Source organism: Mesoplodon mirus (genome assembly GCF_964341445.2).
Source record: "Mesoplodon mirus genome assembly, chromosome: 4".
NCBI classification, from domain to species: domain Eukaryota; kingdom Metazoa; phylum Chordata; class Mammalia; order Artiodactyla; family Ziphiidae; genus Mesoplodon; species Mesoplodon mirus.
Genome location: NC_138979.1, coordinates 103,958,188 through 104,019,135, shown reverse-complemented (window position 1 = coordinate 104,019,135; position 60,948 = coordinate 103,958,188). Strand labels below are relative to the sequence as shown.

General features: G+C 42.6%; 1 protein-coding gene across 1 annotated transcript; it reads left to right on the top strand.

The window, feature by feature from the left end:
* Window positions 1-5,822: 5,822 nt before the first annotated feature.
* Window positions 5,823-55,826, top strand: RTF1 (RTF1 homolog, Paf1/RNA polymerase II complex component; the record flags this gene model as incomplete). Its single annotated transcript, XM_082618911.1, has 18 exons — window positions 5,823-6,020; window positions 19,596-19,706; window positions 30,062-30,209; window positions 31,594-31,798; window positions 39,250-39,364; window positions 40,043-40,154; window positions 45,869-46,004; window positions 46,498-46,675; window positions 48,439-48,521; window positions 49,691-49,778; window positions 49,886-49,993; window positions 50,577-50,654; window positions 51,183-51,304; window positions 51,461-51,518; window positions 51,961-52,038; window positions 52,509-52,604; window positions 53,340-53,451; window positions 53,696-55,826. 18 exons carry the CDS (start codon window positions 5,823-5,825, stop codon window positions 53,800-53,802), a joined length of 2,133 nt encoding a protein of 710 aa, XP_082475037.1. The 3' UTR covers window positions 53,803-55,826.
* Between the last annotated feature and the right edge of the window lie 5,122 nt (window positions 55,827-60,948).

The window sequence follows — 60,948 nt, the reverse complement described above, 5'->3', positions numbered from 1 at the left end:
TTCCGGGCCCCAGGTTCAAACCCTCGTCAGTGAACTAAGATTCTGCAAGCTGCGTGGCACAGCCAAAAAAATAAAAAAATAAAAACTAAAAAAAATAACAGGGCTTCCCTGGAGGCGCAGTGGTTAGTAATCCGCCTGCCAATGCAGGGGACACGGGTTTGAGCCCTGGTCCGGGAGGATCCCACATGCCATGGAGCAACTAAGCCCATGAGCCACAACTGCTGAGCCTGCACTCTAGAGCCCATGAGCCACAACTGCTGAGCCCACATGCTGCAACTACTGAGGGCTGTGTGCCTAGAGCCTGTGCTCTGAAACACGAGAAGCCACTGCAATGGAAAGCCTGTGCACTTCAACGAAGAGTAGCCCCCACTCGCTGCAACTAGAGAAAGCCTGCACACAGTAACAAAGACCCAATGCAGCCAAAAATAAATATATATATTAAAAAATAACAAATAACAAATGCTGGAGGTGGGAGCGGAGAAAAGGGAACCCTCCTACACTGTTGGTGAGAATGTAAGTTGGTGCAACCACTATGAAGAACAGTCTGGAGGTTCCTCAACAAACTAAAAATATTGCCATATGATCCAGCAATCCCAATCCTGGGCATATATCCAAACAAAACTCTAATTTGAAAAGATACATGCACCCCTATGTTCACAGCAGCACTATTCACAATAGCCAAGACATGGAAACAACCTAAATGTCCATCGACAGATGAATGGATAAAGAAGATGTGGTATATGAATACGATGGAATATTACTCAGCCATAAAAAAGAATGAAATAATGCCATTTGCAGCAACGTGGACCTAGAGATTATCATACTAAGTGAAGTAAGTCTGAAAGAGAAAGACAAATACCATAGGATATCACTTATATGTGGAATCTAAAATATGATACAATTGAACTTATTTACGAAACAGAAATAGACTCACAGACATAGAAAACAAACTTATGGTTACCAAAGAGGAAAGGGGGTGGGGGAGGGATAAATTAGGAGTTTTGGAGTAGCAGACACAAACTACTATATATCAAATAGATAAACAAGGTCCTACTGTATAGCACAGGGAACTATATTCAATATCCTTAATAAACTATAATGGAAAAGAATATGAAAAAATATATATATTTAAAACTCAATCAATTAGCTATATACCAGAAACTAACACAACATTATAAATCAACTATTTCAAAAATATATATGGGAGGCATAATAATTATAAGGATAGTGAAATTGGGTTCTGTTACTGAAAGCCAAGTGTGAAAGCCAGAGGGCCTCCTTAACAGCATATGAAGGGGTCTTCAACACCTGCAGTGGGACAGCTGAGGTCCCAGATAATCATCAGAATAGTTTAAGCTCCAATAAGGTTAAACTCCCAAGCAATGCAGGTCAGCTAAGGGCCCTAGTTAGGAAATAATGAGATCATGACACATGGAATGGGGATATCTGATTGATGCTCCTGAAGATCTTGAATTTCCAGATTCTCCTGAACCCTCTGAACCTAAATAAATGGCCCACCATCCCACACTTCCCTCTTTCTTGTAGACAGTACAGAAGCCTGTACCCTGTAAGACTGCATGTACCCTCCTCGAAATCTGCCTGTGTCTCCCTCCTGGATACTCGGCCAATAACCGGGGTTAAAGCACCATATAAGCTAGTAGAGGACATACTGGGACTGATAAAGGAGGAAAGGGACTACCCAAAGGAGCTGTAAGAACTAGCCAAGAATGTAAGGGCAGGAACTGGGAGAGAAGCAAGGGACTGAATTCTGAGGGTGCTTGATCAGGGGACCAGGTTGTAAAATTGGGTTAGGGAGAGTTTATTGATTTGGGAGCATTCTCCTAAGATACAGAATTTATCACTCTGCCAAGGAGCCCAGGAAATGGTACAAATTTGTTACTAGAATGGCTCTTAGAGGCACAGAAAACTTTACAGCCCACATGAGGTAAAAAATGCCAGAGCTGCTAAGACAGATGGTGTAGGAAGAGATTTAAAAAACTCGGAGAAGTCAGCATGAGGTGGATGTACTATACAAGGTCAGAAATCCCACAGACTGATTATTTTCTGTGGGAACACCAAAGAGGATGCTGCATTCACCAAGGCCATAAGGAATATGACGGTAAGAGGTGCGACAGCATCACTAAGAGTTCAGTGGTGGTTCCTATGTGGGCCAGGACTGACAGTATGAGAGGCTGTTAGAAAACTGGGCTAACTAACAGCAAGGGGGCAATAGGGTCTTGAAACAGGAGGCCAGGTGGCAACACTTAACTGCCAGAAGCCAGGTAGATGCAATTATTATAATGAGTGGAAAGGTCAGAATGACAGCCACAGAAGCCTGAGCCTCAGAGAATTATGGAGATGTTTAACAGAATATAACATCCCGAAGGGCAAAACAGATAGGCAGACAACAAGGGTACTCCTCAATTTTCAATCAGAAGAAATTAAGGTTGGGTGATCAGGGGGCTGAGGGCAGTTGCCCCAATGGAAAGTGATCATCCTTTGCCCACTTTCAGATCTGGGTCAATTTTCAGACCCTGAATTCATTAAGGGATGGTCAGGTCACCAAAAGGAGGACCCTGCAACACCATGGCAAATACACACTAATGATTTCCGAGTCCTTCTCTCAAAGTTCACATACATACGTGTATTACTATATTCAAATATATTTTTATTTTTATTTTTATTTTTATTTTTATTTTTTTATTTTTGCGGTATGCGGGCCTCTCACTGTTGTGGCCTCTCCCGTTGCGGAGCACAGGCTCCGGATGCGCAGGCCCAGCGGCCATGGCTCACGGGCCCAGCCGCTCCGCGGCATATGGGATCCTCCCAGACCGGGGCACGAACCCGTATCCCCTGCATTGGCAGGCGGACTCTCAACCACTGCGCCACCAGGGAGGCCCCTCAAATATATTTTTAGATATAGTTGTAAGGAACAGAATACAAGTTAATTTAAAATGGTTAATGAATACATAGTAATTTTTTGGCATATAAACAACAGAAATTTATTTCTCATAGTTTTGGAGGCTGGAAGTCTAAGATCAGGTTGTCAGCATGTTTGGGTTCTGATGAAGACCCTCTTTGTGTGCAGACTGCTGTCTTTTTGCAGTGTCCTCACATGGCAGAAGTGGTGGGAAAGCTCTCCGGGGTCTCTTTGATAGGGCACTAAGCTCATTAATGAGGGTTCCACACTTATAACCTAATCACTTCCCAAAGGCCCCACCTCTTTACACCATCACATTGGGGATTAGGAATGCATAGTAATTTTTGTCATTTTGCATTTTCTCAAAAACAACAGATGTTAAAAATATCTCTTTTGTCCTTTGGGGTGGTCTGCATGAAAAGGGATCCTCACAGCACTTTAAATGTGCATGTCTTTTGCAATGTGTATGTGTGAATAAATGTAATCTCTTGAGAGCAGGGATCTTGTCTTGGTGACTTTTTTCAGTGCCTGAGCTCAGGCATACAGTAGGTGCTTGATAAATACATGTTGAACAAATATATACACATGCAAACAATTTTGTTTGTTTTGATAAAGAGTGGATGGATATCTTGGGATGGGAGAATTTTACATAGATTTTTTTATTCCTTTATGTTCTGCCCTTAAATTTATTTATAAAAAGTAGAAATCATTTTCATAATTTAAAAATTATTCTATTCCCCCAAAAACATTTTAAAATTATGATGAAAAATTCATATTCAGTGTAATAAGTTCACACAACACCAACGTGTACAAATTAAAAAATAAAAATCTCCCATCTCCAACACTCTTCCTCCAGCCCCTTCCCACTCTACTGTAATCTGCCTCTCCAACTATAACAATGATACCTGACATTTACTGAGAGCTTACTCTTTACCAGGAAGTATTCTAAGCACTTTTTTTAAACTGTGTTAACTAATTTATACCTTATTATAACCCCAAAAGGCAGATATTATCATTATCCTCATTTTACAAGGGGAAACTTTCACAGGTTGTGTTCCTTGGGAAGCCAACTCAAGAGGAAATTTAGAGTACAGAATGTTAATTCATTCATTTCAGTTTAGTCTCAGTATGGACTAACTCCAGTCCATGATGCATTAGAAGACCCCTTGCAGAAAGATCAAAATCAATAGATTTCACTCAAATAAAGAACCTATCTTTCTTCATTGCAGTCAGGGGTCACTGACTGTATTATGACTTTCTTTTATTCACACCTTTAGAGAGGGTCCTCAGAGAAGGGCACCAGCCTTTGGGGTAGCTAGAAGGGAGATGACCTGGTCATTTTGGGTCATCTTGGCCATGGGCTCAGTTCCAAGGGTATGCTGGGGGAGAGAAGTCTAGGGGACTTCTCTTAGGAAAAAATCTTTTGGAGTAAAGAGATAGTTGAGCCTTATTTTAGGTTGTCTTCTCTACCTTAATACTGAACCCTTTTCAAGTTAACTGGCAGCAAACTTGACATGTAGGTATGTGTTTAGTTCCAGGGATTTCTCTGTGTATGTTATATCTTCTTTTATTATTATTTTAAAGCATGCACATTTGTGATACAAACTTGCTGGAGAAAATAAAATATAGACAGTAAAGGGGAAAGGAAAAGGGAAACCAGACAGCAAGAACTCATCAGCCTGCCTCTGCCCAATAACAGCTCAGGGAAGACTGAAGTCTAGCTCTCAAGTTCACTACCAGAGGAAAGAATTAATGGACTCCAAAAACTTTTGAGAACAGTTTCAAATTATTATTGCTGACGCTCCCTACCTTATATTCCAAATCCCACAAAGAAGTCACTTCTGAGTTTGTTTTTATCAGCTGACCTCAACAGGCATAAAACTGAACTGATTTCCTGCACCCTCCAGTCTCCCCAACCTCCTCTCCACTTGTGTTCCTTATCTCCATGAAGGAACCATCAGCTTCCTAAGCCAGAACCTGAGCATCATTTGTATTTGGAACGTCACCTTTTCCCTCTCCCAACTAATCTTCAAGTCCTGGTAATGCTACCCTCCAAATTATCCAGAATCCATCCACTTCTCTCTAATTCCACTGCTTCTTCCTTACTTGAGGGCATCATCATCTTTTGCCAAAATGCAATCAATAGCCTCTGTGGTTTCCCTGCCTTAGTCTCCCTCTTTTTTAATCCATTCGCCACACTGCAGCCAGAGTAATTTTTTAAAAACACGAATCCGATAATACCGTTCTTCAGTTTAGAATCTTTCAATACCAAAGTTCAAACTTCCTAAGAGTTTATTAGGTCTGAATGATTTGGCCGCTGGGTCCCTCCGCAGCCTCATCCCCACACACCATACACTCTGTTCGGCCATAATGAACTTTCAGTTCCCTGAGCCCAACTTTTTCTATTATCGCTAGGTCTCTGACCAAGAGGTTCTTTGCTTGGAACACCCTTTCCGCTACTCTTTTTCTGGGTAAATCAGATGCATCCTCCACACCCCAGCTCAGTTGTCACTCGCACAGCCCAGGTAGGAAGGCTTCATCCCACGACAGGTGCCCTCAGCGTGGTCCAGCCGATTCGTGTCTCCCAGGCGGACAGCCCTGACGGTGCCCTCGACACTCCATCAGTGTCGGACAGTTGAAAGGCTCCTTAGAGCGGACCCAGATGCTTGCCGCTCCAGTCCACGACAGGTAGGCAGCACGTGAAGCTTCAGCCCCGCAGGAGAGACACACCCAAATCTTCCAGCGGGCAGCGCTGGTTGCGGAACGGCGGTCCAGAGCCCGGAACCCAACCCGGTGCCCCCGCCTCCTACGCTGCGTCGGGGGCGGGGTGGGGCGGGGCTCTGGGCGCCGGCGAACGGCGTGCGACGAGCAGGGGGCGGGGCCAGGGGCGGAGCGAGCGCGCATGCGCGGTCGCCTTTGTGTGGGTCGAGCAGCGGCGACGGCGGCGGCAGTGGCGGTCCCACTGGCAGGCGGGCAAGAGGGGAGTCCGGGCGGCGTCCGGCGTGGGAGCCGGGGGACCACGATGGTAAAGAAGCGGAAAGGCCGCGTTGTGATCGACTCAGACACGGAAGACAGCGGCAGCGACGAGAACCTGGATCAGGTGAGGGCAGGCCGCGGAGGCGCGGGCCAGCGGAGCGGGAGAGCTGAGTCCCGGCCACGGTAGTCGGTAACCGGTCGGGCCCCGGGCCTCCTGGCCGGAGCGCCCGGCCTGCCTCGTGTCCTGAACGCCCGCTGCCGCCCCTTTCTGCTCTCCCCACAGTGCCCGCGGCCCTTGGAGTCTGGCCGGGGCCTGAAGACAGAGCCCCGAGGACTTGGCGCCTTGGGCGGGGAGGCGGGGCAGGGGCCAGGCTGGTGGGCCTCGGGCTCGGGGGACTGGAGGGGTCCTTGGTCTGCCAGGGCCAGATCGGGGCGGCAGGCTGCAGGCCAGGCGATCCGGGCACGGAGAGATAGGAAGTATCGCCCGCCAACCCGGGAGACTGGGAGGTTTTGGAGGAGGTGCAAGGGTGATCGTGGGGCGGTGGGGGGGAGGGAGGCCGAGAAGGTGCAAGCTCTGGAAGATGAAGTTTTTCAGACAAGGGTGTGAACAGAGAGGAGGGGAACCTCTGTCGTGCTGGGCGAGGAATACGTAGCTGTGGGCACGAATCAGTTTGGCAGCTAGGGTCGTTTGTGTTTGAGAAGGGTCTCTGTTGAGATGTCAGACCCAAGACAGCTCATGGGAGGAGGAAAGAGGGCATAAGTGGAGAAATATCTAGGGCGTCATGGAGAGACTGTGGCGGGGCCTCTTGGCCCTTTTCATGCAGCATCCCAGAATTCTTTCTACTTGAAAGATGTGCAGGAGACATTGAAACTAACTTTTGGTCTCACTGTCTTGGGGTTGCTTGAACTGTTACATACTCTAGAAAATACTGTAGGGAGGAAGCTGTCCTTTGTAGCAGTGCTCTAGTGATATCAGAAGATACAAAGAGGGTTTCCCCCCACATTTTGTGAACAAATGATATAAAGAAAGAATATGCAAGAGATAATAGTTCTGTAAGTTGAGCAGAGAGAGTACTGAACTTAGAATCTGAACTTTTTGAGTTCTAGGCTGGGCTATGCTGTTTTCTAGCTATGTATCTTGGGCCATAACAGTAAAGTCTAGATAAAACATCAGCCTAGTGTATCTGATTGAGTTATTATAAAGGATTGGGCTTCCCTGGTGGCGCAGTGGTTGAGAGTCCGCCTGCCGATGCAGGGGACACGGGTTCGTGCCTCAGTCCGGGAAGATCCCACATGCCGCGGAGTGGCTAGGCCGGTGAGCCATGGCCGCTGAGCCTGCGCGTCCGGAGCCTGTGCTCCGCAACGCGAGAGGCCACAACAGTGAGAGGCCCGCGTACCGCAAAAACAAATAAATAAATAAATAAATAAGGATTAAGTATTTGTAAGAATTAATGTTGGGGGCTTCCCTGGTGGCTCGGTGGTTAAGAATCCGCCTGCCAGTGCAGGGGACAGGGGTTTGATCCCTGGTCCGGGAAGATCCCGCATGCCACCGAGAAACTAAGTCCGTTAGCCACAACTACTGAGCCCGCGCTCTAGAGCCCGCGAGCCACCACTACTGAAGCCCGCGCGCCTAGAACCCGTGCTCCGCAACAAGAGATGACACCGCAATGAGAAGCCCGCGCACCATAACGAAGAGTAGCCGTTGCTCGTGGCAACTAGAGAAAGCCCGCGCACAGCAACGAAGACCCAACACAGCCAAAAATCAATCAATAAAATAAATTAATTAATTTTTTTAAAAAAGAATTAATGTTGGTACAAGCACTTAGAAACTAAAGCATTTCTATAAATGACTTCTTGGGAGTCCTTTGTATTAGGTCAGAGGTCTCAGAAATTAAATATTAGGGCATGAAAGAGGAGGACTTTAAGAAAGAGGGACTGAAGATATGTTGAAGAAAAGAGGGCTGTTTTGAAAATGGTGGTATGGAGGTGGGAGGTGGGGAGTAGTGGGGCCTGTGGAGAAGTATCAAAGGGATAGACACCTTGTTATGGGATAGGAAGTAAAAGATAAATTGAAAATGTTCTCACCCGAAAGACTCCTGAAATTTATAAAAATATTTTTTTAATTTATTTTGTAAATTAATTTATTATTTATTTATTTTGGGCTGCATTGGGTCTTCATTGCTGTGCGCAGGCTTTTCTGTAGTTGTGGCGAGCGGGAGCTACTCTTTGTTGCAGTGCGTGGGTTTCTCATCGCGGTGGCTTCTCTTTGTTGGGGAGCCCGGGCTCTAGGCACGCGGGCTTCAGTAGTTGTGGCTTGCGGGCTCTAGAGCACAGGGTCAGTAGTTGCGGTGCGTGGGCTGAGTTGCTCCACAGCATGAGGGCTCAAACCCGTGTCCCCTGCATTGGCAGGCAGATTCTTAACCACTGCACCATCAGGGAAGTCCTAAAAAATATATCCTTGACTCTAAAAGTTTGTTGATAATTTTAGACTGGCACTTAGGAGGATTAGAACTTTTTTTAAAAAACTATTTTCTAATCTAGAAATATAGATATTTCTGATGATAACATTAGCTACCATTTACATAAGGCCTGGGATGAACCAGTCACCTCAATTAAGTGCTTTATTTATATTGTCAGGTTTTCAAATTATGGTGAAGTTGGTACCATTTTCCCCACTTTATTTTATTTATTTATTTTTTAAATTTATTTTTGGCCGCGTTGGGTCTTTTGCTGCGTGCGGGCTTTCTCTAGTTGTGGCGAGCAGGGGCTACTCTTCGTTGTGGTGCATGGACTTCTCATTGCAGTGGCTTCTCTTGTTGTGGAGCATGGGCTCTAGGCGCGTGGGCTCAGTAGTTGTGGCTTACAGGCTCTAGAGCGCAGGCTCAGTAGTTGTGGCACATGGGCTTAGTTGCTCCGCAGCATGTGGGATCTTCCCGGGCCAGGGATCGAACCCGTGTCCCCTGCATCCTCCGGTGGATTCTTAACCACTGCGCCACCAGGGAAGCCCCTTCCCCATTTTAGATATGAGGAAAATGGAGGTTGAAGATGTAACTTATCTAAATTCACACAACTTGTTAGTGGCATTTCAACCCAAATCTGTACAACTACAAGGCCTATACTCTTTCCACTATACTAACTTAATCTGTTTTTAATATTGCAAAATGAAAATGATGTTTCATAGCCATTTTCTGTGTTGCTAGAATTCATGTTTGTAAAGTATATTGAATAGTTTAGAGAATATTGATACATTAGTTTAAAAAATTATTTGGGGGACTTCCTTGGTGAAGCACTCTTAAGTCACCTGTTCTGATGATGCATGAACTAAGCTGTAAATTATTCTGTCTTTGGTGATTTTCCACAGAAGTCTGACATATGAAATGAGTTGAGAGCTTCCTTTTGTAGTAGAGAGATTTTTGTGATCCACAGAAAGCTTTTCCGAAGTGGGAACTGGAGGGATTGCAACTTTAAACCCAACTTTATCTATTTGTGAAAAGAAATTAGCATAAAATTTGTAAGTAATACCTAATGCATTTTAACAGCAATTTCAACTTGCTCCTTTTCAACTACTCATTGGAGTTCTTTTATCAGATGGGAACCAGATCAAAATTCCCTTTTCCTGCGCATCCTAACAGGCACTAGTGCCTTCTCTATATGTTTAGCACTGTGCGAGGCTCTCAGAGGAATCAAAAAGATCTATGCTGTCTAGAAGATCTCCCAGAGATCTTTAGCAGAAGTACAAAGTCAGCCTAGTTTTGGGGTCTCCTCTGAACAAAATTAATACATTCTGGACCTTTCCTCACCAAGATGCCTTGGACTGCTCCATCTAAGTTCTGGGTCTTCGTTGGGGGGTATAACATTGTATTTGCTGTCTAATGGAAAAGAACAAACCATGACAAATCTCTGAGTGTCAAGTGTGAGAGTGGAGCACAGTTAATAAGGAGATCCTTTGTCTCTGAGTATTCCAAGTGGGAATCTAAGCCATTATGTCAGAAATATTACCTCCAAATTAGTCCTTAGTCTTCTACATTGGCTTTTCCTGGTGGTGAGAGGAGGAACATGTGTGTCAGAAACTGCTTGGGTTGCTTGTTTAAGAGGTACTTTGCAGGGACTCCCATCCCAGACCTACTGAATCAGACTCTCTGGGGACTCTCTCCTCTGCATTTTTACCAGGTACAGCCCAGGTACTTATTTGTGTTAAACACTGAGACCACTGTCTGTATGCAAGTTAATCTTTTAGTAAGACACTGTAAGTAGTTTGGGAGAGAAATAGCTTCCTGTCTCAGCCATAGTGTGTGCACATATAACCAAAAGAACTTAACAGAGATGTTCAAAGTGGCAAAGCTGCTGGTTTTTCTAAATCCCTGAAGCTGTTTGAATTGTTGGGATGATTTTTTTTTGAGGCCTGTTTCTTTTTTCCCTTCCTTCTTCTTGGTGGGAAGAGGTATGTAGTAACTGAATCGGAGTCCTTTAAAATTTGTTGTAACTTTCAAAGGTTTTAAAATCTCAGACCTTTGAGAATTTGAAGGATTTATTTTAACATATGACCTGCTAGTGACCTTACTTTTTTATGTTGGCCACACCCTTTCTTCAACATTTCAGAATTGCAAATCATGGAGATACTTGCTTTTGGTGCTTCTTGGGAAAAAAATAACAGAATTTGAGCCAAACCTAGGCTTTTTTACCCCACCACGTACCTCCACGGAGATAACATGTGCACTCTTTATGGAATAATATCTATGCAGTGGGTCCTATAACATGAAAAGCATCCAAGATAATAAAGGAATCAGAGTTATCTATTCAGATCAATACAACTCAGTATTTATAAAAACTTTACTCTGCCGTTTTCAAGGGAAAAATAGCTACATGCATACTGGGATGCTTTATTTCATAATTTCCATCCTTATTTAAAATGGGGATTGTGTTGTCCTGTCCTCTCTTTCTCTGCTCATGCTACTTGAAGTAACCACAAATTAAAAATTTTTTGAAACAATAGGCCCCTAAGTATTTTCTAGGAGTTATTTTTAGACATTATGTGTTAAAAATAGCATTGTTGGGCTTCCCTGGTGGCGCAGTGGTTGAGAGTCCGCCTGCCAATGCAGGGGACACGGGTTCGTGCCCCAGTCCGGGAAGATCCCACATGCCATGGAGCGGCTGGGCCCATGAGCCATGGCCGCTGAGCCTGCACGTCTGGAGCCTGTGCTCCGCAACGGGAGAGGCCACAACAGTGAGAGGCCCACGTACCGCAAAAAAACCAAACAAACAAACAAACAACAACAAAAAAAAAACAACAAAAAAATAGCATTGTTATAAAGTATCCTTCCATAAACCTTCCCTATAAAAGGTGGGAAATTTAAAAGTTGTGCTTCTCACCCAAGTGTCCATTGGCAGATGAATGGATAAAGATGTGGCATATATATACAATGGAATATTACTCGGCCATAAAAAGAAACGAAATTGTGTTATTTGTAGTGAGATGGATGGACCTAGAGACTGACATACAGAGTGAAGTAAGTTAGAATGAGAAAAACAAATACCGTATGCTAACACATATATATGGAATCTAAAAAAAAAAAAAAAAGGTTCTGAAGAACCTGGGGGCAGGACAGGAATAAAGATGCAGACGTAGAGAATGGACTTGAGGGGGGAAGGGTAAGTTGGGACGAAGTGAGAGAGTGGCATGGACATATATACACTACCAAACGTAAAATAGATAGCTAGTGGGAAGCAGCCGCATAGCACAGGGAGATCAGCTCGGTGCTTTGTGACCACCTAGATGGGTGGGATACGGAGGGTGGGAGGGAGACGCAAGAGGGAGGAGATATGGGGATACATGTGTATGTATAGCTGATTCACTTTGTTATAAAGCAGAAACTAACACACCATTATAAAGCAATTATACTTCAATAAAGATGTTAAAAAAATAAAAGTTGTGCTTCTCATTGATAAAGTCTTTTTACATTAGAGCAGAGTTGGAAGTCTAGGATGAACTTGTGAGAAGTGTTGGGGTTAACTTGTGAAGTTTTAAATTTGTGTCATAATGTTGCATCTAGCCTGATGTAACTCATCTGCCAATTTCACTTGATTTTCTTTTAGAAGTAGTGCAGGGAAAGTTGAGTCCCATGGGAGCTTTAACAGAGAGACTTTCAGGAAAAATTCAAAACCTATCTTTCAACACTGGTTCTCTTGATGTACTTATTTGCTCCCTAGACCATAAGTTCCCCAAGGGCAAAGATTGTTTTTTTGTTTTTTTAAATCTTTCAACAAATGTGTTAGACAGTGCGAGGCAATAGGGCTATTGGGTGGACAAAATCGAAGCAGTCTCTACCCTCAAGGAGCTTAGGGGATGGGGGGCAAAGGGAGGGACAGGGTCAGGCATTGCTCAGAGAGTCATTTCCTTACACTTGCGTTACAGGCTATGAAGGAAGAGCAAGGATGCTGTGAGAGTTTGACCAGGGACTCTATGCTCGCCTGATGGGAGTGACATTTAAACTGAGATCTGGAATATGGGTTAGGGATAAGGAGATAGGAGACTGAAGAGTACAGGGACGTGTGAGTGTTCATGGTTGAGGGACCAAAATGTACAAAAGCATTGAGGCAGGACGGACCTAGCACCCTCATGAAACTGAAGGAATCAGAGTAACTGGGACATCACTAGTTGGAGGGAGAGTGGTACAAATGAAGCTGCAGAAGTAGTCTGTTTGGACCCTTTGAGGATGGAAAAGCCAGTTTAGTGAATCACAGCCAGTGTTAAAAATAAAAACGAAATTGAATCAAATAGAAAAAAAATCATATGTCAGACCTAGTAAAGATAAGTATTGTTTCATAAACCTTGTGTTTCACATATATGCATGTATGTACATACTGGGTCATAAGGTATAATTTATCTTTCTGTGGGCGGGGTTAAAAAGATGTTTTAAGCCACTGGCAGGTCCAGGTTGGCAATAGTAAGGACTGTGGACTTTATTCTGAGGGTAATGAGAAACCACCGAAGGACTTTAAGCTGAAAGAGGTGTTCCAACTTGTCGTTTGAAAAGTTTTCCCAGGCTGCTATGCGGAGAGTAATCTGGAGAAGGGACACTAGTTAGATGGCAGATAAGGGAGTCCAGGTGAGAGATGGTGGAGAGCATAAGTTCCACTAGAATGGAAGCTCCAAGAGGGCAAGGCTGTTTGTTCAATGTAGTATCCCTGCATCTAGAACAGTGCCTGGCCTGCAGCATATACCTTGTCAGTATTTGTTGAATGAATGCCTGACTTGGACTGGTGTAGTTATAGAGATGACAGAAAGTGGATTAATTGGACATAATATTCAAGCTATAAAACTGAGTGGATTTGATGACTGGTTGGATGTTAGGGGTGAGGAAGAGGAGATTCTGGCATGAGATGGGGAACCCTGGAGGAAGATCAGGTTTAAAGGTGAAGAGCATGTGTTCAGTCTTGTATGTGTAGAGATTAAAGTTGTCTATGAGATACTCAAGTGGAGACATTTAAGTACATAGTTGAAAATAATGCCTGCCTGACACAGAGTAGACAATTAATAAATCTTTGTTGAATAAGCAAATGCTGCTTGGCATATCCACGGTAGAAAGTTAGATTCTAACTTTTCTGATTATAGTAGTATTACTTGGAGGTAAAGGGACACTGTAAGATTGGGAGTTCTTGCTTTAGCCCCTCTGCTGTAATACTGATACCTGTTCTATAAGGCATGGAAAGTGCATTAGTTAGAAAGTGTATTAGAAGAGGGATCCAAGTAGAAACAAGTAACAGTAGTAGAATTAAAAAAAACATTTTAATGTACGTTTTATTTTGAATGTGTTGAAAACTGGTTTTATTTTATCAATTCTATGACATTGTGGGCATTTATGTAACTCAGTATTTTATCTATAATTATAATCACTTTGCTAGAAATTGGAAAGGGAAGTTGCCACATTTCATGCCAGTCATGTGAAATGTAAAGGAATGTTACACTGTCACTTTGGAATTACTACTTCAGAAGGGTTTTCGTGTGTATGTTCATTGTTTTGGTTTGTTTTCTTTTGTTTTTTTTTTAATGATAAAAATAGTATATACTTGTTGAAACAGTTCCAGCGAAACAAAAATACCTCCCTGTTCCACAAACGTATATGCACGCAATGGCTCTGTTTCTTACTCCTGAAAAATAACCAGTGTCCACTGTTGGAATGATGTTCTTTAATCAAAAATTTTGATATGAAAGAAATAATAGAAAATAATGTCTCAGATTTAAACCTCTATGAATTACTACTCTTTTCTTAGCTTCTCTCAAGTCCTCCCACTTCTCTCTGTCCCTGTGGCTTCTTACCTTGTCCAGGTCACCATCTACTCTGATGACCCTGCTGTGGACTCCTCTCCGCACTTCCTCCCTGGCCCTGTAATCTGTTCCTCTGTCAGTCAGAGTGCTATTTTAAAAACCCTCAGAGGATGGTTACTTCCCTGCTTAAAACCATTTGATGGCTCCCCACTGCCTTCAAGTAAAATTCATTTTCCTGATCCTGCTGTATAAACCTGGGAATGATGTGGTTTCTTCTTACCTTTAACCTGCCTCATTCCATCACCACCTCCCACCCCCTGTCCCCTTGCCTGTGAAGCTCTAGTCACCCTGGTTCCCTTTTAGTTCTTTGGTTAAGCCAAGCTATTGCCAATTTCAGGGCCTTATCCTTTTTTTTTTTTTTTTTTTTTTTTTGCTGTACGCGGGCCTCTCACTGCTGTGGCCTCTCCCGTTGCGGAGCACAGGCTCCGGACACACAGGCTCCGCGGCCATGGCTCGCGGGCCCAGCCGCTCCGCGGCATGTGGGATCTTCCGGGATCGGGGCACGAACCCGTGTCCCCTGCATCGGCAGGCGGACTCTCAACCACTGCGCCACCAGGGAAGCCCATATTCTTTTTTTAATATATAAATTTATTTATTTATGTATTTATTTTTGGCTGTGTTGGGTCTTCATTGCTGCATGAGGGCTTTCTCTAGTTGCGGCGAGCGAGGGCTACTCTTCCTTGCGGTGCGTGGGCTTCTGATTGTGGTGGCTTCTTTTGTGGAGCGTGGGCTCTAGGCACGCAGGCTTCAGTAGCGGCATGCGGGATCAGTAGTTGTGGCTCACGGGCTCTAGAGCGCAGGCTCAGTAGTTGTGGCTCGCGGGCTTAGTTGCTCCGCGGCATGTAGGATCTTCCCGGACCAGGGATCGAACCCATGTCTCCTGCATTGGCAGGCGGACTCTTAACCACTAGAGAAGTCCAGGGCCTTATCTATTCTATCTGAAGACTTCTATCCAGAAGACTGCACCCCTGTGTTTCCCCCCCGTTTCTAGTCTCAGCTTAAATACCATTGCCTCAGAGAAGCCTTCCCCCAATCACCCTATTGCAGATAGGTTCCCCACTCACTTTGATTCACTTCCTTCTTAGCACTTATCACTAAATATACTTGTTTCTTTACCTGTTTATTGTCTGTCTCCCTCTCTTGACTTTATTTATTTATTTTTAAATTTTTATTGGAGTATAATTGATTTCCAATGTGTTAGTTTCAGGTTAGTACAGCAAAGTGAATCAGTTATACATACACCCCCTTACTTGATTTTAAATTCTGTGAGGTCAAGGACTATGTATCTCCTATTCCTGGCTTTCTAACCACAGCTTGGTATATAGTAGGTGCTGGTAGCAGGGGAACTATCTGTCTCGCTTGCCAGGAACTGAGTTTCCCAGAATTCAGGACTTTCAGTGCTAAAACCAGGACAGTCCTAAGCAAACCAAGATATTTGGTCACCCTAGATGGTAGTAATCACTTGCATTAGTTGTATTTGTGGAATGAATATGTGAAAAAGAGCTCAGCATGCTAATTAGCTATAAAAAACCTCTGAGGTTTATCCATTTGGGCTTTTATTCTCCTTTTCTGGGGTGCAGAATCTGTATCCCACTTTTGTGTGATCATGGGAGGCTTGATTAAAGAGATGAGATTTAATTTCCTTTAAGTAATTTCCTTTAAATAAGTTGCTTTATTACAGATTGATCCCGACATGGCATTGCAAAAATACACTGTGAATGATGGGGTGGGGGAATTAAATCCTAAGGTTTATGAGTCTTCACATATTGATGGATTAGAATTCTAATTTTAACCAGAATAATACTATTTTAATAAATATTACCTTAGTGCAATTAGACTTGCAATTTGGCTGTCTAGTTTATTGTTAAGTATGGTTTTCAAGCAATGTTAATGAAACTGCTCTAGAAGCCAGATGTGGCATCCTACACAGTCATACCTGTAGTGTGTTAGGCATTGGCATTACTCTCAGCAGATCTTTAATTCAGCTTAAGTTTGATAAACCATGTGGGCACCCCACAAAGCCATTCCATCCTAGGGGAATGCTGAGATAAGTAGGGGAGGTTTTCACTAGATGTGATGAAATACAGGGAGGATGGTGAGAGAGAACCACTGGACACACAGAAATGTCATCTCAACCAGTGTGGCACAGTGAAGCAGGCTAGCAGGAGAGAGCTGCAGAAGGACCTACGCCCTGTGCATGAATCAGTTTTAGACTGGCTTTTTTGAGTATTGGTGCTGGATAAATCAACCGCTACAGGTAACAAATCTGATGATCTCTTCATGTGTGGAGTGTTGGCAAGACCTTTCTGTTGCACATTAGTGTGTCCAGCTGTATTTATGAGCCCTCAGAATATAAAGGACTTGGGCTTCCCTGGTGGCACAGTGGTTAAGAATCCGCCTGCAAGTGCAGGGGACACGGGTTCAAGCCCTGGTCCGAGAAGGTCCCACATGCCACGGAGCAACTAAGCCTTTGCGCCGCAGCTACTGAGGCTGCGCTCTAGAGCCCGCGAGCTGCAACTACTGAAGCCCGCGTGCCTAGAGCCCGTGCTGTGCAACAAGAGAAGCCACTTCAATGAGAAGCCCGTGTACCACAAGGAAGAGCAGCCCCTGCTCGCAGCAGCTAGAGAAAGCCCACACACAGCAATGAAGACCCAACACAGCCAAAAATAATAAATAAATAAATTTATTTATTTAAAAAAAAAGAATATAAAGGACTTAACTGTGAAGAGTAGCCTTGCCATGAGTTCCCCCAGTAACTTCCTATACAATTCTCAGCTTGTGGAAAAGGTATCTTTCACATTTTTTAAGAAGAACGTCTTTGCTGTCTCTATACTATTGTTAATATGGTATTTAATGTAGTAGAAGAAGAAGGACTGTGCCTGTCAGATGCAGTTGTTTGCTGATGGAGAGATATTTTTTACGTTTTTAGTATAAAGTGGAATCTCTTTAACAGGAAGGCGATGCTAACACATTAACACTTTAGTTACTTTTAATGGATATCTACTGCTTGTAATATATCTACTGCTTGTTTCAGGAAAGGATTTGATTGCTAGCATATCCAAATCCCTGTTATAATGAGTTGGTATTAAAACAGAATTCTAGTGCATTTGTGAACCTCAAAGGGTCAGGAAGTACACTACCTACCAGAAGTCTTTTTAATTTTTATAAATTTGCATGAAGGTAATGTGGAAAAAAGATAATAGTAAAGGTCGTACACAAATCACCATATAACCCAGCAGTACCACTCCTAGGTATTTATCCAAGTGAAATAAAAACTAATGTTTACACAAAAACCTGTACATGAACAAATAACTGCCCCAAGATGGAAACAACCCAAATGTTTTTCAACTGGCATATGGATAAAGTGTGGTGTGTCCACACAATGGAATACTACTTTACAATAAAAAGAAACAAACTGCTGATACCTTTCCAATCTCAAATGCATTATGCTAAGTAAGGAAACCAAATTCAAAGGACTACACACTATATGATTCCACTTATGTGATATTTTACAATAGGCAGATCTGTAGAGACAGAAAACAGGTATGTGATTGCCAGGGGATGGAGGGAGAGAGATGAAGAGCACTTACTTCCTGAAAAGGCTTCAGATCATAAACACTCTACTTTTTCATACCAAAATGGTAACTACTATTGACCAGTGCAAATTACAGCAAAATATGGGGGGCTGATGGAACTGTCCTATATCTTGATTGTGTGAGTGGTTCAACTGTATGTATTTGTCAAACTCATAGAACCATCCATAAGAAAGGATAAAAGGTACTGTATGTAAATTACACCCTCAAGTTTTTAAAAGACTGTAAACACACAAACATTGCTGTAATTTGCATTTGGTCAATAGCAGTTACCATTTTGATGTGGAAAAAGGAGAGTGTTCTTATGATCTGAAGTCTTTTCAGGAAGTTAGTATGCTAGCTCTGTCTAAAGAGATGAGAAGAGTAACATTTCGTTACTGCTTATGAAGAAGAGATGGTGTCAGCTGTTAATCTGAGAAGGTCATTTTCTCATTCTGGCCAAGGAGGGTATACTCCTAAAATAGAAAGAGACTGGAAGAAGAAAACATATTTTATAGCAGTCTGTTTTTAAAAAATTTGTCTTGGCACTTAACCTATAATTGTATAGCACCAACATCATCAAGGAATAATACTACTAGTATTTATTAGTTATATTTTTCTCTCTTTTGGCCCAAGGGGAAAATGTAAACCATGATTGAAATAGGAGCTAGGATTTTATCTGCCCTAGTTTGAATCCTGGTTCTCTCATGTACTAGCTGTATTACCTTGGGTGAGTTACTTAACCTCTCCTGCTCCTTAGTTTCTTTATCTTTAAATGGGGAAGATAACAATACTTACCTTAAGGCGGTTGTGAAGATTAAATGTTAGATGCTTAGAAAAGTACCTGGCATCTAGTAAGTACAATATAATTTTGGGCTGGTATTGATATTAGCAGAAAGCAAGAATCAGAGTGAGTATCCTTTTGTTGTGTTTTTGAGTGACTGGACTGAGTTGGGGAGAAGTAGCAGGAGCGGGAAACCATGTGAGAGAGCAAATCCTGGTTGTAGCCATGTCTTACTAAATGGCGTATCTCTTCTCCTTTAAGCTCCCTTAAATCACCAGGACAAGGCAGAGGTGGTGAATGGGAATATTGGGGTTGTCAAATTGGGATTCCCATGTAGAGGCCAGCATACTTACTGCTTGACCCTGGGTTCAGCACCAGAAATATACTTTTTTTTTTTTTCCTGGTTTAGGCATCCAAAATAAAAAATGACCTCAGAAATTTGTAGTTTGTCAGCTTATTCAGAACAGCCCCACAAATGCCAATTTTACCATGAATTATATATAATAAGAGGGTGCTCAGAGTATTAGCTATACCAATAAGAACAAGGAGCAAATTACCTTTGTAGACATGGTTCTTATCATATCAATTGCTGAGAATCAGTACTTCTGTAACTTACAGAGGAAATTCGGGGGTAGCCTCCAGTTTAGTTTTCTAGTCACTTTTCCATCTCAGACATACATTTCCCATTAAGAGTGAGGGAACAGATTTTTTTTGGCTGTGCCGTGCAGCTTGTGGGATCCTCATTCCCTGACCAGGGATCAAACCCGGGCCCCCTACAGTGAAAGATCAGAGTCCTAACCACTGAACAGCCAGGGAATTCCAGACTTTGAAAGCATTTCTTTAGCACTTAGGAGTGCTGGCAGTTGGTCTGTTCATGTGACCAAAGTTCCCATTGATGATGTCCTTCAAGTGAAACCACAAAGAAGTAGAAGAGATCTAGAGAAGGTGGGCATTTTATTATTTTTGGATATATTTTCTCTGTGAACAAAACTCACATGGCTACTTTTGCCCTCTCAGGAGCTCTTGTCCCTGGCAAAGCGGAAACGAAGTGACTCTGAAGAGAAGGAGCCGCCTGTTAGTCAGCCTGCAGCCTCCTCAGACTCGGAGACGTCTAACAGTGATGATGAGGTGGGTGTGGAGGGCTAAGCCTCTGGGACTAATGAGTGTTTGAGGGTCCTGAGTTGGTGACTCCTGGCAGCCTCTTTTCCTTAAACTGAGACCTTCCTGCCTAAGATCTATGAGAACTTCTTGGGAAAAGAAAATCGTGTATGGAAAGCTCTCGCATTGTGATGTTCTTTGTACTGCTAGTTACCTAGTGGGTACCTCTGCAGTGCATTCGTGGCCATTTTTAGTCTTTTATTTTCAGCCCTTTTGCAGAGGGAGCACAACTTGTTAGTCACCATCTCTTTTATTTTTTGTCACCTTTTTAATCCCACTTTTATGTTAGAAAAGAAAGTCTATCAGTAATGCCTGATAAAGTATTAGTGAGAAATACTTTAGCAAGGTAAGAAGCTTTCTTTGGGTAGATGGAATCAACATCTCTCAGAGTAGTGGCATTAGCCTTTAATGAGAAACGTCCAGCTGTTCATTGTTTAAGCCAAGGTGACTTTCCCAAACTGCTGCCCACCACCAAACAAGGCCCTGAAAGATCCAGAACTTTAATGGAAGAGAGAGAGATTAGGGCAAAGGTCTTTGAAGCACTCCTACATGTTCCTCATTTGATTTAAAATACTTTTTTTCCCTTAGTAATTTCCTGGGGGGAGGCTGGATATCATCTTTCTGTTTAATCTCTTACCCTGCAGTCTAGGAAAATATTTTTAACAGTGCACTAACAGTATTTTGTTTTAAAGTTCCTCTAAAATAAAAAATGTTTTTTATTATAATGAAATTTTGTTAACAGCTAGAACAGTATTTACCAGTGCCCTGCATATGCAAATTAGGAACGATTGCATTCTGATTGACTGTACTGATATTCTCTTAATCTTAAATAATTCAACAGACCTAAAATTGCTTTGATAGCAAGAGGTAGTGAATGTGTGAGTTTTATTCTTTTGTTTCGTTTATTTTTCATGGAGGTACTATAATTCCTCTAAAATTGATAAAGTAACCCAATCTGCTTAGAAAAACAGTGGATTTTATGAAATAATTTGCTTTGTTTTGTTTTTCTACTTTAAAAAAATGCAAAGATAATATAGGAAAATCTTGAAATAATTCCCTTTCCCACTATTCCTACATCAACTCCTTTCATTTTCCATGTTTCAGAAGCCAGCTGCTGTGGGATATTAAGTTTGAATCTGTGTTGTGTTTGGAATACCCTGTAACATGTTTATTGTCTTTGCACTTCCTTGAGATACAATCAATAACTATCCTTTGAAGCATTTTGTTTTCCATATTCCTTTCATTAAGTCACTCCTGAGTATGCAGTTGCTGTAGGGATTCGCTTCATTCTTTTGAGCTGCTTCTACCAGAAGGTCAAAGTATGTATCAACTCCACAGCATTAGAGAAGCCCAAAACTTGTGCTAGGGTAGGTCCAGCGTCCATAAAAATGTTTAGAGCTTAGGATTCCCTTTGTCACTTGCAGCTACTTAACCAAGTCTGAGAGTCTTCACCTTAGAATGCTACCAGCTACTTATGTACTTATTGGAGAAAAAGCTGACAGGCCAGCTGTACCCTGTCCAGTGGGGATTGAGAGTTTGCGTAACTTTCCTCCCAAGGTTCTGAGCTCTTGCTGCTGCCTCCCCGTCCCAGCCCCCTGGCCCACTGGCTTCTGGCAGCTCTACTCTAGTCCTTCCTCACCCTGCACTGGGAATAGCAGTCTCTATAGCATGGCCATTCTGAAAAGAGCCTGTTTTTTTGGTCTGCATTATCACTTTCTGGCCCAGGCTACTAGCTTAAGCACAGAGCACCCCAAAGTTAGGGTAAATACTTCATTATTTTGGACAATTAAGAAAATCTTTTTTAAAAAAAATCCTACCAGCCACTAGAGAAATCAGTGGTATTGTAAACTCAGATTTGTGGCTGCCATAGAGATATTTTAGAGTGGGTAGGGGACTTCTGAGAGATCCTTAGAATACAGTGTTTGAGACAGAGGCTCTTGTTTTTTTTTCTCTCTCATAATGAATATTCATACATCTTTGTAGGTGAAACCCATATACTGAAATAATTTGCTATGTTTTCTAGTTTCTGCTATGGCTTTAATATCCTTGTTACCTACGAACTAGCCTTTTAGAAATTTGGTTGTTAAAATGTCAGTTCTCAGTCAGATGGAGCCTGCTTGTACTAGAAGCTACTCTGGAGTTTTTTTCAAATACACCTCCCAACCCTTTTCCCCTCCCACGTGACTCTTGTTTATTGTCATTCATGATGATGAATACAGGTAGAAAGAAGTATGTTGTTCTCCTCAGATTTGCTAGGACAGAAAACTAGTCAGGAACAACCGATTTAGGAGGTTAATGGGTAGTTTGTTTTAAGGAGAGACATGCACTGACTTTAGAGCAAGAAGATATCTAGCTAATTGTTGGGGGTGGGGAGGGCGACACAGCAGTTATGAAAGTTTCCTATCCAGAAAAAAGTGGGTGCATTGGTTATTAAGTGTAAGGCCCAATTAGGGGGAATTCCTTGGTGGTCCAGTGGTTAGGACTCTGCGCTTTCATTGCCAAGGGCCCGGGTTCAATCCTTGGTCAGGGAGCTAACACCCACAAGCTGTGCGGCGTGGCAAAAAAAAAAAAAAAAAAAAAAAGGTTCAATTAAGGAGAGAATAGTAGATATCTTGTGTATTATTTTTGATGAGTGAATTATTCTCAGTCATATCTTAGGCACATGAGAAGTAGAACTCTTCCTGTCAGGTTTACATTGACCAAGCCTGGGCTCAGTCAACCTGAGTGGTAGGTTCTAATGCTGTGGTGTGGCATTTTGGTGGTGTCACTTCCTGTCCCTGAAAGCATTTGGTAATAGAAGCACCACCAAGGGTGCAGACAGGAGTGGCCGGGAAGAAAAATAACAGGGTTGGGAGGAGGGGAGCTAGCAGTGCTCACTCATGAGATTTAAAGTTTAAAAAAAAAATGGCCAAAACAAAAAAGTCCATTTGTTAGGAGGAACAGAGTCCTAAATCGGGTACTTCAGAGTCCTTTTGAGAAACATGGTGAATCTCGTGGAAACAGATAGCTGCACCTAGATAAGAAATAGGAATAAAGCCTAGATTTTCCCTTGTTACCAGTAAAAACCATGTTATCAATAGATACCAAGAAAACCCTTTATTTGTTGTTCAAAACTGAATATAGGGCTTCCCTGGTGGCGCAGTGGTTGAGAGTCCGCCTACTGATGCAGGGGACACGGGTTCGTGCCCCGGTCCGGGAGGATCCCACATGCCGCGGAGCGGCTGGGCCCGTGAGCCATGGCCGCTGAGCCTGCGCATCCGGAGCCTGTGCTCCACAACGGGAGAGGCCACAACAGTGAGAGGCCCACATACCGCAAAAAAAAAAAAAAAAAAAAACTGAATATAACTACATTAGACAAAGTAAGGAAACAGCTGAATTATGTTCTATTGCCCTGTGCCTGAGCGAGAATGATTATTTTAAAAAGCTTCATGTACAGTCCTGTTTTCAACATTTTTGAGAAATAAAAACATTTGGCCCAGCCGTGTAGTTCAGCACTTGTCACCTGTCTTTTCTTTCCCGGAACTTCCTGGATACGTTTTACGCTCCAGTTTACTACCTCTTCAGAGACTTTGGCCTCTTCTTGCTTTTCCCCCATTCCATTTTTTTCTACTTTCTTTCTTTCTGAAGCGTCTTCTCTTTCTCTCTTACCCCGTTTAATCTTTTGAGCGCTCCCACTTTGATCTAGGTGCACTCCTATTCCCACTATGTTATTGCTTGTGGGCTCCAATATTTTTATTAATAGAACATTTTGAAAAAGATACAACTTTTAATTAAAATTCATTTAGTAATAATTTTTCCAGGAAGTCAGCCTAGATACCCAAGAGCATTTTGTTGTTGCTTTACCATGCAGATAATACATAATCAGCACATACTGATAAAGGCCTTCACTGCTAAGCTAATAGTTTCCTGTGTGTATATTCATTTAGTAAGGTTTTCATACACACAATACCTCTGGAAAAAGATGTTCCATATAGATGAATTATCCCAATACTAAAACTAAACTTTTGAAAGTTTAAAATATAAAACCACTATATTTGAAAAATTTTTTGATAGATCTGATTATATATAGTTTTTTAACTGATTTAGTCATGATTATGAATGACAGTTCTTATACTGTGAAATAGTGACTTCCAAAATACCAAGCTCTGTGGTGCTGGTTTTTATCTTTCCTTTCTCCCCCAGTACCGAAGGTAAGCAGTGGCCATTGTTCTCATCTCCTAGTAATCTGCTCTACTTCCATCTTCCTGTGTCTCTGATCTGCTCTGGGGTCAGGAAACCAGGGGACCCCATAGAGTTCAGGTTGGAATACTCTGCTTTAGTACTTGAATTTAACAATAGCTATTTGAATTTCTCATAAGCATTTTTTAAAAATAAATTTATGTATGTATATATGTATTTATTTATTTATGGCTGTGTTGGGTCTTTGTTGCTGCACGTGGGCTTTATCTAGTTGTGGCGAACGCGGGCTACTCTTTGTTGCAGTGCGCGGGCTTCTCATTGCAGTGGCATCTCTTGTTGAGGAGCACAGGCTCTAGGCGCCTGGGCTTCAGTAGTTGTGGCACACGGGCTTCAGTAGTTGTGGCTCGCAGGCGCAGTAGTTGTGGCTTGCAGGCTCTAGAGCTCAGGCTCAGTAGTTGTGGCGCACGGGCTTAGTTGCTCTGCAGAATGTGGGATCTTCCTGGACCTGGGCTCGAACCCGTGTCCCCTGCACTGGCAGGCAGATTCTTAACCACTCCTCCACCAGGGAAGTCCCTCTTTTTTTTTTTTAGCATGCTTCTGGGTTCTTGGCTATGTAGATTACCATACAGTAGCACCTCATTTATCTAGATACCTAAAATCTCATCACAAGAAAAATAAAGTGATTTTCATGTACCACTTGCTTAAACTTATGACAAATTCTGACACTTCCTACCAAACAGTGCAGTGGAGTACTGATTATATTTTACATTTTTTTGGTATCATTTGTTTCACTTTTGTTTTTATCTCCATAACCAGACTATAAGTTTTTGTGATTGAGTGTAGGGATTCTCTGTGTTTTCCAGTTAAATATAACTAATTGCTTGATTATAAGATACAGTAGTGCCCTTTGTACTTTGTCTGATTAATTACAAATAATTTCTTTTAAGGGAAAAGAAAACTTAGCTATTCCTCATTGTTCTTTAGGCTGACATTTGCATATACTCTTCAACTTTGCTGACCCTTTTCTATCTTCAGTATCTTCACAGGGAAAAAATACCTAAATCAGGAACCAAGCCCTCTCCGCACACCTCTTTGTTGGCCACTGTTAAGATCTAGAATAATGACTACCGAATCGTTTTGACAAACACTTCAATTTAGTGTAACACTCAGTTCATATAGAATCCTACAACTTTAAAACTCCAAGGGGTCGTAGAGATCTTTTAGATTCCCTTATTTCAGATAAGAAAACAGGCTCCCAGAAGTTCTGGTTTCCTTTTTCCATCATAAAATAGTACCCTCCATTTATATAGAACTTCATGGTTTCTGATATGCTCTTAGCGTCTTTTATTCTGTCTCCTTTGAGTCTCATACTACCCTGATAGGTGGTCAAGGTGGTATTATTATTCCTACTTTACAGATAAGGAAACAGTCTCAGTTTGAGGGCTTGGGCCTTTATTCCAGTTCTTTTAACCTCTAGTCCCATAGTTTATCACTAACCCAGCTGTTCTTCTTGAACCCTACTTACCTCAAAGTATTTCATTTCACTGTAAATTCGTTTCAGGAGTAACTGGGCTGCAATGGTTTCTACTCTGGGTCCTGAGACCTAGAATGTGATCTTCCTTGTCCATTAGAGATAACCTCTCTGAAATGTTGAAGTTTCTTTGCTTTTCTGCCTCCAGGGTAAAAGTACTCAGCATGTCAATGGCACCCACGTCCAAGGCAACCACTCCCCACCCCATGTTCCTTCCTGTCTTTCAGCTGAATGCCAGGAAGGTCAGCTGCTTCCCAGAGTAGGGACCTGCTTATAACAACCCCTACGCTCTCAGTCTGGCACAGGATTATGTAGTACTTTCTAACCCTCCTTGTATCATTAGATAATTGCCGTCCATTAGAGTATCAGTTACAGCAGTGAGAGTCAAAGTGCTAATCTCTTTTAATTTATTAGTTAAGACATCTTCCTTCTAGTCACTGTTTTAGGTTTTCATCACTGCATTATATGTAATACTTTCCTGGTGTTTTGTGTGAGCCTGCATGCATGTAGAATGCTTGGGAAAAGCAGGGTGTCAGTGTGTATTAGAGTCCTGACTGACAGTGGACCCTTTCCCTTTCCCAGATTGTTTTTAAGCAGCTCTCCTTGGGGGATGCTCTGGCCTCTGTACTCAGATGCAGATCAGCAGGCACTCATTTTCTCATTCTTGCCTTCTGTGTGGTGCATTTTAGAGCACTTTTAAGGTCACAACAGAGCTTGCCTTTCAGTGAAGCCATAGTTCCCAAAACAAATTAAGAAAAGCCAGGTCATTTCTTCTACTCTCTGATGGATGGGGAAAGCCTGAGAGCATCTCTTTAATCCTGTACTGTACTCTTTAGACTCCATTTACTACCACACTCTGGCAATGAAAGAATTAGTTTTCCTTCTGTCTTGGAGTCAACAGAATAAGGCTTTTGCAGGAATAGTTGAGCAATCTCTGGGCTAATGGCTGGGTTAAGATATTTCTATGTCAGTTTTGCCTACCACAAGTCTTGACCATCTCCTTTATGGTTTATTAGATTCTGTGATCTTGAGAGAAGAGGTACTGGGCAAATATTTAAAATATGTGCTCAGACCAAAAAAAACCACTCAGGAGCCTCTGGTTTAAAGGAGTAAATGTAAAATATTACAAATGCAATCTATTCTGCAGGAAAAAAAATCTTTTGGGAAATTATCAGTACCCATTTGAGTCTCTTTCTCTATATTAAATAGGAGTAATGAGACTGGTCCCCGTATTTTTTTTTTTTTTTTTTGCAGTACGCAGGCCTCTCACTGTTGTGGCCTCTCCCGCTGCGGAGCACAGGCTCCAGATGCGCAGGCTCAGCGGCCACGGCTCACGGGGCCCAGCCGCTCCGCGGCATGTGGGATCTTCCCAGACTGGGGCACGAACCCATGTCCCCTCCATCGGCAGGCGGACTCTCAACCACTGCGCCACCAGGGAAGCCTGTATTTTAAGTGATTATTTTATTTCCCTAAAACCCTGTCATATATAGTGAGTTTGGTTGTTTGCCATTGGCATGACAAACTCTATTGAGTTAGCCTCATGGGAGGTGAGGCACTTTTGTCATCTCATTTCTTTTGAAATTTGTGTTGGAAGGAAAAAGACCAAGGTTCCCTTCCCACACTCAGGTTCAGCCAGGCAAGCCCTTGTTAAATTGAAACATTTTATTTCTTCTATTTTAACTCTTATCTTTTCTCTCTCCCCTCCAGGGGATAAGCATCATAGGCTATAGATGACAGTTGCTAAGCTTAGGCAATGGTAGATTGCAGCAGATAGACAGTGGAAGGATAAGGAAACCAGATAGCTTTCTAGCACCTCCTGAATTGGATTCACCTGTGTGACTTCACATTTAAGCCTTTTTTTACTCTCATACACAATCCCGCTTTCCCCCCCGCCCCCCGACCCTGGAAGTTCAGAGTTTGACTCTGTTGCAGGTGAGAAATCCAAATCTGTAGGTGAAAATAGATCTATCCACTCTAACACACATGTGACCCTGGTAGCTCACCCTTTACGCTCTCAGCCTTTTCATATTCCCATTGGGTAGAAGTACAAAGGGACTTCTTTGTAAAAAGAAGGGATTTCTGTACAAAGAAGTACAAAAAGATACCCTGTTTAGAGGAGATGGGTCATATGCTCATTTTCATAACCAACCAATAAATATTGACTATTATGTGCATAGTTGTGCTATTTCCTGTAAACAAAGCCAATGCAAAAGATGTTTTATACATTATTGCCTCTAGTAATATCTGTATTCTCAGCATAGGAAGTTGATATATTTTAGCTCAGTTAACTATGAAACTGAACACTTTGGCCTCTTTTGGATTCTTTCAAACTGACCTAAAAAGTATCTTCCTTGAATGATTAAGATTTCAAATGGTTGAAAAATAGCTTTTAGAAGAGAAGCATTAGGATTTCTTTCTAAATAGTGATCTAAGTGTTGAATTGTTAAAAGTTTGAGAAGTAAATTCACTTATAAAGAGAAGTCGCTGTTAATGTATATCACTTAATATGTAAGTGGTATATTACTTAATATATCATTTATTCACTTCATATATCATTCTAGAACATGGAGCTGTTTATTTTCACTTGTCCCTCCTTCCTAGCTCCTGAGTACAAAAATAAAGTGGCAATTAAAATAACTAAGAGTAAATTAAAATAAAAAATCAGAAGATTAAAATAGTGCCCTTTCACAATATTTTATCAAGGTAAATTAACAGACTGTAGTTCTTAAAAATAGCTCATCTGGAACATTTCTAACGTGGAAACCTCATCAGAACTATCCCTCCACTCCACACCCCAAAAAAAACTCCAAAGTAAATTTACTTCTGATCTTGGCTATTGTGAGGTAGGAGGTAGATTTATGATCACATTATAATATGATCACATTATAGAAGGAGCAAAGACTTGGTGCTTTTGTTAAATATTAGATGTAGAATTTTTATGTTAATACCAGATTTATAATTCAATCTGTGATGATGGAAAGATGAATATTATTTTGATTTTTTTATCCTCCCCCTCCTTGGTTGGTTGGTTTGTTTATTTAGTATTGTCTCAGTTTGTTTTACAATTTCAGGGTTTTTTTTTAATATTTATTGAAATATAGTTGATTTACAATGTTGTGTTAGTTTCAGGAGTACAGCAAAGTGATTCACTGTTTTTATATATATTTAAAACTTTTTTAAATTTAATTTAATTTTTTATTTTTTTAAATAAATTTATTTATTCATTTATGGCTGCATTGGGTCTTTGTTGCTGCGCGGGCTTTCTCTAGTTGCAGCGAGAGGGGGCTACTCTTCGTTGCAGTGCACAGGCTTCTCATTGCGGTGGCTTCTCTTTGTTGCAGAGCACGGGCTCTAGGCCTGCGGGCTTCACTAGTTGTGGCACGTGGGCTTATAGTAGTTGCGTCTCGCGGGCTCTAGAGCGCAAGCTCAGCAGTTGTGGTGCATGGGCCTAGTTGCTCCGCAGCATGCGGGAATCTTCCCGGACCAGGGCTCAAACCCATGTCCCCTGCATTGGCAGGCAGATTCTTAACCACTGCACCACAAGGGAAGTCCTGAATTTTACTTTATTTTATTTTATATATATATTCTTTTTTAGATTCTTTTCCATTATAGGTTATTATTGAGTATAGTTCCCTGTGCTGTACAGTAGGCTCTTGCTGGTTATGAATATTATTTTTAGAGTACATAAAATAAAGTTTCTAAGTAAAGTATTTTTCACCTAAAATCATTCTCCTAAATTGACAAGTTAAAATATCAAAGGAGGTATGGTTTAATGTAACTAACTAGTCTCTGTGAATTTAAAAAATGATTTTATGGTCTTTCAGACTTATAATTAAAGTGCTTGATGAAGATGATTTTTTTGGCCTTGGAGTGATCAACTGTGTATTGCCTGCCTGTTAGTTTGATAATACAAGTTACAGGTTCCTTATATTTAGATGTATGGGATCTCCTATTGAAGATCCAATGTAAACATTATGTTGTAGTGTAATATATGCAGATTTAAATATATATATATACACACATATATATATATATATTTTAATGATCTATTATACTTTCTGACTCCTTGGAGTTGGTACCAGTGATGCTACCATCCATCAAAGAGTGGCCTTCATCATTTTCTCCCTGTGTTTTCTGAAGTTTTCTCTTGCTAAAAAGCTTTATTCCCTGCTTTCCTGGGACCCACTTCAGAACTCAGCCATGCACTGTGTACTGAAACCCAGACATACCAATCTCTAGCAATTGCTGACCTCTCTGCCACAGGAAACATTAGAAGCTGTTTCCTGTACCAACTGAGTTTTAGTTAACTCAGTTGACTTGCCATTAAGTTGATATATTTGCTTTTCTATTGATAAAAAGTATACTAATTAAATTTTAAGTTTATTATATCAATTATCTACTGACATTAAGAAATTACAAACCAGAGGTTATGAAGTTTTAACAAAGGTTTCAAGAATCAATATCTTTCATCTTATAAAGTGTATTTGTTTCAGATCCAAAGCAGTAGAGACTTGTAATCACTTTGATGAATGTCAGAGACTCTTAATTCTTGAAACTTACAGCTTTTCTCTATAAAATCCCTGGTTCAATTTTCCTTTTTCTTTTTTCCTTGTAGTGGACTTTTGGGAGCAATAAAAATAAGAAGAAAGGAAAAGCCAGAAAAATAGAAAAGAAAGGAACCATGAAGAAACAGGCCAATAAAACTGCTTCCTCAGGCAGTTCGGACAAAGACAGTTCAGCTGAGAGCTCAGCCCCTGAGGAAGGTGAGTCAAGTGGTGCACACTTGGGAGTGAACTCTTATTTAGTAGAAGCTGCAGTCAGAAATGGAGGGAAAAGGTGCCTGCATTACAATTACAACATGGCCTCTGCCTTTATTGCAGGGGTCTCTCATCTTTTCAGTGGTCATGGTCTGTTTAGAATCTGAATGAAGCAAGAAAAATACATGCATTCCAAAGCGTTAGTGAGGCCCTTGAAACCCATCCTGGAAACCCATGAGGATTCCCTGCGTTAGAGTCTCCATTTACCTTAACTTGGGTGCCTTCTCTTTCCTTTTTCTTGGTTATTCATAGGGGGAAAATCCTTGAACCAGATACAAAACTCAGTAAAAAATGTTGTTTTGAAATAAGAATTTTTGCTAACACTAGTTTGAAAATGAACTTGTTCCAGGACTAAAATGGTAAACTTTATATTTGTTTTGAGTAATAATGTTTATATACAAACTGGCTTGTACAGAATTGGCCTAACCTGCTTTTTAAGCACATGCCTGTGAATGTTAGCTCAAATTGAGTCAAGCACAAAATTGCTAGTTTAACTTAATAAGTACTCAGTTACAATATGTAATGCTTTTTTCCATCACCCTTTGTCCTACCAAGATCCAATATCATTAGGAATTCACTAATCAATTTAATGACTTATTAAAACATTGATTTTTTAAAATGCCAACTAATGTAGAAGAAAGTATAGTTAGACAGTCACCATTTTCAACCATCATAGTAATAACTGATTTACTGAAGTGTTATCGACGAGTGTTAAAACCACTGGATGATAGTTTGTTGAGGAACAAGATGTTTACACAGTCTCAAAGCATCTCCCTATACTTATTATGAAAATTGAATATGGACTATATGTCAGATAATACTATTTCTTAAATGTTAAATTTCCTGAGTTAGATCATTGTATACTTGGTTATATAAGAGACTGTCCTTTTTGCAAGAAGTATTTAGGGGTGAAAGGTCACAATCTCTGCAGCTTACTCTCAATTCAGCAAAATAAATGATAAAAATGTGTAAATTGTTTTATGTATGTAGACAGAAAGTGAATTGGCGATGTTAACAATGGGTGAACCTAAGTAACAGATGTACGGGAGTTGAATTATTCTTGCAACTTTTTTCTGTAGGTCTGTAATTTTTTCAAAATACAAAAGTCAAATTAAAAAGATCATGCTGGTTTCTTAATCCAGCCTATGTTTCTGTAAGCTGTGTTTGCATTTGCCAAAGGCAGACCAAGGGTTTTCCCAAGGGAGGTGAGATGACCATGTTCCACTTCACCTAGAAGAGCCAAGGGGTAATGATTATCAACACTGTGGGGCCACCTGTGGCTCTGTCTTCTGCAGCATCACCTAATCTTGTGTTTGGTCCTTTGTTGCAGGTGAAGTGTCAGATTCTGACAGCAACAGCTCCTCCTCCAGTTCAGATTCAGACTCTTCCTCAGAAGATGAGGAATTCCATGATGGCTATGGAGAAGACCTCATGGGAGATGAGGAAGACAGGGCCCGTCTGGAACAGATGACAGAAAAGGAGAGAGAGCAAGAACTGTTCAACCGCATAGAGAAGAGGGAGGTGTTAAAAAAAAGGTAAAGTGGTAGTTCCTTAATGATAAAATAAAATAATAAAGTAATTTCCCAAAGTTCACATTTGGAGCCCTGTCTTCACAGGATTCAAGACTTGAAATTTCTCCTCATTATTTATGAGTTAGGAATCTATCCTCCCAGCATGCTTTTTGTATTTTTTTTTAAGCTCAAATGTTAAATTGCTTTTTGATATACAAAGCTGCCTCAGTATTTTGGATTACTTTTGCCATATTTAAATGGCAGAAGTTTTTCCTTATCTCCTAACAGAATTTCAAGGTGAAAATAAACTTGACTTTGTCTCAGGAGATAAAATAGTCCTCACAATTTGGATCCTTCCCTACCTACCTAATATTGCGAAATAAACAGAAGCATTTTCCTTGGCAGCAGTTAGTCCCATTTCGTCTGGGAGCCTGTCTGTCCCTTCTGGAGACCATATTAAGTCTGGTGAGTTATTCTAGACAAGAATGTTTGGCTTTCATTCAGCAGCAAGTAATAGACATTTGTTTTGAGTGTGAATGCTTACACGGTTACCTGTATTGGAACAAACAGGACTTAAGAAACTATCACAGTTGCCACATGGTTAAGAATGACTTCTGAAATTTGTATTTCTGAATTGTGGAGAGCATAACAAGAGGTTCTCATATAAGGCCAATAGGGCCCTATGATAAAATCACAAAGTAGCTCAAGAGTAGTGGGTGGCTGATCTCAAACTTGGGTTTTTTATTTTTTACCTTATATGAATGAAGCAGTTGACTGACTGATTCTGTGACTTTTTTAGTGATTGGAAGAATGTTTACAGTGATGATAATTAAGACAGAAGTTCAGAGCCATTCACAGAAAATGGAGGTTTTTGTAGATCATTTGTTTAGCTGCAAGGCAGTACAATATGGTAACTCAGAAACTTTCTTCATCTTTTTAATGTAAACACCATTAGCATCCTGTTTTATAGTTGGCAACACCAGTAGTGAGGTATCATTTTTGGTTGTTAGATTCTTCACCTATTCTAGAGCTTCCTCTTTTTTTATTTAAATTTTTTTTTTCTTTTAAGGTAAGTGCAGGCAGCATAAAGGTAGCTTGGTTGTGCAAAGAGCACTGACATTTTCCATCAGAAAGTCTAGGCTCAGGACTTCTGTGGTGGTCCAGCAGTTAAGGATCTGCCTTCCAATGCAGGGGATGCGGGTTCAATCCCTGGTCAGGGAACTAAGATCCCACATGCTGCAGGGCAACTAAGTCTGCGCACTCTAGAGCCTTCATGCTGCAGCTAGAGAGCCTGCTGCCACAGCTACTGAGCCCGTGTGCCACAAGGAAACATCCCACATGCCACAACGAAGATCCCGTGTGCTGCAACTAAGACCCAATGCAGCCAAATAAATAAATATTTTTTTAAAAAAAAGAAGAAGAAGAAAGAAAATCTAGGCTCAAGTCAGACTCACTGGCCAGGTTATCTGAATTAGTCACTTACCCTCCTCCTGCCTCAGCTTCCTCGTTGGGGATTGTTATAAGTCCTCAGTGAGATAATACATATAAGAACATAATGTAAATATAAGCTGTTAACTTTTCTAAAATTGAAGTATAGTTGATATACAATACTATATAAGTTACAGATGCATAATTTAGTGATTCACAGTTTTTAAAGGTTATACTCCACTTATAGTTATTATAAAATATTGGCTATATTCCCTGTGTAGTACAATATATCCTTTAGCTTATTTTATACATAATAGTTTGTACCTCCTAATCCCCTACCCCTATATTGCCCCTCCCTGCTTCCCTCTCCCCACTGGTAAGCACTCGTTTGTTCTCTATATCTATGAATCTGTTTCTTTTTTGTTATATTCACTAGTTTGTTGTATTTTTTAGATTTCACATATAAGTGATAGCATACAGTGTTTGTCTTTCTGTGTCTGACTTACTTCACTTAGCATAATCTCCTCCGAGTTCATCCATGTTGTTGTAAATGGCAAAGTTTCATTCTTTTTTATGACTGAGTAGTATTCTATTGTATGTATATACACCACATCTTTATCCATTCATTCCATATTTTGGCAATTGTAAATAATACTGCTGTGAACATGGCGATGTATGTATCTTTTCAAATTAGCATTTTTGTGTTTTTCAGGTATATACCCAGGAGTGGAATTGCTGGGTCATATGGTAGTTCTATTTTTAGGTTTTTATTTTTTTTTAAATATTTTTAAAAATATTTATTTATTATTATTATTATCTTTTGGTTTCTTTTTTTTAACATCTTTATTGGAGTATAATTGCTTTACAGTGGTGTGTTAGTTTATGCTTTATAACACATTGAATCAGTTATACATATACATATGTCCCCATATCTCTTCCCTCTTGCGTCTCCCTCCCTCCCACCTTCCCTATCCCACCCCTCTAGGTGGTCACAAAGCACTGAGCTGATCTCCCTGTGCTATGCGGCTGCTTCCCACTAGCTATCTGTTTTACGTTTAGTAGTGTATATGTGTCCATGCCACTTTCTCACTTCGTCCCAGCTTACCTTTCCCCCTCCCCGTATCCTCAAGTCCATTCTCTAGTAGGTCTGCATCTTTATTCCTGTCTTGCCCCTAGGTTCTTCATGACCTTTTTTTTTTTTTCAGATTCCATATGTATGTGTTAGCATATGGTATTTGCTTTTCTCTTTCTGACGTACTTAACTCTGTATGACAGTCTCTAGGTCCATCCACCTCACTACAAATAACCCAGTTTCGTTCCTTTTTATGGCTGTGTAATATTCCATTGTATATGTGTGCCACATCTTCTTTATCGATTCATCTGTTGATGGACACTTAGGTTGCTTCCATGTCCTGGCTATTGTAAATAGAGATGCAATGAACATTTTGGTACATGACTCTTTTCTCAGGGTATATGCCCAGTAGTGGGATTGCTGGGTCATATGGTAGTTCTATTTTTAGTTTTTTAAGGAGCCTCCATATTGTTCTCCATAGTGGCTGTATCAATTTACATTCCCACCAACAGTGCAAGAGGGTTCCCTTTTCTCCACACCCTCTCCAGCATTTATTGTTTGTAGATTTTTTGATCATGGCCATTCTGACTGGTGTGAGATGATATCTCATTGTAGTTTTGATTTGCATTTCTCTAATGATTAATGATGTTGAGCATCCTTTCATGTGTCTGTTGGCAATCTGTATATCTTCTTTGGAGAAATGTCTATTTAGGTCTTCTGCCCATTTTTGGATTGGGTTGTTTGTTTTTTTGATATTGAGCTGCGTGAGCTGGTTGTAAATTTTGGAGATTAGTCCTTTGTCAGTTGCTTCATTTGCAAATATTTATTTATTATTTATTTATTTAGGCTGCACCAGGCCTTAGTTGCGGCACACGGGGTTTAGTTGTGGCATGCGAACTCTTAGTTGTGGCATGCATGTGGGATCTAGTTCCCTGACCAGGAATTGAACCCAGGCCCCCTGCATTGGGAGCTCAGAGTCGTACCCACTGAACCACCAGGGAAGTCCCTATTCTTAGTTTTTATTATTATTATTTATTTTATTTTATTTATTTTTGGCTGCATCGGGTCTTAGTTGAGGCATGCGGGATCTTCGTTGAGGCACGCTGGATCTTTCATTGTGGTGCGCGGACTCCTCTCTAGTTGTGGCATGCAGGCTCCAGGGCACGGGGGCTCTGTAGTTTGCGGCACACGGGGTCTAGTTGAGGCATGCGGGCTCAGTAGTTGTGGCGTGCAGGCTTAGTTGCCCCGCAGCATGTAGGATCTTAGTTCCCTGACCAGGAATCGAACCTGCGTCCCCTGCATTGTAAGGCGGATTCTTTACCACTGGACCACCAGAGAAGTCTCTATTTTTAGAGAAACCTCTGTACTCTTTTCCACAGTGGCTGCGCCAGTTAATTTTCTTCACATCCTCACCAACATTTGTTATTTGTGTTCTTTTTGATGATGGCCATTCTGACAGGTGTGAGGTAATATCTCATTGTGGTTTTGACTTGCATTTCCCTGATGATTAGCAATGTTGAGATCTTTTCATGTACCTGTGGGCCATCTGCATTTCCTCTTTGGAAAAATGTCTCTTCAGGTCTTCTGCCCATTTTTTAATCAGGTTGTTTGTTTTTTTGATGTTGGGTTGTATGAGCTGTTTATATATATATATATTTGATATTAACTGTGTATTGGTCATATCATTTGCAAATATTTTCTCCCATTCAGTAGGTTGTCTTTTTGTTTTGTTGATAGTTTCCTTTGCTATGCAAAAGCTTTTAAGTTTAATTAGGTCCCATTTGTTTTTTTTTTTTTTTTTTTTTTTTTTTTCTTTTTGCGGTATGCGGGCCTCTCACTGTCGCGGCCTCCCCCGTTGCGGAGCACAGGCTCCGGACGCGCAGGCCCAGCGGCCATGGCTCACGGGCCCAGCCGCTCCGCGGCACATGGGATCCTCCCAGACCGGGGCACGAACCCGTATCCCCTGCATCGGCAGGCGGACTCTCAACCACTGCGCCACCAGGGAGGCCCCCATTTGTTTATTTTTACTTTTATTTCCTTTGCTTTAGGAGACATCCAAAAAAATATTGCTGCGATTTATGTCAAAGAGTGTTCTGCCTTTCTTTTCCTCTAAGAGTTTCATAGTTTCTGGTCTTACATTTAGGTCTTTAATCCATTTTGAGTTTATTTTTGGATATGGTGTTAGAAAATGTTCTAATTTCATTCTTTTTTACATGTAGCTGTCCAGTTTTCTGAGCACCTCAGGTATTAACTTAAAAATAACTTTATTGAGATGTAGTTTACACACCATAGAATCTACCCATTGAAAGTGGTTGAAAGTGGTTCAGTGGTTTTTTATATATTCATAAAGTTGTGTAGCCATCACTACAGTTAATTTCAGAACATTATCATCACCCCAGAAAAAAACCCTGTACTTATTGGTACTCAGTTCCCTCTATTGCTCCTAGCCTTAGGAAGCCACTAACTTACTTTCTGTCTCTATAGATTTGCCTATTTCTGGGCATTTTATATAAATGGAATCATAAATATGTAGTCTTTTGTGCCTCCTTCTTTCATTTAACATATATTTGAAGTTCATTCATGCAGCATGTATCAATACTTCATTCCTTTTTATGGCTGAATAATATTCCATTATGTGTATATACCACATTTTATTTATTAATCTGTTTTGATATCTTTGCTGTTGTGAATAGTGCTACTATGAACATTCATGTACAAATATTTGAGTATCTATTTTCAATTCTTTGGGGTATATACATAGGAGTGGAATTGCTGAGTCATATGGTAATTTTATGTTTAACTTTTTGAGAAACCACCAAACTGTTTTCCCTAACAGCTGTACCATTTTACATTCCCACCAGCAACGTATAAGAGTTCCAGTTTGTCCACATTCTTGCCAACACTTGTTATTTTTTCTTTTTTTGATAATAGCTATCTGGTGAATGTGAAGTGTCTTATTGTGGTTTTGATTTGCATTTTCCTGTTGACTCATGATGTTTAGAATCTTTTCAAATCCTTGGTGGAGAAATGTCTGTTCAAGTGCTTTGCGCATTTTTAAATTGGGTTATTTGTCTTTTTGTTGTTGAGTTATAAGAGTTCTTTATATGTTCTGGTTACTAGACCCTTATCAGATAACATGATTTGCAAATATTTTCTCCCATTCTGTAGGTTGTATTTTTCACTGTCAAGTATTGTTTAATGCACAAAATTAAAAAATTTTTATGCACAATAAATTTTTTCTTTTCTTGCTGCAGCTTTTGGTATCTAAGAATCTTACCAAATCCACATTCATGAGTATTTACCTGGATGTTTTCTTGTAAGAGTTTTATAGTTGTAGGTCTTATGTTTAGATCATTGATCCATTTTTTTTAATTTTATATTGGAGTATAGTTGATTTACAATGTTGTGTTAGTTTCAAGTGTACAGCAAAGTGATTCAGTTATACATGTACATATATCTATTCTTTTTCAGATTCTTTTCCCATACAGGTTGTTACAGAGTATTGAGTAGAGTTCCCTGTACTATACAGTAGGCCCTTGTTGATTATCTATTTTATGTATAGTAGTGTGTATATGTTAATCCCAACCTCCTAATTTATCCCTCTCCCCCCTCATTGATCCATTTTGAGATCATTTTTTGTACATGGTGTGAGGTAAGAGTCCAACTTTATTCTTTGGCATGTAGCTATCCAGTTGTCCCAGTACCACTTGTTGCAGAGACTGTTCTTTCCCCAGTCTTGGCACCATTGTTGAAAATCAGTTGTTCATGGATATATGGATTTATTTGTTGACTGTATTCTGTTCCATTGATCATCATGTTTATGGTTATGCCAATACCATACTGTTTTGATTACTGTAGCTATATAGTCAATTTTTAACTTGGGAAGTGTTAAGTCCTCCACCTTTGTTCTTCTTCAAAATTGTTTTGGCTATATGGGGCCCTCTGCATTCCCATAGGAATTTTAGTGTCAGCTTATCAATTTCTGCAACAGCAAAAGAAGCAGCTGGGATTTTTATAGGAATTGTGTTGAATCTGTTTATCAAATTTGGAAGTATTGCCATCTAATATTAAGTCTTTTAATCCATGAATGTGATATCTTTCTACTTACTTAGGTATTATTTAATTTCTTTCAACAGTCCTTTAGTTTTGGGTGTGAAAGACTAGCACTTGTTTTGTTAAATTTATTACTAAATATTGTAATCTTTTGGATGCTACTGGAAATGGAATTGTTTTCTTTGTTTCGTTTTTGGATTATTCATTGCAAGTATATAGAAATACAGTTAACTTTTGTATATTGACCCTATTAAGAATTAAGTAAAAAATTTCATAATTGGGGTTATTTTAGAACGTTATGAAAAGAGTTTAATATTTATTATATTCCTTTATTCCTTCCATAAAGTTCCTTAAATTCACACACACAAAAATAGTTTTGTTTCATAAAAGCCTGCTTTTTGTTAGAGGGAGAAAGCCTAGATTGCATTTGTTTAAGAGAATAGCATATTTATTCACATGTTTGCTGGGGTGGAGCTGAGGGAGGCATTTTTCCTAATGAAGAAAGATGGAGAGTGGTGTTTTTAAAATACAGCCTGTGTCTTGACCACCTTAAAAATGTGACAGTGGCTCTCTGTGGCTTCATTATGTTTCTAATGGGACACCATTGGAGTGGACCCAAGAATCAACTGTTTTCTTCCATTATGTGAAGTTGAGGAAGAGCAATGCGTTACCAACAGGATACAACAGTATCCTCAGTATTCTCTCATTTTAAGTCTAGTCCACCTTAATGCTTTCAAGTACTTTTGGTGTATTTATATTCAGTATTTCTAATGTACTTATAAGATACATTGGAGTTTCTTACAGGAAACCAAAACATTTATTAACTCCTTCCCCGCACTTAATTCCTTTCTCCTATGTAATAGAAATCAGTCTACAAATATTTCATTGCCACTTAAAAACCAAACAAATATATTTTAAACAGATTTGAAATCAGGAAAAAACTGAAAACAGCCAAAAAGAAAGAAAAGAAAGAAAAAAAGAAAAAGCAAGAAGAGGAGCAGGAAAAGAAGAAACTGACACAGATTCAAGAATCTCAGGTAGGAGATTCAATAGCCCTCGTTATCCAAAGAATAAAACCTCTATTTTGAGTGTGTATGTGTGTTTATATAAAAGATGGGTTTATATTAATCAGCCTAGGTCAGTTAGTGCAAGACTATTTATGTACTGTCTTCGTCTTATAGGTTTCATTAATCTCTGGACATATCATTTCACCATTAGCTGTGCTGTTTAACTCCATGGGAATTCTACTCAAGTCTGCATGTAAAAAGCAGCTCATTGGTGTGTGAGCACTCCTTAAGGGAAAGTTTGTAAACTTCCTGTCCCAGGTAGCTGAATTGGTTATGATGTTTACTCAGGTGTATGTCATCCTGGACTTGGTAATAAATGTAGCTGGGAAAATTAGTCATCTCTGCATTTATCACAAAAAGCTTTGTTGACAGTATTAACATATATTAGCTGTGATCTAGGGAGTCCTTCCAGAAAGTATTTATTCTTATACTTCTTAGGCTTTCTGTTTATTAGGCAGGTAAGACAGGGACTGACTTTACTGCTCTATCCTCTTTGTCCACAAGAGGATGCTCTCTCCTCTTAAGCAAATTTCAATTTCTGCAACCAATATAGATTCACATTGGAGAACTGAATGATTTTTAGATATAGAGAATGTTATCATCAGCTGTTGGTAAAAAGAGCCATCCTACATATTTTTCCCTTCCCAGGTAACATCCCATAACAAGGAACGACGTTCCAAACGGGATGAGAAACTAGATAAGAAATCTCAAGCCATGGAGGAGCTAAAAGCAGAGCGAGAAAAACGGAAGAACAGAACAGGTAGGTGGGGAAAATGTGTTTGCGTCTACTTTGCGTCTTTGATCATATGATTTAACTTCCTGATGCCAATTTTTATTTTTCCCCCTTTTTAGCTCTCTAGTATAGGCAGTACCAAACACATACAGAGAATAGTATAATGAAACTCCATGAACCCATCCTCCAACTTCAGCAGTCAACTCATAGCCAGTCTCATTAAATCTACACTGCCCTCTTCCTTTGGGTTATTTTGAAGTAAATCCCAGCATCATCATATTTCAACCATAAATATTTCAATATGTGTCTCTAAAAGATAAGGACTCCTATTTTAAACATAACTACAGTACCATTACTACACCTAAAAAATAGTAACAAATATTTTCTCCCAGTCTGTAGGTTGTCTTTTCATTTTATTTATGGTTTCCTTGGCTGTGCAAAAGCTTGTAAGTCTGATTAGGTCCCATGTGTTTATTTTTGCTTTTATTTCTTCCCTTTTTAAAAATTATTTATTTGTTTATTTATTTTTGGCTGCATCAGGTCTTAGTTGTGGCACACAGGATCTTTCGTTGTGGCGCGTGGGCTTCTCTCTGGTTGTGGTGTGTGGGCTCTGTATTTGCAGCACACAGGCTCTCTAGCTGTGGCATGTAGGCTCAGTAGTTGCAGCATGTGGACTTAGTTGCCTGGTGGCATGTGGGATCTTAGTTCCCTGACCAGGGATCAAACCCACATACCCTGCACTGGAAGGTGGATTTTTAACCACTGAACCACCAGGGAAGTCCCTGCTTTTATTTCTATTGCCTCCATGGGATACTGACCTAAGAAAACACTGGTACGATTTATGTCAGAGAATATTTTGCCTGTGTTCTCTTCTAGGAGTTTTATGGTGTCATGTCTTATATTTAAGTCTTTAAGCCACAAAATGGTGATATTCTAATCTATCATTCTTTCTTCATTTATTATCTGGTGTGCTTCTGGAAAGAGAAACTTCTCATCAGCTATTCAGTTACCACCAGGGACATTTTGTATAGGAAAGGCAGAGTAAATTATTGCCTTTTTTCCCCCTTTTATTTACTAGTTTTCAAAAGAATGAGATAGTTCCTTGGCAAACTCCAAAGATAACCAGTGAAATTTGTTTATTTTGAATATCCCTGTGAACTCATGGATTCTAACATACTTTATAGGTTTTTTAAATATAAATTTATTTTTATAAATTTATTTTTGGCTGCATTGGGTCTTCTTTGCTGCGTGCAGGCTTTCTCTAGTTGTGGTGAGCAGGAGCTACTCTTCGTTGCAGTGCGTGGGCTTCTCATTGCGGTGGCTTCTCTTGTTGCGGAGCACAGGCTCTAGGCGCGCGAGCTCAGTAGTTGTGGCTTGCAGGCTCAGTAGTTGTGGCGCACGGGCTTAGTTGCTCCTCGGCATGTGGGATCTTCCCAGGCCAGAGCTCAAACCCGAGTCCCCTGCATTGGCAGGTGGATTCTTAACCACTGTGCCACCAGGGAAGTCCCCATACTTTATGTTTTTACTCCATTGCAATTATTATTATTATTATTGTTGAGACTCAAATTGTCTTATCTTCAAGCAGTTGTAGCCTGTGTCCTTTTTTTTTTTTTTTTTTTTTTGTAGCCTGAGTCCTTTTGATGTGAAACCCCAGTAGTCTTTAATAGCTTTCTTGCTTTCTGGATTTGGAATCAGCCATTTCTCTAAGAAGCCCTGGTTTTTTTTTGGTTTGGGGTGGGGTTTTTTTTTTCTCATGAGAAATTGTATTTAGACACCATAGTCTAGACGCAGGAGTGCAACTGGGTTGGTTATTATTTCTAAGTCTTTTCAGTGTCCACAGCTAGGATTTTTTTTTTAAGAATAAATTTATTTTGAGCCTCATACTGGTATGTCTGTTTCAAAAATAGGATACCAAGTTTTTTTGTTTTGTTTTGACTTATAGCAACTTTCTTAAGGTATAATTAAGGTACCATACTGTTTACTCATTTAAAGTATACAAGGCAATGGCTTGTAGTATATTCACAGCTATGTAGTAAAACTCAATGAGTTTTAAGATGTTTCATTACCCTAGAAAGAAACCCTATATCCCTTAACTGTCACCCCGCTACAGACCTGTTATCTCCCAGCCCTAGGCAACCACTGGTCTACTTTCTGTCACTATAGACTTGCCTATTCTGGGCATTTCATATAAATGGACTCATACAATATATGATCTCTTGTGTCTGGCTTCTTTCACGTAGCATGCTTTCTAGGTTCATCCATGTTGTAGCACGTAACAATACTTCTTCCTTTTATGTCTGAATAATATTCCATTGTATGGATATACACATTTTATTTATCCGTTCACCTCTTGAGGGACACTGGGTTGTTTCCACTTTTTGACTGTTATGAATAATGCTGCTCTGAGCATTTATAGTGGAATTGTTAAAGCATATGGTAACTCTGTGTTTGACTTTTTTTTTTTTTTTTTTTTTTTTTTTTGCGGTACACGGGCCTCTCACTGTTGTGGCCTCCCGTTGCGGAGCACAGGCTCCAGACACGCAGGCTCAGCGGCCATGGCTCACGGACCCAGCCGCTCCACGGCATGTGGGATCTTCCCAGACCGGGGCACGAACCCGTGTCCCCAGCATCGGCAGGCGGACTCTCAACCACTGCACCACCCGGAAAGCCCTGTGTTTGACCTTTTGAGAAACTGCCAGGCTGTTTTCCAAGAGGCTTAACCATTTTGCATTCCCAGCAGCAATGTATAAGGGTTCCACTCTTTCCACATCCTCACTAACACTTGTCATTGTCTTATGATTATAACCATTTCAGTGGGTATAAAGTGGTATCTTGTTGTGGTTTTGATTTGCATTTTCCTAATGACTGGTGATGCTGAGTATCTTTTTGTATGCTTTTTGGCCATTTGGATATCTTCTTTGATGAAATGTCTAGTCAAGTCCTTTGCCCATGTTTTAATCAAGTTCTTTGGTTCTTGTTGTTGAGTTGTAAGACTTTTTAAATTATTTTGAATATTCTTTATCAGGGACACGGTTTACAAATATTTTCTCCCATTCTCCCATAGGTTGTCTGTTCACTCTTTAATAGTGTCATTTGATGTATAAGTTAATTTTGATGAAGTACTATTTACCTTCACTTTTCTTTTGTTGCCTGTACTTTCGGTGTCACATCCAATAAGTCATTGCTAAATCCAGTGTCATAAAGCTTTCCCCTGTTTCCTTTGAAGAGTTTGATAGTTTTAGCTCTTACATTTAGGTCTTTGATCCAGGGACTTCCCTGGTGGTCCAGTAGTTAAGACTCCACGCTCCCAATGTTGGGAACCCGGATTTGATCCCTGGTCAGGGAACTAGATCCCGTATGCCACAACGAAGGTCCTGCACGTGGCAACGAAGATCCCATGTGCCACAACTAAGACCCGGCGCAACCAAAAGAAAAGATCTTTGATCCATTTGAATTAATTTTTGTATATGGTGTAAGGTTAGAGTCCACTTTTTTTTTTTTTTTTTTTGGCACATGGGATATCCAGTTTTCCCAGCACAAGTTTGTTTTTGGGTTTTTTTGGTTATTTTTGTTTGTTTGTTTTGTTTTTTAATATTTATTTATTTATTTGGCTGCATTGGGTCTTAGTTGCGGCACACAGGATCTTCGTTGCAGCATGAGAGATCTTTAGTTGCGGCATGCAGACTTCTTAGTTGAGGCATGTGGGATCTAGTTCCCTGACTAGGGATCAAACCCGGGGCCCCTGCATTGGGAGCATGGAGTCATAGCACTGGACCAGCAAGGAAGTACCACAGCACAAGTTTGTTTTTCTTTTGTTTTTTATAAATTTATTTATTTTTGGCTGCACTGGGTCTTTGTTGCTGTGTGCGGGCTTTCTCTAGTTGTGGCAAGCGGGGGCTACTCTTCATTGCAGTGCATGGACTTCTCATTGCGGTGGCTTCTCTTGTTGCGGAGCACGGGCTCTAGGTGCGCGGGCTTTAGTAGTTGTGGCGCGCAGGCTCAGTAGTTGTGGCTCACAGGCTCTAGAGCACAGGCTCAGTAGTTGTGGTGCACGGGCTTAGTTGCTCCATGGCATGTGGGATCTTCCCGGACCAGGGATTGAACCCGTGTCCCCTGCATTGGCAGGCAGATTCTTAACCACTGCACCACAAGGGAAGTCCCCCCACCCCAGCACAAGTTTTTGAAATGACTGGCATTTCCCTATTGATTGGTCTTGACACCCTTGTTGGAAATCATCTTACCATATATGCAAGGGTTTATTTCTGGGCTCTTTATTTCATTGGTCTGTATGTCTGTCTTTTGAATGACTATGTTTTAAAGTCACTTGTTGGGAGTTCCCTGGTTGTCTAGTGGTTAGGATTCAGCGCTTTAACTGCCGTGGCCTGGGTTTAATCCCTGACCAGGGGAATGAGATCTTGCAAGCCCCACAGTCAAAAAAAAAAAAACCAACACAAAACACTTGTTATAGTTGTTTTTTGTGTGGTTGTGCCATCAAATGAGTACTTTATTTTATTTTGCTTGTGATCTGTAGAGATGACTTATTTTTCTGTTCTATGATTATACATGATGCAAGGTTCCAAAGTCAAATCTACTAAGCAAGGTATATTCAGAGAAATTTAGCATCTATAGCCTTCTCTTTCACCCCTTGCCTCCCTCCCATAGTAGACGACCACTTAAAAAAATTTTTTTATATCCTTCCTTTTTATTTTTTAAACAAAAGGACACAGATTCACCTTCCATCTTAGATTAATGTTAGTGCATTATACACACTTCTCTCTACCTTGCTTTTTTCACTTAACTATATATTCTAAAGATAACTCCTTAGTTTTTATGTTGAGCAATGGTTAGTAGACTACCTGTTTTTGTAAATAATTTTATTGGAATACAATGATGCCCATTTTTTCATAATTGTGACTACTTTCTGTCTGCAGTAGCAGAGTTGAGTAGTTGATACAGTGACCATATAAAGCCTATCCTAAAAATATTTATGTGTTCATTTAAAACATTTTCTGACTCAGGATGCAGTGTAAGGCTCGGCTCTTTCCTTTTTTACAGCTGCAGCGTAGTTCATTGGGTGGATGTGCTAGAGGTGATTCAGCCACTCCCCTTTGTGGACATTTGGGTTGTTTTCAGTCTCCTGCTATTACAGATAGTACTGTAAACTCAAAGTAAGTTTTTCCTGAAAGACTCTCTGAAGACATCTTAAGTTTTTCCCCAATTTTCCTGCCAATCTTCAAGTGCCTTGAGAGAAATAAAAGACAACTGTCAGTAGAGTTGGTGACCCTTTTTGCCCACTTAGTGACAGTCTTCCAGCCCTTTTTTTTTTTGTCTACTGCGGCTTGACGTTCGGTGTGACTTAAACTTTCTGCTTAACGCACTTGTTTGTTTGTTTTTGCGGTATGCGGGCCTCTCACTGTTGTGGCCTCTCCCCTTGCGGAGCGCAGGCTCCGGACGCGCAGGCCCAGCGGCCATGGCTCACGGGCCCAGCCGCTCTGCGGCATGCGGGATCCTCCTGAACCTGGGCATGAACCCCTGTCCCCTGCATCGGCAGGCGGACTCTCAACCACTGCGCCACCAGGGAAGCCCAACGCGCTTGTTAACACAAGTAATCACAAACCAGGCCAGAGAGGATGGAGCTGTCTGTTGAGTCCTTTTCCATGTTCCAGTTCTTTTTCAGGGATGAAAGATGTTTCAGCTTCTTATTGAGAGAATCTAGGTAAACATTTCCTCTTTTTTTTAAGCTGAGCTTCTCGCCAAGAAACAGCCATTAAAGACCAGTGAGGTGTACTCTGACGATGAGGAGGAGGAGGAAGATGACAAGTCCAGTGAAAAGTCAGACCGCTCATCCCGAACGTCGTCATCTGATGAAGAAGAGGAGTAAGCTGTGTACATTTTGGTCTAGTAGTCAGGATAGGTGGGTTCTTTGGGGAAAGGCTTAGTGTAGTTTCCAAATTTCCCCTGTTCGGGTGACGAACGTTGGTTTGGTTCCATACCCTGAATTGCTGAGCTGGGTTCCCCAGCACATCAGTCCAGACATATACTTCTGCTGTTGGCTCTTAGCCTGTACCCCTGCACACTTCATCAGGGCCAGGCGGGTAGGAGCTGCCTTCATGTCACCCTCAGATTGGCCAGGAGCTTCCATTAGTTTTCCTAGTCTGATAGGTTATCTGGGATGGCAGCCTCATTTGAGACAGTTCACACTACTGGTTAGGAATAGGATTCTATTCCCACTTTCCTGTTGCTTCATTTGTTTCTCCTACTGTGTGAAATCACCCACACTTCGGTTAAGTTTTAAGAAGTTGGTATTATTTATTTACCTTGATCTGTTTTTATGATGCACATTTTTCCCAGTGTCCTATGTTCCTCACAGGAAAGAAGAGATCCCTCCAAAATCACAACCGGTCTCCTTACCGGAGGAACTGAATCGGGTTCGATTATCACGGCATAAGCTGGAACGTTGGTGTCACATGCCCTTCTTTGCTAAAACTGTCACAGGATGTTTTGTACGGATTGGCATTGGAAACCACAACAGCAAACCAGTTTACCGGGTTAGTATTTCTTTCCTTGGACAATTGTCCATGTTTTAAATATAATGATTCTTAGCTGGGAGTAGGAACTACTGAACAAATTTGTCACTTTTCCCATTTGATGGGTAAATAGACTCCAGTTGAGATGCCCTTAGAACAGTGACAGTCTGAGCCAACCAGAGATCTGTTGTGACCTGCTGCCAGGAGGAGTACTTGGAGCCCAAGGGTTTAGATTTAGAACAATTTTCTCTATCCTCCTTCCATGTAGATGTGAGAAGGCAGACACTTACAAAGTATTTTTCAAGAGTTATGTAATCTGGAAGATACGTTCATTTGAAAAATAAATAAATGAAAAATTTCCATGTTACATACTAAGTGACTTCTGGAACAGGGAGTTATATTGAGGTTTGAAAAATGACAAACAGGGACTTCCCTGGTGGCACAGTGGTTAAGAATCCGCCTGCCAGCATGGGGGACATGAGTTCGAGCCCTGGTCCGGGAAGATTCCGCACGCCATGGAGCAACTAAGCCCGTGTGCCGCAACTACTGAGCCTGCATTCTAGAGCCTGCGAGCCACAACTACTGAGCCTGCGAGCCACAACTACAGAAGCCCGTGTGCCTAGAGCCCGTGCTCCACTACAAGAGAAGCCACCACAGTGAGCAGCCTGCACACCACAATGAAGAGTAGCCCCTGCTCTCCGCAACTAGAGAAAAGCCGTGTGCAGCAACGAAGACCCAATGCAGCCAAAAATTAATTTAAAAAAAAAAAAAAAAAAAGAATCTGCCTGCCAATGGAGGGGACATGGGTTCAAGCCCTAGTCCGGGAAGATCCCACATGCTGCGGAGCAACTAAGCCTGTGCACTACCGCAACTACTGAAGCCCGTGCTCCACAACAAAGAGAAGCAATCACAGTGAGAAGCCCTCGCACCTCAACGAAGAGTAGACCCCACTCGCTGCAACTAGGAAAAGACCGCACGCAGCAACAAAGACCTGATGCAGCCAAAAATAAATAAATAAATAAATAAATTATTTTTAAAAATCCCTCCAACCTAATAGAGATTATTTTGTGAGTTCCAGCTCTGCTTCTATGGTCTAGATAACTAGAACATAGCTGTTTGATGATTTTTTTTCTTTTTGTTTTTGTTTGTTTTGTTCTGGGTTGTTTGGTTTTTTGTTTTTTTTTTTTTGCGGTACGCGGGCCTCTCACTGTTGTGGCCTCTCCCGTTGCAGCCGGACGCGTAGGCTCAGTGGCCACGGCTCAAGGGCCCAGCTGCTCCGCGGCACGCGGAATCTTCCCGGACCGGGGCGCGAACGCAAACCCGTGTCCCCTGCATCGGCAGGCGGACTCTCAACCACTGCGCCACCAGGGAAGCCCGGTTGTTTGGTTTTAACATGTGTTTTGCCTCCTTCTGTGAGGGCCAGGGGCCCTGCCATGTCCCAGAAACCTTGGCAACAGAAACAGACCTCATGGTCTTCACACTTGATTGATAAAACTGACCTCTGAAATCCAGGTGCACCCCTTAGTAAGGTAGAATTAAGTTGGAGGGGAAGCTTCCAACGCCCCACCAGGCTAACTGCCTCCTCGCCTGGCGCTTGCTTAACTCTGGGCACAGGTGCCTGGCTGTCTGAGTTCTAAGCCTGAGAAAAGTGCCCAGAACACCTGGCAGCTGTGGGCTTCTCTCAGTGCGGGGTCACTCATCTGCATTTATGCAGATGGAGCCAGACGGTGGGGTGGAGAGCTCTGCAAGAGTCTGTTGTGATTGGTGTCTCTGTCCTCACTTAGGTTGCTGAAATCACGGGTGTAGTGGAAACCGCCAAAGTTTACCAGCTTGGTGGCACCAGAACAAACAAAGGGCTACAGCTACGGTAGGAGAGGTGCTTCCGTGGCAGCTTCTGCTCCCACTGCAAACAGGCACTGCCTGTTGGGGCTGTTATTCACTCCCAGTGTGATGTTTCTTGTTACAGTAATACTGTTTGTGTTATCCCCACAGGGGACTTGGAGGGAAACTTGTATTCTGACTTTGCCTATAGGGAAAGAAGGATATATCTCTCTCATAGGGGGAAGTCAGGGCTATGGAGTGGTGGGACACATAGAAGGAAAATGTCAGATTGCGAGACCCCCTCCTCCCAGAATCCTGCAGGCATTCCTCGGGAGCATGGTCAGGAGGCTTGCTTCTGGTCCTGGCTCCATCACTAACTAACTTGATCTTTCACAAGCCAGGTTACCTTTTTGGACTTGGTTTCTGCTTCAATAACATGATATTGACTGAATGCTGGCTACATGCCACAGTTCTAGGCATCAGGATAGAAGCAAGAACAAAATACACACACAAATCCCTATCCTCTTGGAGACTGAAAATTCTAAAGGCCCTATATGGGAAGGAATAGAAGTAGCTTGCCAGGTGACTGCAAATAGTGGGTCATAGACAAGGCTCTGCCATGACCTTATTTGGCCTCTCTGGTCTCTCTGTTCCCTTCTCCCATTCCCATCATTTCTCCTGGACTGTTTGAAAAGAGCCAGTTGGGGTGGGCAGCAGCCATGACGTGCTGAGAGTGACTATCTCTGGGAGGGTGGCACTGACTCACGTGACCAGCACAGGAGTCAGTAGAACGGCAGTGTTCTTCCTCTCTAGGGATAGAGCTTCCTTGTCATTCAGATATCTATGTAATATTTCATATTCTTGATGCCAGTTGACTGTGATGGATTTTATTGTAAATGGACTTTGGAAGCACTGGCCAAATCCACTTGTTTCCGGGGCTCACTTTGATTCTTAATCCCTGCTGCCCGTTAGAACAAGCTGGGAGGGGTTTTTTGTTTGTGCAATTTCAGTGCCTGGTTCCTACTCCCAGAGATTCTGATTCAGTTGATCTAGAGTGGTGCTTTGGCACTAGAAGTTTTGTAAATATTCCTAGATGATTCTAAAGGGTAGCTAGGATGGAAACCCACAGAGACAGGTGGTGTACAGTCTGGTGGGGTTGCTCTTCTGGTGCTGCAGTCAACGTACCCATTCCTGAAGCTGCTCTTTTTCGTGTAGGCACGGCAGTGACCAGCGAGTGTTCCGCCTAGAGTTTGTCTCGAACCAGGAGTTCACTGAAAGCGAATTCATGAAGTGGAAAGAAGCGGTAAGTGGACAGACAGCACCTCCCTGGCAGTTGTTGATGAAAACACTGAGAGGGCCTCTTTCCAAAACCCTTTATCATAAATAACCTTTTATCATGTTTTGGTCCAGATGTTCTCTGCTGGCATGCAGTTGCCCACTCTAGATGAAATCAATAAGAAGGAATTATCTATTAAAGAAGCTCTTAATTATAAATTCAATGACCAGGACATTGAAGAGGTAAGAAACCTGGTACCCCAGAGTCCGGAGGCTCATCAAGAACCAGTGTTAGAGAAGATCATGCCTTTCTTTTCTTTCCTGTATCTTGACATTTTTGGCTCTGCTACTGTTGCATGAGGAAGAGGGAATACTAATATCGCTACCATATTATTTATAGTTCATCAAGATTTTCTCCATACATTCTCACTTGAAGTCATAGACTAAGGAATTGTATTCAGGGTTCAGGGATCTGTATTCTTCTTCTAGACTTGGTCCTTCAAGAGTTTTCTTTTTCCACAACATTTTGGTAAAATTCTTTGATCTCTGTTCGCTTGGACAGTGGCTAGCCTGACAGTACAAGGTCCTTGGGCTGCTGCTGTTTATTGGTGCATGTTTCTTCCCACTATCCCAGAAGAATCTCCATGACCCCGGAAGCAGCATAGTATCCCTTGGAATGAACTCGCTCTCTCTGTGGGGCATGGCATTCTTACAGGAAGAGCAGCCCCTGTTTACCTAGCTGCTTACCCCCACAATGGGCTCACCTATCTTGCCTACAAAACTAATGTAGAAATACCTCACTGCTGGTGTCTCCTCTCTGTTACAGATTGTAAAAGAGAAAGAAAGATTCAGGAAAGCCCCACCCAACTATGCTATGAAGAAAACGCAGCTCCTAAAGGAAAAGGTGAGGACTTGTGGTTGAACCTCTCTCCCTGTCCTGAAAGGAGATGTGGAAATCAAACTTGTTCACCGTCTGTCAAGTTAGTAGTGGCAGGATTGGGAGAAAATGCTGGGCTCAAATGTAAGCAACAGTGCTTTCTTGGCACCTGGGCAGCATCCTTTGGCTGTTTTCCTTTCTATAAATTGAAACTGATCTTGCTTGTTCCATTTTCCTCACTTTCTAGTCACTTTAGTTTCATGTGTAATAAGATAGACCCCAGGGTAGTATCAGCACTGGGCCTGAACAGACGAATGATATTGCCAAGCCCAGCTGCGGTGGGTGGTTTTCCATTCTTCACATCAGGGTGGGGTGAGCCTTGTTAGGCTGAGTTAGCCATGTGGGGCCTGGGTTCTATGGTGTTTGTTTTCAGTACTCTTTCACACCTCCTGTCATTTGTTCATCATGTGAGGTATCTTGCCTGTGCTGGAAGTAATGGGACACTTAATATAGAGCCAGTCATAGCCAAAATCTCACGTGTCTCTCTATGTGCAGGCCATGGCCGAGGACCTGGGGGATCAGGACAAGGCCAAACAAATCCAAGACCAGCTGAATGAGCTGGAGGAACGAGCAGAGGCCCTGGACCGCCAGCGGACCAAGAACATATCTGCAATCAGGTGTGTTACAGATCCTTGGTCCACAATTATCAGGCGAGCCTGTGGCCTTGTACGCACTGTGCTCCAGTGGCTCCACGTTATCTCCGGGGTGAGGTCTCAGTGGTCCCCTCCCTCCTTTCACAGCCCACTGACTCATGCCTCTTACTCACCCCACAGTTACATCAACCAGCGGAACCGGGAGTGGAACATTGTGGAGTCTGAGAAGGCCCTTGTGGTGAGTAAGACAACTTTATCTGGATCACTGAAAATAATTTTAATTAATAAAACAATATGTAATCTTTTCTGTATCTTGCTTGAGTTTTTCTTTCAATTATTGAAGTAACGTGTACACTTAACACACACATAGTTTCTCTGTAGGCACACATACAACCACATAAGTTATTAATTTATAATAAAAAGCAGCAGTCTTCTGCCCTGTCTTATCCCTCCCCATCTTTAGATTCTACTCCATGCATATTCATTTTTATCAATTTCCAGTCTTTTTCTTTTGGTTGTTGCCCCCATAATCTGCTCTGGTGTTCTTAAAGGGAAAAGGATGATAGACAGCCTTTGACTTTTTTCAGGACCTTGCAGACTGTTATTTATATGTAAGCTTATGATGAATGAGAGGTGGGGGGCAGGAGATGCAGTTCTGTAATACACGCTCTTTGTTTCAGGCTGAAAGTCACAACATGAAAAACCAACAGATGGATCCTTTTACCAGGCGACAGTGTAAACCTACCATCGTTTCTAATGTGAGTGCCTAAAGAGGACGTTTTTAGTCAGGACCTAGATTCTGGGACATAAAATGAATTCCATTAGGAGATTAATAAAGAAGTTAAAAATAATATTGTCTTAGTGGGATTTGCTTGCCTCAAACTCTTGGGTCTGGATACTTCCTTTTTTTATCTTACTGTAGGACATACAGGTAGTGAAAACCTGGCATGGATTTGTAGAAACCTATGGACTAACCGCCTATGCCAGGGCAGGTTTACCAGTGCAGCAGAGGTGAGGAATGTGTAGGCTGAAGCGCCTAGCTAGGGCCCGTCTGGGCTGGGCTTCAAAGCTTTTAATTTCCCCTTTTTGCATCCTGGAGGAAAACCCCACTGATCTGCTGATGGGCCCACTGTGGTGCCTGTGATAGTGGTGGTAGGTGGGACAGAAGCTGGTGGTAGGGCTGTGTGAGTGTTGAACAATCTCTAAAATAACTTGCACTCTCTCTCAGTCCAGAGACCCGGCTGTTCAAGCTGCCATATTGGCCCAGCTGAACGCAAAATACGGTTCTGGAGTGTTACCAGATGCTCCAAAGGAAATGAGCAAGGCAAGTATACTACTGGAGCTCGGCCACTGGTCCGGACACCAGAGCAGGCACTTCCTGGGTCGGGTTTGATTGTCCCCACCTGGAGGAACATGGCGTCCCACTTGCAGTCCTTTCTCCATCCTCATTATTTACAAATGTAATAAACAATTACTGAATTCTGGTCAGATGACCTAAATTCTAAACCCAACACCACTACTGAATGAAGTCCTTGACTACGGCTTTAGGCAACTGACCTCTAGCCCTCTAATCCACATTTTCTCATACGTAAAGCGGGGGTAATATATATACCCTGCTTATTTAACTCATAGGACAATTAGAAGGAGTAGTTGACGTGTAAGGATGAGGCAGTTTTAAAAGTGAAAGCTCTTTGAAAACTAAAATGTTAAACCAAGAGGAACTGCCCGTTTAGAAGCCATTTTCTGCCTTTTCCTGAGGAGCCCAAACTGTTCCAGGAATTCCTAAAATCTTGGGTCAGAGGTGGCTTGTTGTCTTAAGCCCACCCTTTCTCCCTCACACCACAGACATGAGCCTTCCCTTCCCTCTCCTCTTTCAGGCTCAGAAAAGAAACTTCTTTGTGGCCTCTCTTGTCCTCCCTCTGAGAGAAGGAATCAGAAAAGGGCCTTAGTAGGAAGATCTAATGAACTCGAGCAGGAGCCTTTACCATTAGTGGTCGCTGCTTCTTGAAGTCCACTTGCATTTATACTTTTGTAATTACTTTTTCTCTTCACATTGCAGGGTCAGGGAAAGGATAAAGATTTGAATTCTAAGTCAGCCAGTGACCTCTCAGAAGACTTGTTCAAAGTACATGATTTCGACGTGAAGATTGATTTACAAGTTCCCAGCTCAGGTAGGTGAAGGTGCAGATTGGCGATGAGTAAGAACCACGTGGCTCCATGGCTCTCAGCCAGCAAGGAGGCCTGATTTTAGGGAAGAAATGGGGGTGTCTGCTTACCAGTATTTATGGAGACCAGAGTAAGACAGGCTGCAGGTCTGTTTTGAGAGGGAACAGGGACAGTAAGGAAGGCTACCTGAAGGAGTGAAGCACAAGACCAAAGGACCTCAGATGCCGATTTGCCTCTTCTTTCCCATAGAGTCAAAGGCTTTGGCCATCACCTCCAAGGCTCCGCCAGCCAAGGATGGAGCTCCAAGGAGATCTCTGAACTTGGAAGACTACAAAAAACGACGAGGGCTTATTTGAGCGCACCCAGCCTGCTGCTTCTGACCCTGCATGCCCCATCACGGTGTCCCACCTTTCCTCTTTTCCTTTGATTTGCCCTCACTGGGCTGGAGCAGCAGTAGAACTGGGAAGAGACTCTAAACTGCCATTCATCTGTAATATAAACCATTTGCTGTATAGACTTCCCTTGTCTGCGACATCTTCCACAAACCCCCCAGGCCCCACCCAGTGTGAACCTGGGCTCTCTTGGGCTTTATCCATGTCTTTAGATTTGTGTTTGCCTTTTTTTTTTTTTTAAACCAGCACAGTTCATTGGCCACTCTGCACGCATTCAGTGTTACCGTGGAGCTGGGATTCTTGCTGGAGCCCCTGGCGGTGATAGCAGCAGCACCGGGCAGCCTCCTCTATGGACTGCCTTGGACCCAACCATTGCACATTTGGCACCGGACCCTCTGGAGGGAGTGGGGACTGGGCACCTGCAGTCCTCCTTCCTCTCTCCTCATCTTTCTCTTCTTCCCATCTCTGCGGAAGAAGGATTTTCAAAACCAGTTTAGTTTCCAAAAAGTGTACATTTTTGGGGAGGGAGGGGGGTCTATTTGAGAGAGAGTGTGTATGTGTGTATGTGTCTGTAAGTGTGTGGATTTTTTAATCATTTTTTTAAAATGCAGTACTCTTTGTATCAGTCTGTCATGGGTCTATAGCTGTTTCAGATTTTTTTCAGCTGTACTTGAGCATCTGAAACTGCAAGAAAGAAACTCATTAAATGTGATTCTTCTTACTAAACAGGCCTGACTGCTGTAGCTGTGTAACTTCCCCTCCCCCACCTCCTCTTCCCCATCACCTCCCTACCTTGGAGAAATCTCCCCAGTTTGGCCCCTGCCCTGTCGGCTGTGTCCTGGCAGGTGGGAGGGAAGCCCACAGCCAGGTACCAGGGAGGGCAGTGCAGGTGTCTTGCTCAGCCCATGTGTATAGACCACAGCTTCCTGGCTGAATGTAGAGTGTGTCTATTCCCCACCCCATGCACTTGTCTCTTCTTAGTGATTCTGTTTTGCCATTTCAGCAAGAATGATACTTTGTTCTGTTTTTTAAGAGAAAGTATTCAACATGAATGTGGAGAGAACGAACACAAAGATTTAGGTTGCAAATGTTACAAGCATGTGCAGTTTTGTGTGTGTGTATACATATATATATGGTAAGCATATATATTGTTGTGCAGCTAGGGTGAAGCCAGCAAAGAAGTATGTATGTCTTTATGAAATGTTTGCAAAGAGATAAGCTGACTGCTTGATAATCATTCTCAGGTGTAAAGCTCCAAGTGTAAATAAAAGTGGCATTTAACAGATCTTTTCAGAACAAAGTACAGCTGACTATATAAAACAAGAACTAAGATAAAGGAACAGCTGAGAGCTGCTGATTCCCACAAGAGGGAGAGGCATCTCAAAGCCCCACTTTGTATTTCTTCACCCTACTTTCTATAAGAAAGTGGGATGATGGGACATCATGAAGTTAAGTTGTTTTTAAACATAAAAATGAACTTGGTAACTCTTCCGGGTTTAGTAGAGCCTCAGTGTTGCTTTAACTTAGTTTACACTTTTTTTATTTAAAAAAAAGAAAAAAGCAGCAATCGATGGTTTTTAAAAAGAATTGTGTCTGTAAAATTGATAAATATGACTGTAACACAGCTATGTGGTGGCTGTGACACAGTTTGGTTGGGCAAAGGAGTGGTGATGGACTCATTAAAATCATATATACTTGAATAGTCCATTGACCGAAACTCTTTATAGACTATTGTGTAAATGTGGAATCACAGACTGTTAAACATTGCCTGGACTCCAGCAGAGTCCTGGAAGCTGCTGGGACCTCTCCTATAGTGACAAACTTGGACTTTTTTTTCTTCTGGTTTTAAAAGACATGAAATTATAGAATCCATATAATTTGCTGGAGTCATTCTGATCCACCATGTAGATCTGTATTTAGTATCATTTGGATTTGGAGAAGTGTCGGTTACATTATGGCTGTGTAATAAAATTTTTATTAAAACTACATCACACTGTAGCCATTTTGCCACTACCTCCCCACATGCAGCTAATGAAACTTTCATTCTGAGACACCAAAACACGGCAGGGAGCAAAGCCAACCAAAGAAGACAGAATGTTACCTTGTCACCTGAGTAGCCTACTTGGTGATTGGAGTCAAGACTGAGGACTTGTCTGCAGTCTCAGCTGAGGCAGGGCCTCTGAACTGAGATCTGGTCCAGGCATTGGCTTTATCCCACCAGCTGCGCTTCTTGGTGGTTCAGGGTATTTCTTGTGCTGGGGAATCGCAGCAGCAGCCCACTGCTCCACCCTGACCCCACCATGTGGTTTCAGTATTGAAGGGCGCGGCACCTAAGGCAGCTTTCTACATTTTTCACTTCCTTCCAAGAAGCAAAAAGGCCAATGTCCATATGCCTAGCTCATGATGTATAGGTCTGTTTGTCTTGCTTCTGACAGGTGCAGGGAAAGTCTACTGCCTGCAACTTGCCTTCAAAAAGAATGCGTTTGTTTTGTTTCTGTGAAGTCCTGACCTGTCACTCAAACTGTACAGATACTTGTAAATAAACTTTATGCCCTGTTTTAACAAGGGAATCAGATTTAGTCCAAGGACTGCATCCTGAGTGGCAACTCTCAAAGTCATGCTTTAAAAGTCCAAGAGAGTCTCTCTTTCGCTTGGTTTCTCTTCTTCCCCTACTCTTAGCCCTGCACCCCCGAAGTGAAAGTGGCTGTTGTCAAGTCTTCAGCCACCTGGTTCCCCAGAAGCCTCTCTGAGACAGTGGTTGACTAGAGCCAAGGCAACCTCCAACTGGCCTGGTTTACTTCCTACTTTGGAAGATAAAATATCACCAAGCTTTAACAGAACCAGGTGGGCCCCTGATAACACTGCCTAACACTGGGGAGAGTCTGGTCCTTCCAGCTTTCAGTTGGCTAAGCCACAATTCCTTTGTTAATCTGTTTTCAGCCTGTCATGAGTGTGAAGGGGGAGCCCAGGGGCTCTGAGTGTGCCTATGGAGGAAATACTGATGCCCTTCCCTCACGGCCCAAGCTGGGGAGATCTGTGAGGCTCACCACCAACACTGCATGAGGCTGTGTCTCAAACCTTTCTGACCATGTGTTAGCTAGGAAGCAAGATCCTGGATCAACTCTCCTTTAGAGATGGGAAGGTGGAGGTGGCAATCACAATGGTACAAGGCCAGTCCAAGCCTGCCTTTGGTGTTGGGAGAGGTGGGTCCCTGGGGCTCACCCAGCAACTGCGTCTCATGAGGTTTTCTTAAGCTCCCTATCACTCCAGCCGCCTGATTTTTGTTTATTTAATTAATTAATTTATTTATTTTTGGCTGCGTTGGGTCTTCATTGCTGGGCACGGGCTTCTCATTGCGGTGCCTTCTCTTGTCACAGAGCATGGGCTCTAGGCGTGAGGGCTTCAATGGTTGTGGCTCACGGGCTCTAGAGTGCAGGCTCAGTAGTTGTGGCGCATGGGCTTAGTTGCTCCGTGGCATGTGGGATCTTCCCGGACCAGGGGTCGAACCCATGTCCCCTGCATTGGCAGGCAGATTCTTAACCACTGCACCACCAGGGAAGTCCCCAGCTGCCTGATTTTTGGAAGCAGTGGGCTCCCTGGGAGCTAGAGAGCAGAGATACTGAGCAGAGGACAGCCTAGTCCAGTTATCTCCCAGGGTTCCCTGCTGTGAGGCAGCCACTTGCTGTGACTGCCTCAGGTGGAGGGATGCAAAGGCGAGAGGGGTGCAGGGTCCATCGACTTTTTCTGGAGTTGGGGGAGTGAAGGAGCTGACTTTCCTTGGGTGTCCTGGGTAGTGGTGTCCAGGAATGGGGAAGCCATGGACCTCCAGCTCAGATTTTTTTTTTGCGTGACTTCCCTGACCAAAGCGGCAGCTGAACTGCCTTGGGGAGGAGAGTGTCAGAGGGTTGGAGGGAACAGCAGCACTAAGGCGGGGGGGGGGGGGCAGAGGGGCAGCCTGCCTTCTCTGTAAGTTTCCCCAGGCCAGCCTCAGTGCCAGAGTTTCTTGGCCCTGAATAGGGGCTTAGCCAGTGGAACACAGGCACATCTAGGGCTTCCAGACTGTGCCCTGGGCTGGAGGGAGGACCTAAAAGCCACAAGGCAAGCAGGGTCAGTGCAGGGTTCATATCCCAGCTCTGCCACTTAACTACCTAGGGCTGAGCTGGTTAACTCTTCTGAGCCCAAGTTCCCCATCTTTAATATAAGATCTGTCAGGAGCCTGTTAAAGTGTTCCTTTCCTCAATAAGGGTTCGATAAATGCTGTTGTCAGTGAGAGTACAGGCCACTAGGCCTCGCAGGAGAGACTGTTGGGGCAGAGTGGCAGGGGTTGGGATGCAAGGGGCAGTGTGGTGAAATGGGGGTGGAAAGTCACAGGAGAACAGCCCGAGTGCTGGCAGAGGGCATGACTTGGCCCAGAGACTCCCGGCAGCCTCCACCTTGGGGGTCAAGAAACTCAGTCACCACATCGAGGTTCCAGTGGGCGCTGGGGCTGGCCTGGAGAACCGTCCAGAGAAAGACAGCTGCCTTTTGGTCCAAACTTTCTGCTGCTATTCTCTCCAGCCCCCAACACACTCCCTCTTTACTGATGGTCAGTCTGAAAGCATCCTCCCACTCCCAGCCCTCAGTGGCTCTGAAGGCCTCCACCTCGCCACTGCCCCAGCGGGCTCAGAAAGATTGTGAGGCCTGATCTCCCCACCACCACGGAGAGTAATTAAAACATTAAAAACAGTACCAAACCAGAAAATAAGTGTAAAGAAGTCCAACCATGTTCTGATCTCTTTCATGATGACTGACTACCTGATAACCGTCTTCAGAATATCACTTTTTTTCTCTCTCTTTTAGCTGTTGATGACCCTGCTTCACTAAGTTCATGTGGAGACCACATCTTGCTCAGCCATAAACACATTCACCTCTCCTGGAATGCACTGGTCTATCTCCACCGATTTTTCCTTGGAGAACTACTCTTCACCCTTCAGCACTCAAAGGCCACCTCCTCCAGGAAGCCTTCCCTGATTGCCCCTTCCCACTCGGGTTTGGGAGCACCTAGGCTTCCCCTAGGGCGGCACCCACCACGCTGTACTGTTGTTACTTGTGAGCCTCCCCCACCTCCACCACCATCCTGGAAGCTACTAGTGTCCTCCTCCGCCTAGCACTTAGTTAACGCCCAATAAACGTGGTGGAGGGAAGGGGGGCGGGGCAAGCCGACGTCCTTCCCGAGGACGTCCTTCCTTGCGTTCTGGGGCTTCTGATGCCACCTCTCCCCTCCATCGTGTCCCCAGACCGCGGCGCAAGCGGGAAGGAGACCCGGCGGTGCGGACGCCGCTTGCAGTAGAAGCCCAAGCTGTCCGTCCTATGGGTTCGACACGAGGCCGCGAGAAAAGCAGCTGTGGCAGATGGGAGCTATCCCCTCACCCGGGGCCGGTGTGTCACGGCCCCGACCACCCAACAGCCTCTGCCTCCATTCGGCCACTGGAGTCCCAGCGACCTTGGAGTCCGGGTCCGAGTGCCCCGCGGGGCAGACCCCGCCGCCTGCACGTACGCGCGCTCGCGGCTCTAGGTGTGGGGACCCCTGCCGGGCGCGCGTCCCAGCGGCTTCTCACAGTTGGGAGCAGGGGCCTCAGCTCGCAGGCGCGCTCCTGGCGCGTGGCGTGGGGCGCCCCTGCGGCCAACGCCGAGGCGGAGTGGGCATCTGCTCCACGGACCCGGGGCGTGTGCGTAGCTTCCCGGTGCCTCCGGGTTCCATCCAGCCACCGGAGGCTTTGTGGGCTCGGTCTCCGCGCACCCGGGGTGGAGGTCACTCTGGCAGGCGGAGATCACAAATGGAATTAGGAGATGCGCCCACCTCCCGCGGTTACAAGACTCCAGAGATGCCCTGGTAGGGACGTGGGGGACGGAGGACGACTGCACCCCGAACGTTCTTAGAGCAATCGCCTCAACACTGGGGGCTGCGTCCCGCGTCCCTGACCTCAGACGCTTCCAATCCCCTCTGCCTTCGCTTGGCCACTGGGAGACATTCTGCAGGTTCTGAGTTTTAGAGAGAGGGAGGAGGGAGAACCACAGGAACACAGGCTCCTGGGAGGGATGGGAAACCTTGTTTCTGAAGTGTGTCAGGAGAGAAAATGTTCTTATTGAACATACACAGGCGTGGTGACACATTTTGTTCATTTTAGAGGAGAGTGATTCAGATGGTGGCGGGTCAGTGAACGCTGCTAGATCCCAAGTCCTGCTAAACTGTCAGAAGATATTCCCAGGATATTCCCACAAATTCTATCAATTATGGGGTCAGAGATTGCGTGGGGAGGAGGAGAAACCCGGAGGCAAGGAAAAGGGTCTTGGGTTGTCAAATGAAGACAGCTGTTCACTTTTCTTTCCAGGAGGAAAAAGACCTCCAGTTCTTCACCGTCTGCAAGTTTTCATTGGGCCCTGGCTCTGGGAAGCCCTCCAGCACTCTCTCTACTGTGCCCTGGGCAGAGAAGGGCAACAGACTGACCAGGGTTGGGGAACTGTTTGCAGGAAGCAGCTGAAAGACCAAGGTCTCACTGAAAGTCCCTTGGAAACTGCTTTTTGTTGGGTCCTTTCTCGCTTCCTTCCATCAGAAGACAATGTAAAATGATGTACCATCACTCCTGGTAAGGAGCTACTCATTCCTGTATCCATTTCACCTTAGCACAATGCCTGGTTCATAGCAGCTGCTCAGTGGAAGTTTGTTTGCTCTGTAAATGATGAATGAGTCATAGGTATTGTCACAGAATATTGGAATCCTGGGGTCAGAAAGTCCCTTGGAGGACAGTAAACTAAGCACCACAGAGCATGTCTGGGAGTTGTTGACTAGAATGAGACTGTACCACCTGGTCTAAAGGAGCATATGCCACCCCTCTGCCTCCCCAACACACACACACACACACACACACACACACATCCCATAGAGGCTAGGCTCTCTCTGGAGAGGCTTTCAAATCTCCTCAAAACAACAGGTGGGGAACTTCCCTCGTGGTCCAGTGGGTAAGTTTCCACGCTCCCAGTGCAGGGGGCCTGGGCTCAATCCCTGGTCAGGGAACTAGATACTGCATGCTGCAACTAAGACCCAGCACAGCCAAAATAAATAAATAAATA